Source organism: Rhinoraja longicauda, chromosome 5 (genome assembly GCF_053455715.1).
Source record: "Rhinoraja longicauda isolate Sanriku21f chromosome 5, sRhiLon1.1, whole genome shotgun sequence".
NCBI classification, from domain to species: Eukaryota; Metazoa; Chordata; class Chondrichthyes; order Rajiformes; family Arhynchobatidae; genus Rhinoraja; species Rhinoraja longicauda.
Genome location: NC_135957.1, coordinates 13,771,600 through 13,843,688, shown reverse-complemented (window position 1 = coordinate 13,843,688; position 72,089 = coordinate 13,771,600). Strand labels below are relative to the sequence as shown.

At 43.9% G+C, this 72,089-nt stretch overlaps 2 protein-coding genes across 2 annotated transcripts; one reads left to right on the top strand and one right to left on the bottom strand.

Annotated features, from left to right (window-relative positions):
- Positions 1-12,917: 12,917 nt before the first annotated feature.
- Positions 12,918-55,187, bottom strand: eloal (elongin A, like). The gene is made up of 11 exons (XM_078400001.1): positions 55,116-55,187; positions 42,646-42,702; positions 40,933-41,045; positions 36,584-37,499; positions 27,664-27,769; positions 26,288-26,440; positions 25,354-25,451; positions 21,475-21,655; positions 17,738-17,855; positions 13,641-13,774; positions 12,918-12,979 (listed from the first exon to the last, which is right to left on the bottom strand). The coding sequence occupies exons 1-11, from the start codon at positions 55,185-55,187 to the stop codon at positions 12,918-12,920; spliced, it is 2,010 nt and encodes a 669-aa protein (XP_078256127.1).
- Positions 55,188-60,331: 5,144 nt separating this feature from the next.
- On the top strand, positions 60,332-69,996 carry klhl31 (kelch-like family member 31). The gene is made up of 2 exons (XM_078399999.1): positions 60,332-61,503; positions 69,264-69,996. The coding sequence occupies exons 1-2, from the start codon at positions 60,332-60,334 to the stop codon at positions 69,994-69,996; spliced, it is 1,905 nt and encodes a 634-aa protein (XP_078256125.1).
- The last annotated feature ends 2,093 nt before the right edge of the window (positions 69,997-72,089 follow it).

Genomic DNA, 72,089 nt, shown 5'->3' with positions numbered 1-72,089 from the left:
GCGGTTGGCATTGATGGCACTGCCCTGAGCTGGTTCGTTTCCTACCTCAAAGATAGGAGTTTCGCCATCAACATAGGCAGTTATTCCTCTGCTCCAGCTAGCCTCTCCTGCGGAGTTCCACAAGGCTCCATCCTAGGCCCCATTCTCTTCTCTCTATACATGCTCCCCCTTGGCCAAATCATTCAAAGGCACGGCATTTCTTTCCACTGCTATGCCGATGACACTCAGCTTTACCTCCCCCTGAAACCCAACAACCAGTCAAATTTAAACAGCCTCTTACACTGCCTTGAGGACATAAAATGTTGGATGGCACAGAACTTCCTCCAATTAAACGAGAGCAAGTCTGAGGTCATCCTATTCCATACAAACAAAATGGACTTGACTTGACTTGACCACCAGACTCAGGAACAGCTTCCTCCCCTCATCCTCTGTTATCAGGTTTCTGAATGGACCTTCCATAAGCTAGGGTTCTGTCCGATTCACCTCTACCCCATTGTGGACATTGGATTTTGTTTCTGGGACTGATGTACAGCAATATTGAACTATATTCTGCACTCTGTATCTTCCTCTTTGCCCTACCTATTGTACTGAATTTGACTTGATTGTATTTATGCATAGCATATCTAATCTGCTTGGATAACATGCAGAACCAAGCTTTTCACTGTACCTCAGTACACGTGACCATCATAAACTTACACTAAAAGTAAAGTCTAAAAGAGTCACGAGAGACAGGTTAAACTTCCTTCGTTTTCTGAGGAAGGAGAGGAGTTGGTCTGCCGCCCAGGACAAAGAGGGACTATTGGGAACTATTTTGTGACCTTGTTGGCACCCTATCCGTGGTGACTGTCACCATACTTTGTGTACAGTACGCAACATAAAGAATTTCACTGTGGCATGTCACACATGATAATAAAGTATCAATCAACAATTGCATATGTCTGACACATAACAATAAAACTCTCGTGACATGCAATAAAACTCTCTTGACACCGGTTTAATAAACATCTGTGGGGACATCAATTAAAGAACATGTTAAACTTGTTTTGAGATAAGGTTAATAATCAGGTGACTGCTGGAAATTGTTGATCACAGACATTTTTGGGGTTTCGGTTGACTGACGATACAGATACAGTGCCCTCCATATTGTTTGGGACAAAGATCCATCATTTATTTATTTCCCTCTGTGCTCCATAATTTGAGATTTGTAATAGAAAAAAATCACATGTAGTTAAAGTGCACATTGTCAGATTTTAATAAAGGCCATTTTTATACATTTTGGTTTCACCATGTAGAAATTACAACAGTGTTTATACATAGTCCCCCCATTTCAGGGCATCATAATGTTTGGGACACAGCGATGTCTTGTAAATGAAAGTAGTCATGTTTAGTATTTTGTTGCATATCCTTTGCATGCAATGACTGTTTGAAGTCTGCGATTCATGGACATCACCAGTTGCTGGGTGTCTTCTCTGGTGATGCTCTGCCATCTGCCATTGCAGCCATCTTTAGCTTATGCATGTTTTGGGGAGTAGTCCCCTTCAATTTTCTCTTCAGCATATAAAAGGCATGCTCAATTGGGTTCAGATCGGGTGATTGACTTGGCCACTCAAGAATTTACCATTTTTTTAGCCTTGAAGACTTTTTTGCTTTAGCAGTATGTTTGGGATCATTGTCTTGCTGTAGAATGAACCGGCCAATGAGTTTTGAGGCATTTGTTTGAACTTGAGCAGATCGGATGTGTCTATACACTTTAGAATTCATTATGCTACTACCATCAGCAGTTGTATCATCAATGACGATAAGTGAGCCTGTACCTTCAGCGGACATACATGCCCAGGCCATAACACCCCCACCACCGTGTTTCACAGATGAGGTGGTATGCTTTGGATCTTGGGCAGTTCCTTCTCTCCTCCATATTTTGCTCTTGCCATCACTCTGATATAAGTTAATCTTCGTCTCATCTGTCCACAAGACCTTTTTCCAGAACTGTGGTTGCTCTTTTAAGTACTTCTTGGTAAACTATAACCTGGCCATCTATTTTTGCGGCTAACCAGTGGTTTGCATCTTGCAGTGTAGCCTCTGTATTTCTGTTCATGAAGTCTTCTGCGGACAGTGGTCATTGACAAATCCACATCTGACTCCTGAAGAGTTTTTTCTGATCTGATAGACTTGTGTTTGAGTGTTTTTCTTTATTATAGAGAGAATTCTTCTGACATCAGCTGTGGAGGTCTTCCTTGGCCTGCCAGTCCCTTTGCGATTGGTAAGCTCACCAGTGCTCCCTTTCTTCATAATGATGTTCCAATCAGTTGATTTTGGTAAGCCTAAGGTTTGACTGATGTCTCTAACAGTTTTAGTCTTGTTTTTCAGTCTCATAATGGCTTCTTCAACTTTCATTGACTCAACTTTTGTCCTCATGTTGATAAACAGCAATAAAAGTTTCCAAAGGTGATGGAAAGACTGGAGGAAAGACTAGGTGCTGAGAGCTCTCTTATACCTACATTAAGGATGCAATTAAACACGCACAATTACAAATGCCTATGAAGCCATGTGTCCCAAGCATTAGGGTGCCCTGAAATGCGGGGACCATGTATAAACACAGCTGTAATTTCTACACGGTGAAACCAAAATGTATAAAAATCCCCTTTAATAAAATCTGTGCACTTGAACCACATATGATTTTTTCTATTGCAAATCTCAAATTGTGGAGTACAGAGGCAAATAAATAAATGATGGGTCACCATCCCAAACATTATGGAGAGCGCTGTACTTTGCATCCTGATTCATTGTGAAATATGCTGATGCAAGTTTGGTGATTGATTTGCAGAGATTCGTAGCTGATCAGAAAGGCAAGGTCCCATGCTTGGATGTTCAGTAACTTTGATCATCTATTAAGGAACAGAGTGCAATAGGTGAAGTTGAGAGAAAATTCAATGCCTGGCAGGCGATATCTTTTCATTTGGGAATGGACACTACTAAAATCTTACAGAAGTGTATAAGGTCACGAGGGGAATAGACAGGGTAAATGTACTGAGTTTCTAACCTAGAGTAGGGGAATCAAGAACCAGATGACACAGGTTTAAGGTGAGGGGGGGTGGGGGAAAGATTTAATAAGAACCTGAGTGGCAACTTTATTCGCACAGAGGCTGGTGGATGTATGAAACAAACTGCTGGAAGTGGTACAGGAGTTGAGGCAGGAACTATCGCAATGTTTAAAAAATATTTGGGCAGGTACATGGATAGGACAGGTTTAGAGATATTCAGGGCCAAAGGCAGGCCAAACTAATGAGACTAGTGAAGGTGGGACATGTTGGTCGATGTGGGCAAGTTGGGCTGAATGACCAGTTCCCACTTTGAATGACTGAACATCAGGGGCAGCTCCCAGAGGGCCGTGCTGGGCAGAGGTTCCAGAAGGGGCGCGTTGCTGCCACACCCAGGCCGGCAACAGGCCTGGCTCACCCACCGCAATACCGGGAACCCGCCTGGAGGGGGAGCCGTGCCCGAGGCTTGTCCCTGAAAACTGGCCACCGGAGAGAAGGGTAGAGGGAGTTGGCAACGGTGGCAGATGCTGGACATAAGGGCTGGTATGAAGAACCTGGGGTCTTGTCTGTGTAGGAAGGAACTGCAGATGCTGGTTTAAACCAAAGATAGACACTAAATGCTGGAGTAACTCAGCGGGACAGGCAGCATCTCTGGAGAGAAGGAATGGGTGACGTTTCGGGTTGAGACCCTTCTTCAGACTCTGAGTTACTCCAGCTTTTTGAATCTATCTGAAGGTTTCCAGGCAGGGAGATTGAGAACGGATCGCGGGATGATCCGGACGGAGGCATCGGCTGCAATGAGCTGCAGATGGGACTTTGAAATACAGCCAAAACCCAGTGACTCTTGCATATAGGCTCACTGGGTTGCTTCTATGCATTATGTACAGAACCAGGGATTGTACTTATTTGGAGCAATAGTCTTACTGATCTGTACGCAAAAAAAAACAAATTTCACCGTACCTTGGTGCAAGTGATAATAAAGAACCATTGAATCATTGAACATTTTTTTCAAACAGAGAGTGGTGGGTGTATGGAACGAGCTGCCAGAGGAGGTGGTCGAGGCAGGGAATACAACCACATTTAAAAGATATTTGAACAGGTAAGGAAATGAAGAGGAAAAGTTGTAGGACATGGGCCAAATGCAGAGAGGTGGGACTAGCGTAGATGGGACATCTTGGACAAATTAGGGCAAAGGGCCTGTTTCATTGCTGTATGACTCTATCTGAAAACATGTACAGTGTGAATCCTGCACATGCACAACATTGGAACAAATGGGAACTGTGATTTTTCAATAAGTAATACAAAACAAAAAAATACATAATCGTGTAATTCATGAGACCATAATTGGTGTACAATTTTTGGTACATTGTAGAATGGATGTTAAAACCTAGAGACCATGTGGTTTAGAATCATAGAAACCTACAGCACAGAAATAGGTCGTAGTGGCTAAACACAACCATTCTACACTAACCATATTTGCCTGCATTAGGCCCAAATTCTTCTATGTCTTTTCTATCCAGGTACCTGTCCAAATGTCTTTTAAATTTAGAGTATTGAGTATAGAAGTTAGGAGGTCATGTTGCAGTTGTATAAGACATTGGTGAGGCCACATTTAGACTATTGTGTTCAGTTCTGGGCACCAAGTTATAGGAAAGATGTTGTCAAGCTGGAAAGGGTGCAGAGAGAGGATGTTGCCAGGATTCGAGGGTCCGAGCTATAGGCAGAGGTTGAGCAGGTGAGGACTCTATTCCTTGGAATGCAGGAGGAAGTGGCGTGATCTTATCGAGGTTTACAAAATCATGAGAGGAATAGATCAGGTAGGTGAAAGAGGTGGCGTTAGAGATTGTGGAGGCATTAGATGTGATCGTTCAAGAATCACTAGAGCAAGGAGTGGTTCCAAATGATTGGAAAATTGCAAATATCACCCCGCTGTTCAAGAAGGGAGAAAAGCAGAAGAGTGGGAACTATAGGTCGGTTACTCTGACTTCGGTGGTTGGTAAGATTTTAAGAGTCCATTATTATAAAGGATGAGGTTTCTGAGGATTTAGAAGTTCATGTTAAAATAGGCCAATCAGCATGGTTTTGTAAAGGAGAGATCTTACCTAACGAATCTGTTGGAATTCTTTGAAGAAGTAAATAGCAGGACAGACAAAAAAAAGCGTCAGTAGATGTTGTTTACCTAGATTTTCAAAAAGCCTTTGATAAGGTGCCACACGTGAGGCTGCGATAGATGAGAGCCTATGGTATCAGAGAGCAGTTACTAGCATGGGTAGCAGGTCGGATCGATGGCAGAAGGCAAAGAGTGGCATTAAAGGTTTTTTTTCCTAGTTGGCTGCCTGTGACTAGCAGAGTTCCGCGGGGCTCTGTGCTGGGGCCGCTACTCTTCACATTGTATATTAATGATTTGGACGAGGGGATTGAAGGATTTGTAGATGATACAAAGATAGGTAGAGGGGCAGGTAGTGTAAAGAAAGCAAGGACTCCGCAGAAGGACTTGGACAGGTTGGGAGAGTGGGCAGAGAAGTGGCAGATGGAATATAGTGTAGCAAAGTGTGGAGTCATGCAGTTTGGTAATAAGAATAAAGGCGTAGACACTTGTGGTGCAGGATTCCCCAAAAGTTAATTTGCAAATCGAACCGGTAGTAAGGAAGGCAAATGCAGTGCTGGCATTTATTTCAAGGACTAGAATGCAAAAACAGGGATGTAATGCTGAGGCTCTATAAGGCGCTGGTCAGGCCTGTGTACTGTGGAGTACTGTGAGCAATTTCAGGCCCCATATCTGAAGAAGAATGTACTGACGTGTGGGCAGATGCATGGCAGATGCAGTATAATGTGGATAAATGTGAGGTTATCCACTTTGGTGGCAAGAACAGGAAGGCAGATTATTATCTGAATGGTGTCAGATTAGGAAAAGGAGAGGTGCAACAAGACCTGGGTGTGCTTGTACATCAGTCACTGAAAGTAAGCATGCAGGTACAGCAGGCAGTGAAGAAAGCTAATGGCACTTCATTGCGAGAAGATTTAAGTTTAGGAGCAAAGAGGTCCTATTGCAGATGTACAGGGTCCTGATGAGATCGCCCCTGGAGTATTGTGTGCAATTTTGGTCTCCTAATTTGAGGAAGGACAATTTTTGCTATTGAGTACAGCATAGGTTCACCAGGTTAATTCCCGGGATGGTGGGACTAACAGATGGTGAAAGAATGGGTCCACTGGGCTAGTATTCACTGGAATTTAGAAGGATGAGAGGGGATCTTATAGAAACATATCAAATTCTTAAAGGATTGGACAGGCTTGATGCAGAAAAAATATTCCCGATGTTGGGGGAGTCCAGAACCAGGGGTCACAGTGTAAGAATAAGGGTTAGGCCATTTAGGACTGAGAAGAGGAAAAACATCTTTGCCCAGAGAGTTGTGAATCTGTGGAATTCTCAGCCACAGAAGGCAGTGGAGGCCAATTCACTGGAGGTTTTCAAGAGAGAGCTCGATTTAGCTAGAGTCTAGGACCAGAGGGCAAAGCCTCAGAATAAAAGGATGTTCCTTTAGGAAGGAGATGAGGAGGCATTTCTTTAGTCAGAGGGTGGTGAATCTGTGGAATTCGTTGCTACAGAAGGCTGTGAAGGCCGTCAATGGATATTTTTAAGGCAGAGATTGATAGATTATTCATTAATACGGGTGTCAGGGTTATGGGGAGAAGGCAGGAGAATGGGGTTTGGAGGGAGAGATAGATCAGCCATGGTTAAATGGCAGAGTGGACTTTGGGCCGAATGGCCTAATTCTTCTCCTATCACATGACCGGGGCAAGACTGGTCCTTGATTATGCTGCTGGCCTTGTGAGGCAACATGAGGTATAAATGGAGTCAATGGAAGGGAGGTTGGTTTGTGTGATGGTCTGGGCTGCATCCACAATTCTCTGCAATTTCATGTGGTCTTGGTCAATTTCAGCTGTTCCCAAACCAAGCTGTGATGCATCCCGATAAAACGCTAACGCTCCACACCTTGACCAGGCGACTCAGAACCAATCCGAATTGATCCCATTTCATGCAATGATGGGTTTCATCAGTGAAAATAAAAAACACCAAGATGCTTCATGCAGGAACACTCACAACATATCAAAGGGTATAAATGTGGATGGTATTCAATTAACTCACAGCAGGTCCTTCAGACCCTGTGGTCGTACACAACAGTACAGTAATGATTTACTTGAGTTAAACCTTGCACAGCCTTAATGTTGTGCTGACTGTATTCACATAATATTTGCTCTCACGATGGGAATGCTGAGAGTGAATTGATGGCCTATCCATGGAAACACTGTTTTCACAACAGTCTGGCAATGTTAATCAGAGGGTGTGAAGAGCAGCACAGTGGTGCAGCAGGAGAGTTGCTGCCTTATAACACCGGAGACCCGGGTTCAATCATGATTACGGGTGTTGTCTGTACATTCTCCTATGACGTGCGTGGGTTTTCCCTGGAAGAAGAAAAAAATCACTTCTATAATTGTGATATAATTTCCTTTCCGGTTTTGGTTGGTGTGAAATGGTCACCAACACAGGGGAATAAGTGTCATTAGCCGAACAGCAATGCATTTGGGGAATAAATTTCTATTGCCATAAAGATTGAGAGGTTCAAATGAGTATTTAAGCACTGCTGATAAATCTAAAAGGCATCCTCTGACTTTCAAATTGTACAGAGGCTGTTAACACATCAACTAAACCAGCTGCCCAGTAACAGCAAGAATGGAGCACTGGCCTCAAGTCTGAAGACAGGTCTCGACTTGAAACATCATCTATTCCTTTTCTCCAGAAATGCTGTCTAACCCACTGAGTTACTCCAGTTTTTTGTTTCTCACTTCGGTTTAAACCAGCACCTGCAGTTCCTTCCTACGTATTTTCTTCCTGTTCCATGTCACAAATTTGGAGGTATTTGTTTACAGCAAGGATTACTGGCAGTCTGCACGCCAGAGGGCTTGTTAAGTAATTGCAGTCTTTATAGATAAATCAATGCCAGCACAAGTAAACAAAATGTTGAGGTGGATGAATCGCGTGACTGTCTCCATTGGGCGGGGCACTGAGCACAAGAGTTGGCACATCACAGACCTTCAAGGTCGGTAGAGGAGCAGCAGGTGAAGGAGCAAGTACAGGGATTGGCTGAGAAGGTAATCTCTTGGGGAGTTTTATCAGCTGACATACAGTGCCCTCCATAATGTTTGGGACAAAGACCCATCATTTATTTATTTGCCTCTGTACTCCACAATTTGAGATTTGTAAAATAAAAAAAATCACATGTAGTGAAAGTGCACATTGTCAGATTTTAATAGAGGCCATTTTTATATATTTTGATTTCACCATGTAGAAATTACAGCAGTGTTTATACATAATCCCCCCATTTCAGGGCACCATAATGTTTGGGATACAGCAATGTCGTGTAAATGAAAGTAGTCATGTTTAGTATTTTGTTGCATATCCTTTGCATGCAATGACTGCTTGAAGTCGACAATTCATGGACATCACCAGTGTGTCTTCTCTGGTGATGCTCTGCCAGGCCTATATTGCAGCCATCTTTAGCTTATGCTTGTTTTGGGGGTTAGTCCCCTTCAGTTTTTTCTTCAGCATATAAAAGGCATGCTCAATTGGATTTAGACCGGGTGATTGACTTGGCTGCTCAAGCATTTACCATTTTTTAGCTTTGAAGAACTCCTTTGTTGCTTTAGCAGTATGTTTGGGATCATTGCCTTGCTGTAGAATGAACCACCAGCCAATGAGTTTTGAGGCATTTGTTTGAACTTGAGCAGATAGGATGTGTCCGTACACTTCAGAATTCATTCTGCTACTACCATCAGCAGTTATCAATGAAGATAAGTGAGCCAGTACCTTCAGCAGCCATACGTGCCCAGACCATAACACCCCCACCACCGTGTTTCACAGATGAGGCGGTATGCTTTGGATCTTGGGCAGTTCCTTCTCTCCTCCATACTTTGATCTTGCCACCACTCTGACATAAGTTAATCTTCATCTCATCTGGATGGAGTGAGAAAGAACTTTTTCACCCAGAGAGTTGTGAATTTGTGGAATTCTCTGCCACAGAGGGCAGTAGAGGCTAAGTCACTGGATAAATTTAAGATAGAGTTAGGTAGAGTTCTTTGCAGAAGGACTTGTACAAGTTAGGAGAGTGGGGCAGAGTCTTTGTTTCCTCTACACTGCCTGCCCCTCCACCTATACAAGCTTCATCTGCAAATGTGGCCACAAAGCCTTCAATCCCCTTATCCAAATCATTAATAAACAACGTGAAGAAAAGCAGCCCCAGCACCAACCCTTGCAGAACTCTACTAGTCACTGGCAGCCAACCTGAAAAAGTACCTTTTATTGCAACTCTTTGCCTTCTGCCATCCAGCCAACCCGCTATCTGTGCTAGTATATTCCCTTTAATACCATGGGCTCTCATCTTCCCTAGCAGCCTGACGTACGGCACCTTATCGAAGGCCTTCTGAAAATCTAGGTAAACAACATCTGCAGCCTCCCCTCTGTCTGTCCTAGTAACTTCCTCAAAGAACCAGCAGATTCGACAGGCAAGATCTTTCCTTCACAAAACCATGCTGACTTTGGACTATTTTATCGTGAACTTCTAAGTACTGCGTAACCTCATCCTTTATAATCTATAGAAAATTACTAAAACTCTCATCTTGATGAGCCAAAACATTATAACCACTGACAGGTGAAGTGAACAACATTGATTATCTTGTTACAACGGCACCTGTCAATGGGGTGGGATATATTAGGCAGCAAGTGAACAGTCAGTTCTTGAAGTTGATGTGTTGGATGCAGAAGAAATGGGCAGGAGTAAAGACCCGGGCGACTTTGACAAGGGCCAAATTGTTATGGCCAGACGACTGGGTCAGGGCATCTCTGAAACGGCAAGGCTTGTGGGGTGCTCCCGGTCAGCAGTGGTGAGTATTTACTGAGAGTGGTCTGAGGAGGGACAAACCACAAACCGGCGACAGGGTGTTGGGTGCCCTAGGCACACCAATGCGCGAGGCCAACGAAGGCTATCCTCTCTAGTCCGAACCGACAGAAGGTCTACTGTGGCATAAGTCACAGAAATTTTTAATGGTGGTCACGGGAGGAATGTGTCACAATACACAGTGCATCGCACCCTGCAGAGTATGGGGCTGCACACGGAGGACCAACAGCATAATAGGCAGGTGGTTATAATGTTTTGGCTCATCAGGTCATAATGTTTTGGCTGATCGGTATATATATATATATAAGATTTAGTATGTTCTCAAAATACAGCCAAAATGGTACACGATAGCGCAACAATTTTAGCACCACCGTAATCACCATTGTCCTGTGGTTCAAATGGTTATATTTTAAAAGTCTTTCACTTTCTAAACTTTAAAAATCACCTTTTTAAAGTTTATAAAATTACTTTTCCATTTCCCATGGCCGTCAGCAGCGTTCAAAGTCATAATGGGACCCGCTCGAGTGACGGGAGTAGCGGCCAATGGGGGGGGGGGAATGCATGCTCCCCCCCCCACCGCGAGGACTGGCGCCCATCCCAGCATGACCCGCACCTGACCTTCCTCCTGTGGTGCAACGCGGAGGCAGAGGGTCAAACAAGATGGCCATCGCCACCGACGGCTGCAGGAGAGGTTTCAGGTCCATGGCTCGATCTGGCTGCAGCACTGGCCAAACGGGGCCGAGGTGAGTGGCTCCCTCTCCCCTTCCCTGTCCCCACTCCCCGGCCGGCAATGGCTCCACGAATCATCAGTTGGGGAGGGTTTCCGGGCCCGCAGGGGAGGTTTGCACCCAACGCGGGTTTGCCGCGCCTGCAGGAGAGATTTGGACCCAATGGGTCCATGCCCGTCTAGTTGACTCTAAAATCTTACCAACCACCGAAGTCAGGCTAACCGGCCTATAGTTTCCACTCTTCTGCTTTGCTCCCTTCTTGTACAGCGGGATTTGCAATTTTCGAATCCTCAGGAATCACTCCTAACTCCAGTGATTCTTGAAATATGCCTCCACAATCTCTGAGGCCACCTCCTTCAAAACCCTGGGGTGCAGTCCATCCAGTCCAGGTGACCTATCCACCCTCAGACCTTTCAGTTTTGCCAGCACCTTCTCCGCAGTAATTGCCACTCCAATAACTCCCACCCCCTGACTCTCTTGGATTGCAGGCACACTGTTGATGTCTTCCACTTGGAAGACTGATGCAGAAAAGTTATTCAATTCCTCTTCCATTTCTTGATTTCCGGTTATCACTTTTCCTGCATCATTCTCCAGCGGCCCATCGCCCATTTTTGCCTCTTTTTTACTCGTTATTTATCCGTAGAAACTCTTGCAATCCTCTTTTATATTATTGGCTAGCTTACATTCGTACTTCATCTTTTCTCTCCGTGTTGTTCTTTTAGTTTCCTTTTGTTGTTCTTTAAAAGCTTCCCAATCCTTTGGCTTCCCACTAATCTTTGCAATGTTATATGCCTTCTCTTTTGCTTTTATGTTGTTCTTGACCTCCCTTGTCAGCCATAGTCGTCTTATCCTCCCCCTGGAATCTTTCTTCCTCTTTGGAATGAAATGATCCTTTACCTTCTGAATTATCCAAAGAAATTCCTGCTCTACTGTCATCTATATACTAAAACTCTCGTTTGTTATCTTGCTTGTGACTGAACTTCAGCCAAAACGGTACATGATAGCTCAACAATTTTAGGCCCACCTTACTCACCATTGTCACTTTAGTGATAATGCAAGTAGTTTTATTGAAATTGGTGTTATATTTTTAAAGTTATTCACATTTTAAAGTTTAACAGGAGGGGAGGGGGAGGGGAGAGGGGGAAGGGGGAGAAGGGAGAGGGGAGGGGGGTTGAGGAGAGAAGGGGGGGGGGAGGACAGGGTCTTGCACCAATGCAGGAGAGGTTTGGGCCCAACGGGTCCACTTTGTCTAGTTCCTACTAAAGCCCTTTTCCAGTCATCGTTTGCCAGCTCCTCCCTCATGCCTCGGTAGTCGCCTTTGCTCAGCTGTAACACCGACACATCCGATTTCACCTTCTCCCTTTCAAATTGTAGGTGAAAGTGTAGGTTTGTTGGCTGTGGGATAGGTGATAACGAGCTATACAGACAGTGGAACTCAACAGGACGGCAGTGAAATTAGTACGACAACGAGGGTGGGGGATGGACGGAGAGAAAGGGGATGCAAGGGTTACTTGGTTCGAAAAATCAAGTTTCATACCGCTGGGTTGAAGGCTGCCCAAGCGAAATATGAGGTGCTGTTCCTCCAATTTACATGTGGCCCCACTCTGACAGTGGAGGAGGCCCAGGACAGAAAGGACAGTGTGGGAATGGGCAGGGAGGTTAAAGTGTTTGAAAAACAGGAGGTTTGTTGAATGTCTGTACCACCTGCCATTAAAGCTGCATTTCTGTCAGGGGGGAAACCATTTTAATGTCAAATCCTATACCATGTCCACAGAAAGCAAAGCCCATGAAAAATGAATTTGAATTTATAAACCATAAACATCCTAAGGTGAACAAAAATCTAGAGCCCAACTCATTTTTAGCTTTTATTCACCATGTAATGTTAATCAGGTGTATATACATCAACTTGCAGCAAGTTAAGAGAAATGCTAAACCATTTCAAATCTCCCATTTTGTTTTGTGTGTGTTCATACCATACTTAATCCAGAACTTAACAGGTGCTGGTGGCCTCACTGTGTCTCAACCAAGTGTTATTCATTTCATCATAATGGTCAAATTATAAACAAAACTATGTGCATTATGCACATTTTGGTGCAAATGCAATTAGCAAAAAACCCAACAGCAAATAAATGCTCCATCTTCCAAGCAATATATTTAATGCCAACATAAATAAGTCATGAAGCCATCATCAAGGATATTTAACGTGGACCAAGTCTGTTCTTAAAGGCCCTTAATGATTTTGCCATCATTGGTGCAGGTTCTGGAATAAAAAGTATTTTTTTTAAGACCCTGCTCCTGAGAATGATTGACACTGCATAAAAGATTAGTTGATTAGAAGCAAGTTCTGATATTACACTTAAGGAGGTGCATTTCAAGAGTAATGCACAATCCAACCAAGTGTTGTAGGGAGGAACTGTAGATATACTGGTTTACACTGAAGATAGACACAAAGTGCTGGAGTAACTCAGCGAGTCGGACAGCATCAATAGATAAAAGGAATAGGTGATGTTTTGGGTTGGAATTTTTCTTCATACTGAAATTAGGGGTGGGGGGGCAAGATAAACTGGAGGGGAGAAAAGGCCAAAATGAATTAGGGCTGGCAACAGATGACCTCGAGAAGGGTGGAGTCCATAATGGCCCATTGTTGGCTGGGGAAGGTGTGATAACAAGAGGGATATAAGAATGTGACCACTGGTCGGACAACTAGGGTGGGGGAGGGGAGAAGGGGGGGGGGTGGAATGGAATGCAGGAGTTACTTGATATTAGAGAAATCAATATTTATACAACTGGGTTGAAGCTGCCCAAGTGAAATGTGAGGTGCTGTTCCTCCAATTTGCATGTGGCCTCACTCTGACCCAACCAAGTGTTATTCATTTCATCAAAATGGTCCCAAAATTACTTTTGTGATTTGCTTTACTTACTTTTAACCTGCCTTTTTGCATCAGGGCCCGAGTAAGCACTTGGAGCAACACTGCCACCATCACGCTTTGTCCGATCACAAGAGCCACTTCCTCTGGTGGAACCAGTACAGTCTGTGCTCCTCACAGAGTTCACCCTGCAAGAGCAAACCATCCATTACAGACAACAAAATGGCTAAAAGGTGTGCCATTCAGTTGCTAAGATGCATCCCTCTGTAAAGGTTGTCTGACTTTAGTGCAGATCACAGAAGGAAGCAGAAGGTTTGTTGTTCTTCACACTCTGGCTATTTTCTATTTTGCGCTACCTCATGTACTTATGCGAGGTCCGATTTGCCAGAATAGTATATTGTGCAAAACAAAGTTTGCCTCTGTACCTCGGTACACGTGATCATAACAAATCAATGCCAATAACGTTGAAGATAAAAGGCTCTCAAACATTCCTCCCGACGGGCCGCTGCCATGGTCGTGCCGGACAGCGGGCCTGGCACGCTGCCACGGTACCGAGAACCCGCCTAGAGAGGGCTGCGCAGAGCCCAGCCCCTGCTCGCTCCATGGACTGGCGAGGAGGGAGTCGGACAGAGGGCGTGCAGGAGGCAGCGCGGGGCCTGCAGGAGGCAGCGCGGGGCCTGCAGGAGGCAGCGCGGGGCCTGCAGGAGGCAGCAGAGAAGCTGGAGGAGGCAGTGCGGGGCCTTGACGGTGGAGAGGGCCACTGGAGGCCCTGCAGCAGTCTAGGGCTCGGCTCAGCGGTCCGGTGAGCCACGGCTGTATCCCAACCGCTGGCTCGGCTGGAGAGGGAAGGCTGCCGAACTCGGCCCCCACTCGCCCCGTGGATCGGGTATCAGAGAGAAGGTGGAGGGAGATGGCGGCGAACGCTGGACATTGGGCCCTGCAAGAAGAAGGGGGAGGCAGTGCCCCCACCCCAACCTCCCCCCCCACGGGGAACAAGGGCTGAAGAGGGCCGTGCAAGGAGGGACATCGGATCATGGGAGGACTGGAATGGAGGCAACGGGTGTAACGCGCCTTTTGTGGCCAACTGCAGCTGGGACTGTAAAATGGTGCCTCTCGCATATGGACTCAGTGGGCTGTTCTGTACCGACTGTGGTGATTGTGCTTATGTATGGGGATAGTTTTGCTGAGCTGCATACAAACAAATGTATTTTCACTGTACCTTGATAAACGTGACAATAAAGAAACATTGAACCAGTGAATCTGCCAATATTCTGCATTGTAAATTGCCTATGGGGGATAAACTGGGAGTGAGTTTAATAAAGCTTGTTCAAAATATAAACGGAAAGAAGTCCAGAAGGCTTGCACAATCTGGACCAGCATAATGTATCATGAGAAACAAATGGCTAAAATCCAGTGCATTCCGGTTTTGTTCCTTTTTCCATAACTGTTTTTGAGGAACTTTGTTAGCAGGTCAACAGGTCAACTTTGTTAGCAGGTCAAATTCATCCTCCCCCTTTCAACCTCAATTCCTCTTTAAAAAAACAGGAAACATCCACAAACAGCATAACAAAGGGTGACTTTGGTATTGATGTATAAAATGCTAAACGTTTTAAGTCATAACAATATTCGCAAAAGCCAATAAAATGACAAGCTGGAAATGGGGCTGAATCACCAGTTAAATGGGAACTATCGCTGATCACACGTTTACTTCCTCTCACTAGAAGCAGGGTGACTCATCTTTAGTTCATAAATAACACTTAAGACTTTTCCGCATTAGTTCTGTGTAATAAGCATTGAGATTTAACCACAGCATCAAGCAGAGTTCATTATTCATTGCAACCATAAACCACAACTGTTCCCCAAGGACATGACCCAAACACATGGAAAATATCCCAAGTCGACCTACAAGTGATGGAAGGTACTGTCACTAGTGTTATCACGTGGCACTTCTTTACCACTAACCACGTGAAATTTCAGCAGGATCACTTGGCTCCAGACTTTATCACAGTCATTGTCCAAATATGGATCAAAGAAGTAACTTCCAGAGACCAAACAAGAGCAACCGGTACATCCTGAAAAATTACATAAGAGACTTTTTTTCTTTTTATTATTCATTCAGACATATCTGGTTATTCCCAGTGCCCTTCCTTTCTCACCCAGAGTCTGAAGAAGGGTCTCAACGAGAAACGTCACCCATTCCTTCTCTCCAGATACACCGCCTGACCCGCTGAGTTACTCCAGCGTTTTGTGTCTATCTACGGTCTCCAACTTATCTTCCTTCCGAGTCTTTTACCATCCCCTTTAGAAAATTTGGATTTGCATCCTCCACTCTTTCAGGCAGTACATTGCAGCTAAGGTTAAATGCAGGGCAGTATTATCATTTCACCAACATAGCCCCAAAATGGTTCTTCTGCCAATGATTCAAAATCCGATTTCTCTCCTTATTGATCATGTCTTAAGAAATATTTTCATTAACTATGGAAAATCCTTCATAATTTGATTACTTTCATTCAGTTTCCTACCTTATGGATGCCAATCCGAGAATAGCCCTTTCTGCATAACTCAATGCCTTTGCAGTGAATTGCATCCTTTCAAAAGCTTTGCCATCCTCAGTAAAGTGTTGTGCTCAAAATTGGCCTTAGAGTTCCAGCTGGAGTCAACCTATGTCTTCTAAGCATTTAGCAGAATCCCAAGATTCTTGTGTAGGAAGGAACTGCAGATGCTAGTTTATACTAAAGTTAGATACAAAATGCTGGAGTAACTCAGCGGGTTGGGCAGCATCTCTGGAGAAAAGAATAGGTGACCATTCTGTCCTGGGCCTCCTCCACTGTCAGTTTGAGGCCACATGCAAATTGGAGGAACAGCACCTAATATTTTGCTTGGGCAGCTTACAACCCAGCGGCATGAATATTGATTTCTCCAATTTCAAGTAACCCTTACATTCCCTCTCTCTCCATCCCTTCCCCTCCCTAGTCCTCTTGCTAATTTCACCATTTGTATCCCTTCATTATCACCTCATCCCCAGCCAACAATGTACCATTGTGGGCTCCACTTTTCCCGAGTCATCAATATAGGCTTTGCTTTGTTCTGTACCTTCTCATACCTTTAGTTTCCCTCACCCTGACTCTCAGTCTGAAGAAGGGTCACGACCCGAAACGTCACCTATTCCCTTTCTCCAGAGATGCTGCCTGACCCACTGACTTACTCCAGCATTTTGTGCCTGTCCAAGATTCTTGCACGTCTGCATAAATAGTCCCCTCAGTTTTCCTAATATCTTTATAGAATGACGTGCCCACAGCCTTGTTTAAAACTGCACCATTTTGTGCTTTGAGATTGCCTGATGACATTCCTAATGATTCACTTATTTGCTGGAGAAATACTTCATCTGCCTTCTCAATTGAGTTTCCCAGAGAAGTGACACAAAATGCTGGAGTAACTCAATGGTGGAGTGACAGGCAGCATCTCTGGAGAGAATATATGGATGATGTTTCGGGTCAATACACTTCTTCAGATGGGGGAGGGGGGGGGGGGGGGTAGGGAAACGAGATATATAGTCGGTGATGTAGAGAGATATAGAACAAGTGAATGAAAGATATGCAAAAAAGTAATGATGATAAAGGAAACAGGCCATTGTTAGCTGTGTGCTAGGCGAGAACGAGAAGCTGGTGCGACTTGGGTGGGGGAGGGATGGAATACAGGGATTACTTGAAGTTAGAGAAATCAATATTCATACCACTGGGTTGTAAGCTGCCCAAACGAAATTTGAGATGCTGTTCCTCCAATTTGCATTTAGCCTCGCTCTGACAATGGAGGAGACCTAGTACAGCAAGGTCAGTGTGTGAATTGGAAGGGGAATGAAAGTGTTTGGCAACCAGGAGATCAGGTGGACTGAGCGAAGGTGTTCAGCGAAACGATCGCCCAGTCTACATTTGATATACAAGAGTCCACATCTTGAATGACGAATATAGTACATGAGGTTGGAGGAGGTGCAAGTGAACCTGATGCACCAGGAGTGGTCTGCTGCAGATAGTGTTAAGTTGTACCATGCCCCTCCTAGATAGGTGGCATCAGGGCAGCAAGTCGGAAACTGGTCAATCCTGGCAATTTTAACTTCATCTTTCTGTTCTACATTGAGTAGGTAGAATGCTTACCTCTGCTTGGAAGAGCTTTGAAGTGTGGTCCACGCAGTCCCGTGCTTCCCTTGCTGGCGGAGAATATCTCGAGGAGGTTTTGCAGAAGTATTTACATAGGCCAATTTCACTTGGCGACCTGAAGACAGAATTATTAGCCAAATGTATCGCATGATCTAAAGTCACAGTGGTTACATTGTTTGCTCAGCTAATGGCCTTTTGGAAAGTATATTTTGGAATAATGGATATTTTTAAGGTAGATTCCTGATTAGTACGGGTGTCAGAGATTATGGGGAGAAGGCAGGAGAATGGGGTTAGATCAGCCATGATTGAATGGCAGAGTAGACTTGATGGGCCGAATGGCCTAATTCTGCTCCTAGAACTTATGACTTTTGATCCGCTCACGTTTCCAATGGCACGTTTTAATTCAGTACATTTATCGGTTACCTATCAAGAACAATGGTCTTAAATAGCCACAATACTATTTTCAAAATTACTTTTCAATTTTGTCTCATGAATGCTGTGCCAAGATATTCAACTAAATATGTCCAAGTTAGCTAAAGGCCCAAGATTAAACCCCGGGAGACACCATAAGAGGATATCCACCTTTCATAAAATAAACCTTACAAAAACAAAGAATATTTCTCAAATAATGAACAGCATGGTAAAAGTGTAGTAGTTTTGACTTGTAACTTATATGATTTGTATTCCCCTGGTTGCAGTAATAATTTAAAAAATGAAATTAAAATACTTTGAGAAATGTTTTAAGGTGTTACAATTGAAACTGAAATTTGCACTGTTTTACGTTAAAAACACAAATTTCCATAGGGATGGACTTTATTTCATCAGCCCAAACAAACATATGCCATAGTCATAAGAGTAGCATTTTAAACTAAGAATATAAAGGTTAATTGACTAAGCCAGCGGTACAGTGGCACGGCAGCCTTACAGCGCCAGAGACCCGGGTTCGATCCGGGTGCTGTCTGTGCGGAGTTTGCACGTTCTTTCATATTTCACATATAAATCATTTATAATGAAATACACTTTACAATTTACTTGCATTGAATTACCACAATGCGCATGGAATGGAATTTTGTACACGCAACTTTCAAAATTCTGAACCCCAAGTTAGTGAAAGTTTAGTAAACAAACAAAAAGCCTTAAATTGCAGAACAGGACCCTATCCATTTTTCAATTCTAGAGGGTCCCAAATAGATTTTTGTTTTGAAGTATTGAGTGTTACCATTAATCATGAATACAATATTTCTGATAAAATTCAAAGTTCATAAAGTGGTACCTAAGACAAATTTAGAAGAAATAGATCCTGTGTGTACTCGGGTGAATAAAAATAAATTGTAATAAATAATCAAGAAAAATTGGCAGCAAATCATTGTAAGATTCTGAGGTATATAATAATTTAACAGCAATTTTTAGTTTAGTTTAGATACACAGCATGGAAACATGGCCTTTGGCAACTGAGTCCACGCCGACCAGCGATCCCCCTACACTAACACTATCCTACACACTAAGGACAATTTATAATTATACCAAGCCAATTAACCTACAAAGGTAAGAAAGAACTGTAGGAAAGAACTGCAGATGCTGGTTTAAATCAAAGGTAGACACAAAATGCTGGAGTAACTCAGCGGGACAGGCAGCATCTCTGGGTGACGTTTCAGATCAAGACCAGATTGACATTTATCATACAAACCTGCACGTCTTTGGAGTGTGTGAGGAAATCAGAGCTCCTGAAGAAAACCCACACAGGTCACAGGGAGAATGTACAAACCCTGTAGAGAGAACCTTTAGTCAGATTCAAACTTGGGTCTCTGGCGCTGTAAGGCAGTAACTCTACCGTTCTGCCGCCCAATGGGCATAGATGTATTGACTGCAATGAGTTTGTAACACATTGGCATCTAGAAAATATCAGTCTAAAGTGATAAATGGGCCAACAGCCTAGATCTTGAGTCAGTGCAGACTGTGTACAAGTCAGCTTTGAGCTTTAGTGCAGCACTGAGGCAGTGTTAGGTTTTTGAATGTTAAACACGTTAAGCTTGTTCACCTGGAAGTAAAGGCCTATCCTCGCCTTTCCCATAATTCTACTTCATTCAAAAGCAAATGTAACCAGCAATTAATTTGTTTTATTGCTGGGGCATGTCTACGAATATGTAGAGTCAACTTTATAACCAACAGGCTCGGCATTTAGTGCTTTGGAAAGTTCCGAAGTACATTATGTGCAACTGCTGAATTACAATTTCCTGATAACGGATAATACAATTTTTTTTTTTGTATTGTGGAATTATTTAGGCAAGTCAGCATCTGTAAAGAGGAAACACTGGTGGATGTCTGAGATGTACATTTACTTCGAAATTAGAAGTGCTTATACTACAAAATGGTCAGGAGGTCACAATTGATACGAGCTGAATTAAGCCATTTGGCTCATCAAGTCTACTCCACCATTCAATCATGGCTGATCTAACTCTCCTTCCTAACCCCATTCTCCTGCCTTCTCCCCATAATGCAGAGTTTAAGTCAATAGTTTTTCGGAACGTTTAAGGAAGGAGGGAGAAATGACTTTTACGCCAGATGATGTGAATTGGTGTGTATAATCAGCAAGTCTTACTCTCAGTCTGAATATCAGTCTCGACCCGAAACATCACCTATTCCTTTTGTCAGAGATGCTGCCTGACTCGCTGAGTTACTCTAGCATTTTGTGCCCATCTTAAGTTTTACTTAATTGTGAGCTATGTCATCCCTTAGCTTACTATATTGAGTTTGTTCTCACTAAGGCTCCCAGTATTGGGCAGCCGGTCAATTTTTTTTCAGTCAGAAAAAAAAAAAATCAAAACAAAAAAAAACAGTCCACTTTGGACTGCACACTACACCAAACATGTTTCTTTTTCCCTTTCCGATTTCACCATCAGTATGAACCTCCACTTCCACTCCCATTGCCCACGGCATGAATCTACTCCAACAACTGCTGTGGGCTCCAAACTTGGCTCGCTTTCCAAACATGGCAGATTTCCGCATGCTTCGCGTTGCTTGCAAAGTTAGCATCTCCCCATCAGCGGTATGAACATCGACTTCTCCAACTTCAAGTAACCCTTGCATTCCCTCTCTCCATCCCTCCCCCATCCTAGTTCTCCGATCAGTCTGACTGTCCTCCTGATTAAATTTTATCTTTGTATGCTTCATTGTCACCATCTCCTAGCTAACAATGAACTCTACATTTTCCTTGAGGCAAAGGTCCCCTTTGATGCCTCGTTTTCACACCATACCCTTCCACATCTGTGTCTCCCTCTCCCCTGACTCAGTCTGAAGAAGGATTTCAACCCGAAACGTCACCCATTCCTTCTCTCCAGAGATACTGAGTTACTCTAGTATTCTGTGTCTATCTTCAGTGTAAACCAGCATCTGCAGTTCCTTCCTACACATTTCTTCTGTGGCCTTTTTCAACCACCCCACATTATGTCTCAATATTAGTCCTACATGTTCAATTAAATCTTTATCATCTGCTATTCTTTAGTTTCGGCTAACAGGGAGACATTTTGTCACCACGCTGCATTTAATTTAAATTCCTCTTAAAAGCACCTTAAGCTCGATGCAGATGAAACATCCAGTTATAATGTTCATCCAGTGGATCTGTCATTCCAGACCCAGATCCCATGCATCAACGCACTAATGATTCAAAATGAAAGCTCTGGAAAGAGATGATGGCCTGTCAGTAAAAACGTGTCAATATTATGCTCACAACTGACCTTTGGGTTTATTAGCATGTGCAGAGCTAATACTTTGAGTCAATATTTTCAGTTTCTGCTCTCGTTCGACATACAGCCGTAGATACAGCTCGCGCCACGATTCATACTCCTGGGGCCGCTCGCCTTTGAAGTCTTTTCTACAATGTTTCATCCAGTGGTGACCAGTCTGTTCAATGAAGCTCTATTTAAGATAAACATGAGAGAATCACCAAGGATCTTATCAAAATTAAAAAGGGACTTTAAGTCTTCAAGAATACACAGATCTCACACTATTGCCATTCATCCTAAACAGATTACAGAGCTGAATATAAAATATAACACCTCTACAAACATAAGATATTCAAATGATGTGTAATCATTTGGAACGGAGACGAGGAAAATCTTTTTCACTCAGAGAATTGTAAATCTGTGGAACTCTCTGCCTCAGAAGGCAGTGGAGGCCAATTCCCTGGATGTCACCACAATTATAATTTAGAAAATAGACAATAGGTGCAGGAGTAGGCAATTCGGCCCTTCGAGCCAGCACCTATTGTCTATTGTCTATTTTCTAAATTATAATTGTGGTGACACAGGTAAAATACCGAGCACAAAACTAACATTAGGATGCACCAATGGAGACCCTCGGACTATCTCTGATTATTCCCTTTATCCTGTATCTGTACACTGTGAACGGCTTGATTGTAATCATGTATAGTCTTTCCACTGACTGGATAGGATGCAACAAAAAGTTTTCCGCTGTACCTCGGTACACGTGATAATAAACTGAACACAAAAACTATGGGCCAGGAATAGATAGACAACGGTATACGCACAGGTACATAGAATCACAGAGTCATAGAGTTATACAGCACGGAAACAGGCCCTTCAGCCCAACTTGCCCATGCTGACCAAGTTACTTATCCGAGCTTGTCCCATTTGCTTGTGCTAGGCTCAAATCCTAACCCTTTTCTATCCACATACCTGTCCAAAGGTCTTTCAAACAATGTACTCTTACCCGCCTCAACCACTTCTTTGGCAGCTCATTCCATTTCTTGGAATGAAAAACCTGCGCCTCAGGTCCCATGTAAATCTTTCCCCTCTCACTGTAAATCAATGTCCTGAATAGCTGCAGAATGTTGATGATGTTGCTTGGTCAACATATTCTTCAATAATTATTAAAGCAATGGGGCTACAGTGGACAGTGCAAAAAGACTATTGATTGTTTTTGCTATACAGACAATAAATTAGCAAATATCTAGTGTTAGAATTTTATACTAGATTTTATCCAATGGTTAGTTTAGTTTAGAGATACAGCTTGGAAATGGGCCCTTCAGTCCACGCCGACCATCAATCATCCGTTTGCACTAGTTCTATGTTATCCCACTTAATCATTCACTCCTTATACATTCGGGACAAATTAATTTTATTAATTGGGGCTAATTAAACTACAACCTGCATGTTTGTTTGGAGTGTGGGAGGAAACTGGAGCACTTAAAAGCTCACGAGGTCACAGGGAGAATGTACAAACTCCACACAGATACCGCTTGAGGTCATATAAGAAAATAACTGCAGATGCTGGTACAAATCGAAGGTAATTATTCACAAAATGCTGGAGTAACTCAGCAGGTCAGGCAGCATCTCAGGAGAGAAGGAATGGGCGACGCTTTTGAGTCGAGACCCTTCTTCAGACTGATGTCAGGGGGGCGGGACAAAGGAAGGATATAGATGGCGACAGGAAGATAGAGGGAGAACTGGGAAGGGGGAGGGGAAGAGAGGAACAGAGGAACTTTCTAACGTTGGAGAAGTCAATGTTCATACCGCTGGGCTGCAAGCTGCCCAGGCGAAATATGAGGTGCTGTTCCTCCAATTTCCGGTGGGCCTCACTATGGCACTGGAGGAGGCCCATGACAGAAAGGTCAGACTGGGAGTGGGAGGGGGAGTTGAAGTGCTCGGCCACCGGGAGATCAGTTTGGCCAACGCGGACCGAGCGCAGGTGTTGAGCGAAGCGATCGCCGAGCCTGCATTTGGTTTCGCCGATGTAAATAAGTTGACATCCACTTGAGGTCATGATTGAACCCAGGTCTCTGGCCCCGTGAGGCAGCAACTCTGCCAGTTGCGCCACCGTGCCGTCCGACAAGGCACATTCCAAAAGCTTGAGAGAAGTGTGGAAGCAACCTAACAGAAACGTATGGAGATAGCCCCCGGCCAATTATAATAATGAGTTACTGCCGCTGAGAACCTGTGGCTCCCAAGGGTGCTCAGGGGCAGCTTCAACAGGGACACTTATAACAGGGGCGGCACAGCGGTAGAGTTGCTGCCTCACAGCGTCAAAGACCCAGCTTCGATCCTGCCTACGGGTCAATATCAATAGTCAATAGTCGTTTATTTGTTACATACACATAAATGTGTAGTAAAATGAAACATTACCCGCAGTTGAACAATAAGACCAATAAGATTAATCAATAAAAATGCAATAACACATACAATCACAACTAACACCAAACAAAAAGAAACATCCATCACAGTGAGTCTCCTCCAGTCCCTCCTCACTGTGATGGAAGGCCAAAATGTATTTTTCTCTTCCCTGCCGTCTTGTCCCGCGGTCAGGCTGTTGGAGTTGCCACGTCGGGGCGGTCGGGGCTCCCGATATTGAAGCCCCCGCTGGGCGGTGAAAGGTCCACGGCCTATTTCAGGCCGCGCCGGACGGTGAAAGGTCCGCGACGGGCCGACCCAAGCCCCGCGATTCGGGGCGGGCGAACACGCTGCCTCTGCCGTTGCCGGAGCTCCCGATGTCGGCCCCCACCCAGGGGTCTGCGGGCTTCCGACGTCCACGCAGCCCGCGCCGGAGCCTCCGGAGACGAGTCGCAGCCGCGCCCGCAGCATCCGCAGGCAGCCAGCGCCGCAGGTGGTGAGTCCGCGCCGCGGGCTCTGCGAACCAGAGCCCCAGGTGTTCCCAGGTGAATGGCCGGTGGTAGGCCGCAACGGGAACGGAGACACGACACAGAACAAAGGTCACGTCTCCGTTCGGGAGAGAGAATGTTACAGTTCCCGTTCCCTCCCACCCCCCCCAAAACATAACATACAACACTACATCATATTAAACTACAATTCAGACAAAAACAACAAAAAACACAAAAGACAGACGGACTGCAGGCAAGCCGCAGCTGCGACGGTGCTGTCTGTGCAGAGTTTGTACGTTCTCCCCAAGTCCTTTCCAGTCCCTTACATGAACATCTAGGGAATAGCCATACACTAATATTTAGCAGGCTTTTAAGAACTAGTGATAAATAGCAAAAACATTTCCTCTAGAGTGAGAGAAGTAAAAGTACTTGGAATGCAAATGACAAAAGGGTGGGAAATCCCCATTCTGGAAGTTGTAAACTGATTTGTGAATATTTCCACAGTAAAATAGTAAGTGTATCTAAAATCATACACTGAGCTAGTTTAAGTGTTTTTCAACAAAGACTTGGGTCTCGTGTTCAAGTTCATAAGTCATAGGAGCAGAATTAGGCCATTCGGCCCATCAAGTCCACTCTGCCATTCAATCATGGCTGATCTATCTTTCCCTCTCAACCCCATTTCCTGTCTTCTCCCCATAACCCTTGACATCCTTACTAGTCAAGAATCTGTCAATGTCCGCCTTAAAAATACCCATTGACTTGGTCTCCACTACCGTCTGTGGCAATGAATTCCACAGATTCAACAACCACTGACTAAATTCCATCTCATCTCCTTTCTAAAGGATTGTCCTTTTATTCTGAGGCTGTGCCCTCTGGTCCTGGGCTCACCCACTATCCTCCAACATCCTCACCACATCCACTCTATCCAGGCCCGGTGAGTTTCAATGCGGTCCCCCCTCATCCTTCTAAACTCCAGAACGTGTGAAAGTATTTTTCTCACCGGGTTGCACTCCTCAATTCGCCACAGCTGCTCTGATGTACACTGATCAAACACGGGCTCAATGATCTCAAAAGGCACGCCGCCAACTTCATGAATGGCTGGGCAAGAGAAAGAATGGAAAGTTAGATCTTCGGTATTTTGTTCATGCTAACACACTACACAAAATGAAAAATCATCTCCCGACTATTATAAAAATAAAATGGGGGGGAGTGTCCAAGTTTATTTTTTAACAATTACAAAGAATGCTAAGTTGCACGCTTTCCCACTCAAGATTTGGCTCAACCCGACAACAGTAAAATAGTAGGCACAAAAAGCTGGAATAATTCAGCGGGACAGGCAGCATCTCTGGAGAGAAGGAATGGGTGACGTTTCGGGTCGAGACCCTTCTTCAGACTGCGTAAGCAGAAAAATAGGTCCTTGAAGATGATCCAGCAGGTAGAGCAGCCCTGTCCAAACCCACTAAAATAATCAGCCGTTTCCATTCACATTCCATGCTTGGTGGCGCAGCTGGTATAGTTGCTGCCTCACTGCGCCGGAGGCCCGGGTTCAATCCTGACCTCGGGTGCTGTTTGTGTGGAGCTTGCACACTACCCCAGTGACTGTGTGGGTTTTCTCCGGGAGTTCTGGCTTCCTCCCACATCCCACATGCAGAATTGAAGGTTAATTGGCCTCTGTAAATTGTTTCTAGCGTCTTGGGAGTAGATGAGACAGTGGGATAACATAGAACCAGTGTGTAGAGGTTAGAATGGACTCTGTCGGCCAAAGGACTCATTTCCATGCTGTATCTCTAAACTACACAAAAAAAATTGATACATGTTGGCAAGAAAAGGGTTTAAAAATGTTTAAGAAATCACATATTATCCTATTCTTGGTATGTTTCCATTTTCATTTCTCAACTCTCCAAGTGAACAATTGCATCTTCCCAGTTACTTACAGTCAATGTTGTTCTGAAGGACTCGAATGCACTGTTCATACAGAGACATCATCTTCAACATGTTTGTTGTTTTACACCCCGAATATATTTGCATCTTACAGTTTAATCTCTGACCAGTAAATTCCACATTCTTGTCAGAAACATTGGCTATTGCTGCCGATAAAAAGAAGAAAATCATTTTCAAGAAGAAACCGCTGTGAAATAAACATTGGGAATTGTACGCTGTAGTAGCAGGAGTGAAACATTTACAAGGATGTTGCCAGGACTAGAGGGTCTGAGCTATTGGGAGAGGTTGAGTAGGCTGGGACTCTATTCCCTGGAGCGCAGGAGGATTATGGGTGATCTTACAGAGGTTTACAAAATCATGAGAAGAAAAGATCACGTAGATGCACAGAGTCTCTTGCCCAGACGAGGGGAATCGAGGACCAGAGGACATCGTTTTAAGGTGAAGGGGAAAAGATTTAATAGGAATCCGATACAGGGAGAGGATGGACAGACTTGTATTGTTTTCTCTGGAACACCAGAAGTTTCAGGTACATTTGATAGAAGCATGAGAGGCATAGATTTGGTCAGAATCTTTTTCTTAGGATTGCAAAATGAAATATTAGAGGACATAGCTTTAAGGCGAGAGGGACAAACTGTATAGGAGATGTGGGGGGAGGGGAAGGCTTTTAAAAAATTAAAGACAGAGGTTGGTGAGTATCTGGAACGTGCTGCCAGGGGTGGTAGTTGAGGCATAAGATAGTGGGATTTCAGGATGGGCACACAGATATGCAGGGAATGGAGGGATATGGGTTATGTGCAAGTAGTTAAGTGCTGCCTCACAGCGCCAGAGACCCGGGTTCGATCCTGACTACGGGTGCTGTCTGTACAGAGTTTGTACGTTCTCGCTGTGACCAAGTGGGTTTTCTTCGGGTACTCCAGTTTCCTTCCACACTCCAAAGACGTACAGGTTTGTAGGCTAATTGGCTTGGTATAATTGGAAATTGTCCTTGGTGTGTGTAGGATGGTGTTAGTGTGAGTGGATCGCTGGTTGGTGCAGTCTCGGTGGGCACGGATTCAGTGCTGGTCAATAAAATTAGTATAGATGGGTATTTGATGGCCGGTATGGATGTAATGGGCTGAATGGCCTGTTTCTGTGGTGTGCAATTCTATGATTATGACCAATGTCTGGTATTCACAGTGCAGGGAGATGAAATCCAGTGGCACTGACTTGTTCTGACACATCGATGAACACTAAGCTTTGGATAGCTGTGGAAGACATTTTCCACCATCATCATTGAAATTTGGTGATAATGCTGAAGACGTTCAATTTGTGGGAAAAAGGCTAAAGAGAAGAGGAAATTGATCTACTTAAATGCATATGATTTACTTACATTTCTTGACTGGTGATGTAGATAGAAAATCAAAAGGCATTTCTGTGATATCTGGAAGAAATTTAGGCAAAGGGATATCCAGCAAAGCATTGATATCAACTTTTATCTGCAAAAGTGAATAGAAAACAATAAAATTAACTATCACTATCAAAATACGTTATTCAAATAGAAAAGTGTGCAGATTGCCCATCTGAATGCAGAAACAAAGAACTGCAGGGGCTGGTTTATACCAAAGATAGACAAACACAAAGTACTGAAGTAACTCAGCGGGTCAGGCAGCATCTCTAGAGAAAAAGGATGGGTGATGTTTCAGGTAGGGATCCTTTTACAGTCTGAAGAAGGGTCCCAACCTGAAACATCACCCATCCTTTTTCTCCAAAAATTCCGCCTGACCCACTGAGTTACTCCAGCACCTTGTATCTATCATTGTCCATCAGACCCTACCTAAATTATAGATTCTGTAGCATTAGGTACCTGCTGCAATTTGTTGACCCGGGCTGCCAATGCCAAAAACATTTTTTGCTTTTTTAAAGATGTAATTGAACACTTAACTCAGTTGTGCAACTTCAGTGAGACTGAATTGCATACAGAAAACAATACAAGAAATTCAGGTTCATAAGTTCTAGGAGCAGAATTAGGCCATTCAGCCCATCAAGTCTACTTAGCTATCCAATCATGGCTTATCTATCTTTCCATCTCAATCCCATTCTCCTGCCTTCTCCCAATAATCCCCGACACTCTTCCTAATCAAGAATCTGTCAATCTCCGCCTAAAAAATATCCATTGACTTGGCCTCTACATCCATCTGTGGCAATGAATTCCACAGATTCACCACTCACTGAACAAATAAATTCCTCCTCATCTCCTTGCAAAAGGTAGGTTCTTTTATTCTAAGGCTATGGCTTCTGGTCCTAGACTCTCCCGCTAGTGGGAACATCCTCTCCACATCCACTCTATCCAGGCCTTTCACTATTCGGTAAGTTTCAATGAGGTCCCCCCTCATCCTTCTGAACTCCAGCGAGTACAGGCCCAGTGCCGTCAAACGCTCATCAAATGTTAACCCAATCATTCCTGGGATCATTCTTGTAAACCTCTGGACCCTCTTCAATGCCAGCACATCCTTCCTCAGATATGGGGCCCACGAAGCTATCAAGCAAAGCACAAGCAGAAGAGCAGAAAGCAAGTGTGCACTTTGCAATCCAGAATCCAATTTACATGATGTTGCAGTGCATTACTAACCAATTAGACAATAGACAATAGACAATAGACAATAGACAATAGGTGCAGGAGTAGGCCATTCAGCCCTTCGAGCCAGCACCGCCATTCAATGCGATCATGGCTGATCACTCTCAATCAGTACCCCGTTCCTGCCTTCTCCCCATACCCCCTCACTCCGCTATCCTTAAGAGCTCTATCCAGCTCTCTCTTGAAAGCATCCAACGAACTGGCCTCCACTGCCTTCTGAGGCAGAGAATTCCACACCTTCACCACCCTCTGACTGAAAAAGTTCTTCCTCATCTCCGTTCTAAATGGCCTACCCCTTATTCTCAAACTGTGGCCCCTTGTTCTGGACTCCCCCAACATTGGGAACATGTTATCTGCCTCTAATGTGTCCAATCCCCTAATTATCTTATATGTTTCAATAAGATCCCCCCTCATCCTTCTAAATTCCAGTGTATACAAGCCCAATCGCTCCAGCCTTTCAACATACGACAGTCCCGCCATTCCGGGAATTAACCTAGTGAACCTACGCTGCACGCCCTCCATAGCAAGAATATCCTTCCTCAAATTTGGAGACCAAAACTGCACACAGTACTCCAGGTGCGGTCTCACCAGGGCCCGGTACAACTGTAGAAGGACCTCTTTGCTCCTATACTCAACTCCTCTTGTTACGAAGGCCAACATTCCATTGGCTTTCTTCACTGCCTGCTGAACCTGCATGCTTCCTTTCATTGACTGATGCACTAGGACACCCAGATCTCGTTGAACTCCCCCTCCTCCTAACTTGACACCATTCAGATAATAATCTGCCTTTCTATTCTTACTTCCAAAGTGAATAACCTCACACTTACCTACATTAAACTGCATCTGCCATGTATCCGCCCACTCACACAACCTGTCCAAGTCACCCTGCAGCGTTATTGCATCTTCCTCACAATTCACACTACCCCCCAACTTAGTATCATCTGCAAATTTGCTAATGGTACTTTTAATCCCTTCGACAATAGACAATAGGCGCAGGAGTAGGCCATTCGGCCCTTCGAGCCAGCACCACTATTCAATGTGATCATGGCTGATCATTCTCAATCAGTACCCCGTTCCTGCCATCTCCCCATACCCCCTGACTCCGCTATCCTTAAGAGTTCTATCTAGCTCTCTTGAATGCATTCAGAGAATTGGCCTCCACTGCCTTCTGAGGCAGAGAATTCCACAGATTTACAACTCTCTGACTGAAAAGGTTTTTCCTCATCTCCGTTCTAAATGGCCTACCCCTTATTCTTAAACTGTGGCCCCCGGTTCTGGACTCCCCCAACATTGGGAACATGTTTCCTGTCTCTAACGTGTCCATCCCCTTAAGAATCTTATATGTTTCGATAAGATCCCCTCTCATCCGTCTAAATTCCAGTGTATACAAGCCTAGTCGCTCCAGTCGTTCAACATATGACAGGCCCGCCATTCCGGGAATTAACCTAGTAAACCTACGCTGCCTCAATAGCAAGAATATCCTTCCTCAAATTTGGAGACCAAAACTGCACACAGTACTCCAGGTGCGGTCTCACTAGGGCCCTGTACAACTGCAGAAGGACCTCTTTGCTCCTATACTCAACTCCTCTTTATAAGAAGGCCAACATTCCATTGGCTTTCTTCACTGCCTGCTGTACCTGCATGCTTCCTTTCAGTGACTGATGCACTAGGACACCCAGATCTCGTTGTACGTCCCTTTTCCTAACTTGACATCATTCAGATAATAATCTGCCTGCCTATTCTTACCAAAGTGGATAATCACAATTATCCACATTAAACTGCATCTGCCATGCATCCGCCCACTCACACAACCTGTCCAAGTCACCCTGCAACCTCATAGCATCTTCCTCACAGGTACACGAGGTGCACCACATCCACCGGCTCTCCCCTGTCAATTTTCCTAGTTACATCCTCAAAAAATGCCAGAAGATTAGTCAAGCATGATTTCCCCTTCATAAATCCATGCTGACTCGGAACGATCCTGTTACTGCTATCCAAATGCTCCGCAATTTCGTCTTTTATAATTGACTCCAGCATCTTCCCCACCACTGATGTCAGACTAACTGGTCTATAATTTCCCGTTTTCTCTCTCCCTCCTTTCTTAAAAAGTGGGACAATATTAGCTACCCTCCAATCCACAAGAACAGATCCTGAATCTATAGAACATTGGAAAATGATCACCAATGCGTCCACAATTTCTAGAGCCACCTCCTTAAGTACCCTGGGATGCAGACCATCAGGCCCTGGGGATTTATCAGCCTTCAGTCCCATCAGTCGACCCAACACCATTTCCTGCCTAATGTGAATTTTCTTCAGTTCCTCCGTCACCCTAGGATCTCTGGCCACTAGAACATCTGGGAGATTGTTTGTATCTTCCTTAGTGAAGACAGATCCAAAGTACCGGTTCAACTCGTCTGCCATTTCCTTGTTCCCCATAATAAATTCCCCTGCTTCTGTCTTCAAGGGACCCACATTTGCCTTGACTATTTTTTTCCTCTTTACATACCTAAAAAAGCTTTTACTATCCTCCTTTATATTATTGGCTAGCTTACCCTCATACCTCATCTTTTCTCCCCGTATTGCCTTTTTAGTTATCTTCTGTTGCTCTTTAAAAGAGTCCCAATCCTCTGGCTTCCCACTCTTCTTTGCTATGTTATACTTCTTCTTTTATTTTTATGCTGTCCTTGACTTCCCTTGTCAGCCACGGGTGCCTCTTACTCCCCTTAGAATCTTTCCTCCTCTTTGGGATAAATTGATCCTGCAACTTCTGCATTATTCCCAGGAATACCTGCCATTGCTGTTCCACCGTCTTCCCTGCTAGGGCCTCCTTCCAGTCAAATCTGGCCAGCTCCTGCCTCATGCCTCTGTAATCCCCTTTGCTATACTGTAATACCGACACTTCCGATTTTCCCTTCTCCCTCTCAATTTGTAGAGTAAAACTTATCATATTGTGATCACTGCCTCCTAATGGCTCTTTTACCTTGAGTTCCCTTGATCAGATCAGGTTCATTACACAACACCAAATCCAGAATTGCCTTCTCCCTGGCAGGCTCCAGTACAAGCTGTTCTAAGAATCCATCTCGGAGGCACTCCACAAACTCCCTTTCCTGGCGTCCATTACCAACCTGATTTTCCCAGTCTACCTGCATGTTGAAATCTCCCATAACCACCGTAGTATTACATTTGCAACATGCCAATTTTAGCTCTTGATTCAACGTGCACCCAATGTCGAGGCTATTGTTTGGGGGCCTGTAGATAACTCCCATTAGGGTCTTTTTACTCTTACAATTCCTCAGTTCTGTCCATACTGATTCTACATCTCCAGATTCAATGCCATCCCTTGCAAGGGAGTGAATATCATTCCTTACCAACAGAGCGACCCCACCCCCTCTGCCCACCTGTCTGTCTTTTCTATACATTGTGTACCCCTGAATATTCAGTTCCCAGCCCTGGTCCTCTTGTAGCCATGTCTCTGTAATTCCCACAACATCATACTTGCCCATGACTAACTGAGCCTCAAGCTCATCCACTTTATTTTTTATACTTTGCGCATTTAAATACAACATTTTAACTTCGGTATTCACCTCCCCTCTCACACCGGTCACAATTGGCCCTGACCTTACTCTCTTATCCCATCTAGAACTTCCCTTCCCATTTATTCGAGAGTCCTTTGCAATTTCTCCTGTATTCGCTTCCCCTTTAACTCCATCTTCATATTGCCAATTTGTCAACCCCTCTCACCCACTACTTAGTTTAAACCCACACGTGTAGCACTAGCAAACCTGCCTGCCAGAATGTTGGTGCCCCTGCTGTTAAGGTGTAACCCGTTCCCTTCGTACAGGTCACCCCTACCCCAGAAGAGATCCCAGTGATCTAGAAATCTAAATCCTTGCTCCCTGCACCAGCCCCTCAGCCATACATTCATAGCCCCGATCTCTCTGTTCCTGCCCTCACCAGCACGAGGTACAGGTAGCAGTCCAGAGATAACCACCCTCGACATCCTACTTCTCAGTCTTCTTCCTAACTCTCTAAACTCACGTTACAGTATCTCCTTCCTCTTCCTCCCGACGTCGTTCGTGCCCACGTGCAAAACTACTTAATCATTGTTCTGTACACCTATTTATTTCCCTACTCCACTAACTGTTTTACTGCATACATTCTTCTGCACACCACCAACTTTCCTCTATAGTTCTGTATTCTTAAGTTCTAGTGTCAATCTCACTTTTTCTGTATCGTTCTTTACTCTTTCAGTGATTTATATAAAATCTTAGCATCGATCCCCAACCCACCATTGCACAACATCGGTGATTTACATAAAATCTTAGCATCCATCCCCAATCCACCATTGCACAATAGTGATTTTAAATATCTGTCCCTCCACCATCTTACTCTTTGCTCCAAAAACATTTATGTAATTCTCCCAGTAGAATTCCCTTCCTAACCGGGTTATGAATGTCAATATATTGCCTTATCAAATGGCTTCTGTGTTTTTCAAGTATGCAACTTAAGGATCTCGACTCGAAACGTCACCTATTCCTTTTCTCCAGAGATGCTGCCTGACCCGCCGAGTTATTCCAGCATTTCATGTCTAATTTTGGTTTAAACCAGCATCTGCAAATCCTTCCTAAACATCTGTTTTGGAGATTCAGCATGGAAACAGGACCTTCGGCCCACCGAGTCCGCACCGCCCAGCGATCCACGCACATTAACCCGATCCTACACACACACTAAGGACAATTTACACTTACTGTATATCAAGCCAATTAACCTATATACCTGTACGTCTTTGGAGTGTGGGAGGAAACTGAAGATCTCGGAGAAAACCCACGCAGGTCACGGGGAGAACGTACAAACTCCGTAGAGACAACACCCATAGTCGGGATCGAACCCGGGTCTTTGGCGCTGCAAGTGCTGTAAGGCAGCCACTGTGCAGCCACCAATGCTGAGAACTATATTCTGCAATCTATCTTCCCACTTCAACACCAGCAGATCCTTCCTCAGATATGCGGCTCAAATCTGCTCACAATACTCCAAATACAGTCTGACCAGTGTCTTACTGTACCAGGATTACATCCGTTTTTTTTTAATATGCTAGTCCTCTCAAAATAAATGCTAGCATTGCTAGCCTTTCTTAATACTGATGCAAATTAACTCTTTGGCAATCCTGTACCACCACTCCCTTTGCACCTCCCAGTTCTGAATTCTCTCCCCAGTCTGTTGTATTTTGCCTTATCAAATGGCTTCTGTGTTTTCTCCAGAGATGCTGCCTATTCCTTTTCTCCAGAGATGCTGCCTGACCCGCTGAGTTATTCCAGCATTTCATGTCTAATTCTCAGTGACCCCTAGAGCTATGCCAGTGGGAGATTCGTCTCCTGTTAGGGTTTCCCATGCTGGACAGGTCGAAGGGTAGAGACGAGACGAAGAGCGATCCACTGGTCCTCCAGGTTGGGGGTTGAGCACAGGGCTAACAACCCCGCCTCGTAAAATGAACGTGTTACGGAAACAACAACTGAAGGAATCAACACTACTGAATTGACCTGGGGTAGTGTCTAGAAACTAGCCCAGAACAGACAGTAGTGGAGAACCTTCGTTGTTGTCCTACATGCCAGGAGGCATAATGGGTAGTAAGTAAGTAAGTAATGTCTAATTTCAGTTTAAACCAGCATCTGCAGATCCTTCCTAAACATTTGTTGCATTTTGCCTCTATTGCAGTCTCTTAAACCGTATTTTGATTACTTCAAAGTTCCAGTAACGCAGTCAAACCACCTTTAAATCTATGTTGCCTATCTATTAACACAAATATCATTAGGTGTTCAGAGATTTCCATTAAAGATAAACCCAGCCAGCTTGCTTGTATTTCAAAGATTACTGTCTAACTACAGTGGTATCTGCCACTTCTGCATTTGGCAAATGTTGCAGCTATTTTTCTTTTCTTTAATAAATTGATGCCCTGCACTGAGCCTGAACATGGGTGATTGTTACATCAAACACTTGTGCTGTCACTTACTCCACCCATCAACCCCCAGGCACCTGTATCCACCCATCACTCCCCAGGCTTTGCCCCACCACCGCCACCTCTCTGCCAGCATTCTCCCTCCTACCACATCAGTCTGACAAAGGTCCCGACCCAAACCCTCATCTGTCCATTTCCCTCCACAGATGCTGCCCGATCTGCTGAGTTCTTCCAGCTTTTTTGTGCCTCTTTTAACAGCGAGTAGTAATCAAGTCTCATCTCTTAAAATACCATTTAGGATTTTTTTTTAACGTTTCATTTTGTAATTGATTTACTACTTAAGTGTCACATAGGAATTACTAATCATCCATCCTGAAAAAGGCCTTGGTTTCGTTTAGTTCAGAGATACAGCACGGAAACAGGGAGAGGGAGGGACTGAGAGAGAGAGAGAGGACATGAAAGGGTTAGAGTTCGAGTTCATACTTGAAGTTAAAGAAATCATTATTCATACCACTGGGCTGTAAGCTTCCCAAGTGAAATATGAGATGCTGTTCCTCCAATTTGTATTTGGCCTCACACTGACAATGGAGAAGGCCCAGGACAGAAATAACTTTTTTTTGTCTATCTTTGGTGTAGAGCTGCTGCCTCACAGGAACTGAGATCTAGTTCGATCCTGACCTCGGGTGCTGTCTATGTGGAGTTTGCATGTTCTTCCGGGAACCACATGGGTTTCCTCCAGGTGCTCTGGTTTCCAACGCACATCCAAAGACATGCAGGTTTGTAGGTTAATTGACCTCTTAAAAAAATTAATTTCCTTGAGAATGTAGTTTGTGGATATGAAAGTGGGATAACATAGCACTAGTGTAAATGGGTGAACGATGGGCAGTGTGGGCTCAGTGGGCCGAAGGGCCTGTTTCCATGCTGTATCTGTAACCTAAACGGTGAAGTTTGAAGGCATGCATTTCCACTGGAATGCCCATATTTTCAAAGGCTTCCCAGTTGAAATTCCCAATTTCACTCAATAGATTGTAACTAGGTCCCAATGTGTCCCCATATACCTAACATTCAAAGCGTCACACGGCTGATTCTTGTCATTTACCACTACCTCCCTACACTTAGCCATCATCACCTGGTTAAAATTATTCTTGTTTTCAATAGCTTCCTACCTCACCACTCCAATCAAGTCACGGTGTCAACCCCACACACAAAGTGCTGGAGTAACTCAGCAGGTCAGGCAGTGTCTCTGGAGAACATGGAGAGATGACCTTTCGGGTCGGGACCCTTCTTCAGAAGCTCAGGATCTGAGTAAGGGTCCTGAACCGAAACATCGCCAATCCACGTTCTCCAGAGATGTTGCCTGACCCGCTGAGTTACTCCAGCACTTTGCGCCCTTTTATATGCAAGATTGTTAAATACTTTAAAAATATGATGTTTAGCATTCCAAATATGAAAGGTTCACAAGTGCCCTTATTTTTTACTCTTCTATGGCCTTCCCCTTCTTTAATGTCATCTTTAAGTTCTACCATTATGTTCACTGTTACAGTCACCAACCTTGAGGTTGCTTCCTGTAGTAGCAAAATGGAGAGGCCAAGAGGCGTGTGTGTTTGAAGTAACAGGCGATTACACACCAACTCCGTATGGCCTTTCCATTTTGTTCCTAAACTTCCATTCTGCTTAATGCTAAAAGCTCTTACAATTTCTGTATCCTTTCGATTCATATACCTTTTTATTTGCTTGTTCAGTCCAAATGTCATCTTCACATTGATGTCTTTTAGTTGCATTTCCCTTGCTTTTGCTTTCCTTCCTATGAGGTGGTGGACATACATTATTCTCCTTCAAAGTTGGAGAGATCCATTTACCCTTTTCCAAAATGGCCATTTTTTTATTCTGGTGGGGTCTGCGTGCTTTGTTACTTGGTTCCTCGTAGTTCAGATATGACTCAAATGACATTACCGGTTTTTCAAACTCATCATTTCCATTGTCTGATAATTCTTCCATTTTACACCCTTTAATGCTCTCTTTAAGTCCATGTGAGTCGGCCTGTGGTTTGTTTGATCCAAGACTTCCTTCCTCCTTTTCAGAACATTTCTCTCGCTTGCCAGCCAAATTGCCACGTTTTGTGGTATCCGCAGATTTGTTTTTCTTCTTTTCACCATTCTTACGAGTACTCTTTCCCGAATGAGATCCTCCCTTAGAGTCATTGTGGGACGTCGGAGAGATTCCCAGCAAAGATCCCCTTTTATCCTGGTCTTTCATGATTCCATCATTACCAGCTGGCTTTTTATCTTTTGTTCGAGAGGTACTTTTGTCCTTGTGGGATTTTGCACATTTGACAAATCGCTGTTCTGGCGAAGAATTGCTCATTGCACAATGACTATATTCTTTCTTTTCTTTTAGTGATGATTTGGACTCATTGGTCTTTAACTGAATTGGATTGTCAACGGAAAGTTGCTGATCAGTCGTAACCCCACGTAGTTTTTTTGGGCTTTCTTCCTCATTTAAGAGCCTTGCACATTTATTCCCGTGCAGGGCCTCTGCACGACCGAACAGCCTGGTTGACTTGCTTGCCTTTTCCCTTCCAGCCGCCTTCTCACTGTGCTCACAATGTTTATCCCCTTTCTTTTTACTCTGTTCCTCGCTGTTCCACAAATTGTGGTTTTCACCATTCCAATGAAAGGCACAATTGAAAAAAAAAAAAAAAAAAAATTAAAAAAGAAAAGCTCAATAAATAATCGATGAGTGATGACTATGCAAAATATTTTGAACACATACACAAAAACATTTAAAGACAATTTTGAAATTGAAAAGTCTTTAGTTGCATCGTTCATCGCATTACTAATATCAATGGTTACTCCTCCTCATGTCGAGAATTATTTCACTGACAGTTTGTTCACAGTGCACTTACGCCATTTCTCACAGCCTCGGCAAGGCCACCAGCATAATCAAGGACCAGTCTAACTCCGGTCACTACATCTTCTCCCCTCTCCCACAAGACAGGTTTGAAATGCACACCTCCAGATTCAGGGACAGTTTCTTCCCAGCTGTTATCAGGCAACTGAATCTTCCTCCCATCAGCTGGAGTACAGTCCTGACCTCCCATCTACCTCACTGGAGAACCTTGTAACTATCTTCAGTCGGACTTTATTCATTGTTATATCTTGCACTAGGTGTGGTACCTTTATCTGTGCACTGTAGAGATTGTATTCATGTATAATTGTTCCTTTCACTGGATAGCATGCAAACAAAAGCTTTTTCCTGTACCTCAGTACAGGTGATAATGATAAACAAAACTTTTGCCTAATGTCAGACTAAGGCAACAGCTCCCCAGTTAAGTTGATGCACGCCCTTGGCAGTGTAATGAGATAACTAAAAATGATTTAACCTCTAAATTTAAATCTCATCTCTTTTCTGACAGCAGTTCGAATAACGAATTTCTTTTTAAATGGAATCACACCAATGTCTGATTAAATCAAATGTAAAATAAAATGTCAAAAATTTATGTCTTTTTGATGGATTTAGAAAAAAACAAACCCAATCTGGCACTTAGTTTAATTTAGAGATACAGCACGGAAACAGGCCCTTCCGCCCACCGAGGCCATGCCAACCAGCGATCACCCCATACACTAACACTATCCTACACACTAGGGCCAATTTACAATTTTTACCAAGCCTATTAACCTACAAACATGCACAACTTTGGAGTGTGGGAGGAAACCGGAGCAGCCGGAGAAAATGCACGCAGGTCATATGGAGAACATACAAACTCTGTACAGACAACACCCATAGTCAGGATCGAACCTGGGTCTCTGATGCTGTGCCACCGTACCACACCAGAATGGCACGGAGATAATTCGTGCTAAAATCAACACCTGATCGCAGCCTGGCAGAGCTTCATTTTGATGTGAGAGCACACAGACAATGAGACGTGACTAGATTACACTTAACACAGCCTTGATTCATCCTCAGGCACGGGGACACCAGATTGTTTCCAAATTTCCTTTGTATTTTCTAACCTGAAAATCATGTTCATTAGACATAAGGGTAAAATTAGGCCATTCAGCCCATTGAGTCTATGCCGCTATTCAATTATGGCCAATCAACCTTTCCCTCTCAACCCCATTATCCTGCCTTCTCCCCATAACCACTGACACCCTTACTAATCAAGAATCTGTCAATCTCTGCTTTTAAAATATCCATTGACGTCCTCCACAGCCTTCTGTAGCAACGGATTCCACAGATTAACCACCTTCTGACTAAATATAAATTGTACGCTTAGATCTCTTTGGGCTGAAGAACTGAGATGCAACACCTGTCCCTATACCTCCCCCTTCGACTCCATCCAAGGACCCAAACAGTCTTTCCAGGTGAGGCAGAGGTTCACCTGCACCTCCTCCAACCTCATCTATTGTATTCGTTGTTCCAGATGTCAACTTCTCCACATCAGCTAGACCAGGCGCAGTCTCGGCGATCATTTCGCTCAACACCTCCGCTCAGTCAGCCTTAACCAACCTGATCTCCCGGTGGCACAGCACTTCAACTCCCCCTCCCATTCCCAATCTGACCTTTCTGTCCTGGGCCTCCTCCATTGTCATAGTGCAAATTGGAGGAACAGCATCTCATATTTCGCTTGGGCAGTTTACACCCCAGCGGTATGAACATTGACTTCTCTACCTTCAGATAGTTCCTCTGTCCCTCTCTTTCCCCACCCCCTTACCAGTTCTCCTACTAGTCTTCCTGTCTCCTACTACATCCTATCTTTGTCCCACCCCCTCCCCTGACATCAGTCTGAAGAAGGGTCTCGACCCATAACTTCACCCATTCCTTCTCTCCAGAGATGCTGTCTGACCCGTTGAGTTACTCCAGCATTTTGTGTCTCCTTCGATTTAAACCAGCATCTGCAGTTTTCTTTCCTACACATCTACAGCCAAATAAAATCCATCATGATAACTGGAAAGGCAAGGACCTGCAGATGCTGGGATCGAGCAAAACACAAAGTGCCAGCGAGGTCAGACAGCAAGCGTGGGGGGAATGGATCGGCAATGTTTTGGGTGGGGAGTCTGAAAAAGTGTCCCGACCCAAAATATTATCCGTCCGTTACTGCCGCAGATGCTGTCTGACCCGCTGAGTTCCTCCAGCACTTTGTGCATAGATATCTGGACCCTCGTCAAGGTTCAGGGCTTTTGTAAAAGTCTCAGGAAGAACAAGCTGTTCTCCAAGTGACATCCGTTCCACTGGTGCCCATTTGAGGGTGTGAATGCTGGTGAACCCTACCACAATTTGAAACAGTCAGGCACAGTTTCATTATGCCCAGTAATTCAGCCCTGCTCATCAACCATGGCATTCAGACTGGAGTCGAGTTTCGCTGAACACCTCCGCTCATCCACCTAAACCTACGTGATCTCCCGGTTGCTAAACACTTTAACTCCCCCTCCCATTCCCACACTGACCTTTCTGCCCTGGGCCTCCTCCACTGTCAGAGCAAGGCCCAATGCAAACTGGAGGAACAGCACCTCATATTTCGTTTTGCAGCTTACAACCTAATCGCATGAATTTTGATTTATCCAAGTAATCCTTGCTTTCCCCCTCTCCATCCCTCAACTATCCTAGTTTTCTGAACAGTCTGACTGTCCTCCTGATTACATTTTATCTCTGTATGCTTCGTTGTCAGCTTCGCCTTGCCAACAATGATCTATTCCACATTTCCCTTGAGCTTTGTCCCCTTTCATGTTTGGTTTTCATATGTAACCCTTCCATATCTCCGAGTCTCCCTCTCTCCTGACTCTCAGTCTGAATAAGGGTCTCGACCCGAAACCTCACCCATTCCTTCTCTCCAGAGAGGCTGCCTGGCCCGTTGAGTTACTCCAGCATTTTGTGTCTATCTACAGCAGACTCGCAATCTCACCTAACGCAGGAATTCAGGCCCTGCTTTTTGGAAAAAAGATCAATTATTTTTCATAATAAATAACGAACTTCATTGGGTGATTCTGCCACAATCTGATCACGTGGAGCACCAAGAAATGATAATTTGTGCTTAATAGCAAAGTTTGCAGCCCCATCTAAAAGTTACCTACCTGGAAGTTTGCTGAGGAATTAGTTTTTTCCACTGGTTCACCAACTCTTTGGCTATGTCACCAACACCTTGATTTTTCCTGAATCCATTTACTGTTTTTCCTATTCCGGTTTCCTAAAATTTTTTTTTTTTAATTCAAACACGTTTGAAATACTTCAATGAGAATGGGTAAAACATTCACATATGTGTCAAAATTAAGTTATGGCCACATATGAACACAATTGGCTCAACTGTGTACTGTGGATTGCTTGATTGTAATTATGTCTAGTCTTTTCATTGACGAGATAGCACGAAACAAAAAGCTTTTCATTGTACGTCGGTGCACATGACAAGAATAAACTAAACATCTTCAAAAATACACTGAATTCAGACGGGTAGTATAAATATTCTATTACACAACATGGAACGGCACGGTGGCACAGCGGTAGAGTTGCTGCCTCACAGCGCCAGAGACCCGGGTTCGATCCTGACTATAGTGTTGTCTGTACGGAGTTTGTACGTTCTCCCTGTGACTGCGTGGATTTTCTCCGGGTGCTCTGCCGGTGGAATTCTCTGCCTCAGAAGGCAGTGGAGGCCAATTGTCTGAATGCTTTTAAGAGAGAGCTAGATAGAGCTCTTAAGGATAGCGGAGTCAGGGGTTATGGGGAAAAGGCAAACTGTTGCCTCCAATCTACCTGTCAAATATCCTGACGGTAAATAAATTGGTTAAACACAAGCATTTTATGGTATTTTGAAATGACTTTACTTATTTTAATATTATGTACTTCTAAATACATCTAAGAGAACCTATCAAACCTGGGGACAGCATGCGACAGTGCCCGCAATAAGCTACGATACCTGGCGACAAGCCAGCTGTCGCCGAGAAATTTCAAACCGGATGATTTCTCAGCAACGCGCTGAGATCCACTACGATCTTTGGAAGACTCCTCGCGATCATGCCCGCGACACCCCGGCGAACTGTCGGCGACAGCCTAGTCGCCGGCAGTCGCCTTAAAATCACCTAAGTGGGACAGGCCCTTAAACCTACCTGATCTCTTGGCTGCTAAACACTTAAACTCCCCCTCCCATTCCTCCACTGACCTCTCTGTCCTGGGCCTCCTCAGAGTGAGGCCCAACGCAAACTGGAGGAACAGCATCTCATATTTTGCTTGGGCAGCTTACAACCCAGCGGTATTAATATTGACTTCTCTAACCAAGTAATGCTTGCTTTCCTTCCCTCTCCATCCCTCCCCCATCCTAGTTCTCCGACCAGTCTGACTGTCCTCCTGATTAAATTTTCTCTCTATGCTTTGTTGTCAACTTCCCATAACTATCAATGACCTAATGCAAATTTCCCCATTGTGGGACGAATAAAGTACCTATTATTATTCTTATTCTTTATTTTCCTTGAGCTCCCCTTTGATGTCTCGCTTTCATACCTTACCCTTCCATATCTCTGTTTCTCCCTCTCCAATGCTTCTCAATCTGAAGGAGGGTCTCAACCCAAAACGTCACCCATTCCTTCTATCCAGAGATGCTGCCCATCCCGCTGAGTTACTCCAGTATTTTGTGTATATCTTCAGTGTAACCAACATTTGCAGTTCTTTCCTAAACATCTCTGGAGAACGTGGATAGGAGACGTTTCGGGCAGGACCCTTCCTCAGGCTGAAGGAGGCTCCTGACCATAAACGTCACTTATCCAAGGTTTTTCTTTAATACAAATATCGTGTCTTACCACCAGGACGTCAACCGTGATATTTAAATCCTGCAACCGTTTCAACAACTTCAGAACCTGAAATAAATCCACAATACATACGTGTGTTAGTAGCGTGCAATTACAGATTTAAATGCACATCGTCACACAAAAAATTGAGACTAATTTGCTGCCAATTGAAGTACTCAATTTATTGTTAAAATATCTACAAAACATGTGATATTTTCAAGCTTCCCTCCCCCCCCCCTCCTCCCTCCCCACCCCAAGCTCAACATAGAAGCATGAACTTCACGATATTTGACATATGGCATCTAAACTTTCCTAACCCTAACACAAACGGTTATCAAATATTAACTTTTAAAATGTTCTGACAGTGTAAGTGGCCACCTACCACATACAAGGCAAATGATTCCATATTCTCTTTGGGCCGTGGAATGGCTGAGTCAGCAGTGAGCTCAGTGTCTATCTATGGGAGTGCTGGATTTGACCTACTACATTTACCACGTACTATAAAGGAGCAACTTAAAATCTCCTGCAGCTACACGGGCAGCAGAAAATAGGTTGACCTCGCTGGTGATGCCCTCAAACTCCCCACACCAGGAAAAGTTAGGCACGCGTAATGTTCACTACGTGCTTTAGCAAGGAAACCATGACAACGGATCGCTTACAGCTCAGCTGAGTGATGCACGATATTAGAATGCAGCACAGAACGGCAGCAAACTGGTTCGAACATAACATCCTCAGTCATTTTATTCCCTCGAGTAGGTATTCCCCGTTGCTCTGGAGGGGGTGAGGAGATGAAGTGTAGCACTGAAAATATTCAATTTTCACACATCGACGCCAGTGACACAAACTACAGCAGGATCAATCAAGAACTTGCAAAGAAAGTGAGAAAGCTTGGAAATAATTTATTCATTCCTTACAACCCAGCGGTATGAATATCGATTTCTCTAACCCCTCTCTCGCTCCCTCCCCCACCCCAGTCGTCGTACTAGTTTCACTGTCGTCTTGTTGAGTTCACTGTCTGTATAACTTATTTTCACCTGACCCACACCCAACAATGGACCGTTGTGGGCTCCAGCTTTCCTTGATCATCGTTGCCTTTTGCATATCTTTCATTCATTTGTTCTATATCTCTCTACTTCACCATCTACAGTAAATCTCTCATTTCCCTTTCCCTTTCCCCTGACCCTTTGGGTCTCAACCCAAAACGTCAACTGTTCCTTTTCTCCAGAGACGTTGCATGACCCACTAAGTTACTCCAGCTTTTTGTGTCTATCTTCAGTTTAAAACAGCATCTGCTGTTCCTTCCAACTTCTTAGGCCCCCTCGGTCATGGCTGACCATGGGTGATGCATCCTCGTTGGCTGCTTGCTCCACACCTCAGCTAGAGCAGCGTCGCTTGTGGCTAAAGAGACCAATGCGGGAGTGACAGTCTCTGTCACAAAGGTCGCATTTGTGTGTGGTCTCCGGTCTGTTGAAGTTGCTGCGCTCCTTTCTGCGTGCCCGCTTTTCTGCCGCTGCGTTCATCAGTTTCTCTTACCCCGTTTCGAGATGTTGGTTCAGGTTACCTCTCCACCTCGTACGGTCAGCTGCAAAGCTCTCCCAGGACTCCACATCGATGTCGAGCTCCTTCAAATCTCTCTTGCAGACATCCTTGTAACGTAGCTGGGGGCGGCCGATGGTTCTCCTCCCAGATGTTAGCTCTCCATAGAGGATGTCTTTTGGAATATCTCCAGTCTGGCATATGTAGTCCATGTCTCACTGCCGTACAGCAGTGTGCTGTTAACACAGGCGTTGTAGACTGCTATCTTTGTCTTCACTGTCAGCTTTGGATTGGTCCACACTTGGGTTGTGAGGCGAGCGAGAGTTGTAGCTGCCTTCCTGATCCTCTTGTTAATCTCTGTGTCCAAGGAGAGGTTGTTGGTAATGGTGGAGCTGAGGTACGTGAACTGATGGACAGCATCGAGTTCGTAGTCGTCGATGGTGATGACAGGTGGTGCCTCTGTATCCTGTCCCAGGACGTTCGTCTTCTTCAGGCTGATGGTCAGCCCGAAGTCTTTGCAAGCCCAATAGAAGCAGTCCATCAGTGACTGTAGCTCCTGCTGGATGTGGACACAACTGCTGCGTCATCGGCGAACAACACGTCTCTAATGAGAGCTTCACGTACTTTTGTCTTGGCTCTGAGGCGGGTGAGGTGGAAGAGCCTGCCATCTGATCTAGTACGCAGGTAGATCCCCTCTGTTGTTGTGCCGAAGGCATGTTTCAAGAGCAGAGCAAAGAAAATCCTCAAAGAGTGTGGGAGCGAGGACGCAGCCTTGTTTGATGCCACTGCGGATGCCGAAGAGCTCCGAGAAACTGCCATTGAACTGCACTGTCCCCTTCGTGTTGATGTGGAAGGATTCTATCATGCTCTGCAGTTTTGGTGGGCAGCCGATCTTTAGGAGAGCCTCGAATAGGCCATCTCTGCTGATGAAGTCGAACACCTTGGTGAGGTCAATGAAAGCAATATACAGGGGTATCCGCTGTTCTCTGCACTTCTCCTGGAGCTGGCGAAGGGAGAAGACCATGTCTACTGTTGACCTTCCAGCTCGGAAACCGCACCGTGACTCTGGGTAGACGCATTCTGCCAGCTTCTGCAGGCGGATCAAGATCACCTGAGCAAAGACCTTGCCGACGATGTTGAGGAGGGAGATGCCTCTGTAGTTGTTGCAATCGCTTCTCTCGCCCTTGTTCTTGTAGAGGGTAATAATCGTGGCATCCCTCATGTCCTGCGGTACAGCTCCTTCTTGCCAACACTGGCAGAGGACTTCATGCAAAGGAAGCAGTAAGGTAGTCTTGCAGTGCTTGATCAGGTCAGGGGCAATCCCGTCGCTGCCTGGGGCCTTGCCCGAGGCCAGGTTGTCAATGGCCTTGCTGAGCTCTTCTACCGTCAGCTCTCCATCTAATTCATCCTTGGTCGGCTGGCACTCGATGGCGTCAAGGGCTGAGGAAGGGCGTCAGGGAAGTTCCTTCCCACACACTTCTTATTAATTAAAAGCATTAATGTGCGGAATCCTTTACTATGGGCAGTGACTAAAGCACAGACTACAAATACAGAGCGTAGCTATGGCAAAACAGAAAGATATAGGAGCCAGTGTCCACAATGGCGTTGGTCATGACACCAGATCAATAATGAAAACACTGGCGCACACACTACGGCAAACTCAACCAATTGGCTTTATTTTAAAGACAAACAAGAAGGTCTAGAATTATCCCCTCAGCTTCCTCTCTCCCTCCCCCTCTTGTCTCCAAGGGGTAGATCAGTAGGGTCGTGTTAATTGGTCAAACACCCTTAATTGGACTTGGCTGTGGCTCAATTGCTTGTGGCCAGGAGAGGAGTGGACATTAATGGGCGGTACGGTGGCACAGCGGTCGAGTTGCTGCCTCCCAGCGCCAGAGACCCAGGTTCGATCCTGACTACGGGTGCTGTCTGTATGGAGTTTGTACGTTCTTCCTGTGACGTCGTGGGTTTTCTCTGGGTGCTCCGGTTTCCTCCCACATCCCAAAGATGTACAGGTTTGTAGATTAATTGGCTTTGGAGTAATTGCGGGTCGGCACAGACTCGGTGGGCTGAAGGGCCTGTCTCCACGCTGTACCTCGAAACTAAACGAAAGGGGACGTGTTGTCACACTACCTAAAACAAAGGAATAAATAGCCTCTTCTGCAGCGGTTACATTTCACATGCAAAAAGGCTCAAGAAGGTAGAATGAGGATTAGTTCATTCAGTTTAACCCGCAAGCTTGTTCTGCCATTCAGTTATTTTAACTGCATTTAGAATCTGAAGAAGAATCGCAACTTAAAACATGATCTCTCCTTTCCCTTCTACAGATACAGCCTGGCCTAACGAGTCCTTCCAACACTTTACTTTTTATACTGTAGATTTGCATTGTCGTTCAGCAATCCTGGCCCATCCTGACAACCAACCACCCATTCGCATCCATCCTACATCATCCCATTTTTATTCTCCCCACATCCCCCATCAGACCCCCTCCCCACCCAGGTTCTACCGCTCTTCTACACACTTGGGGGCAATTTACAATGGCATAGCTTGATTCTGCAGCTCTTAAAACCCATGCCTACAAAACTCTAAACCTCAAGGACAGGCACAAGGTGCTGGAGTAACTCACCGGGTCCGGCGGTATCTCTGGAGTAAATGGATTGGTGATGTTTTGGGTCGGATCTCTTCCTCAGACTTCCTCAAACTCTAAACCTCGCCATTTTAAAAGCCCAGTTGATTCTCAACTTCTAGTCATTTTCTCCAGATTTTGAGGGGCATCATTTCATATTTCCCCCTATTCTTTGAGCAAAGGCATGCCATTTGACATGAGCCGTGTTTTATGGTTATGGCCCCTAGAACTAGATTTGTTATATTTTTAGAAATTGTTCCTCCCTATAAACTCAATTAAATTATTGAACCCAGCTTAAGCACACCAACAACCAAGGGGATAATCTAAAAAAAACAACTTTATCTCACAATTTAAACCTTTTTACCCCAGTTTCTTTCTGGTGAATCGAGGTCGCTAACTTTGCAACACTAACAACCACCCTTTGAGTAAAGAAATTCCTTCTCATCCCCTTTCTAAAGGTACGTTCTTTTATTCTGTGGCTATGGCGTCTGGTCCTAGACTCTCCCACTAGTGGAAACATTCTCTCCACATCCACTCTATCCAGGCCTTTCACTATTCGGTAAGTTTCAATGATCCTTCATCCTTCTAAACTCCAGCGAGTACAGGCCCAATGCCGTCAAATGCTCATCATATGTTAACCCAATAATTCATGGGATCATTCTCGTAAACCTCCTGGACCGTCTCCAATGCCAGCACATTCTTCCTCAGATATGGGGCCCAAAACTGCTCACAATACTCCAAACATATTGATAAGAAAGGCACCTACGTCAGACTCCTATTCATAGAATACTTAAAGAAGGGTCTCGACCCGAAACGTCACCTATTCCTTTTCACCAGAGATGCTGCCAGTTCCGCTGAGTTACTCCAGAATTTTGTGTCTATCCTATTCTAGACTCAGCTCTGCTTTCAATACAAATTTCCCATACGGGTTCAGCTCCAAACTCAGGGAACTTGGAGGGAGCACTCCAAGTTGCAACTGGACTTCCTGACCAACCAATCACAATCAGTGAGGATAGGTGACAAATCATCCTCTCTGATAATCCTCAATAATGGTGCCCCACAAGGATGCGATCTTAGCCCCCTTCTGTACTCCTCACATACTCATGACCGTGCAACCAGATACCAATCCAACACAATTTACAAATTCGCAGAAGACACCACCAGAATGGGCCCAATATCGAGTACAGGAAGGAACCTCGTGTCCTGGTGCCAAGACAACAACCTCTCCCTCAATGTCAGCAGGACCCAAGGAGATTGTGATCAACTTCAGGAAATTAAGCAGTACACATTGATGGTGCTAAAGTAGAGATGGTGGAAAGCTTCAAGTTCTTAGGAATAAATATCACCAGCAATGTGTCTTGGACCAGCCACATCAAAGTAATGTCCAAGAAAGTATACCGATGCCTCTACTTCCTTTGAAGGCTTAGGAAGTTTGGCATGTCCCCAACAACTCTCACCAACTTCTACAGATTCGCCATAGAAAACAGTTCGGCTGAACGCACCATGGAAACTACACTCGCCCCCCTGCAGGACCTATACATCAGGAGGTGCAGATCGAGAGCAAGCAAGATTATGGGGGACCCCTACCACCCCAGCAACGGACTGTTCCAGCTGCTACGGTCAGGCAAACGCCTCCGCTGCCACGCTGTGAAAACAGAGAGGATGAGACGGAGTTTCTTCCCACAGGCCATCAGGACTGTTAACTATTATATCTCCAGGGACCAAATTTTTTTCTGTATTAATTTTAATTTTTATGTTGTAATTGTAATATTTTGCACAATCTGCAGGCATTGTCACTTTCATTTCACTGCACATCTTGTATGTGTATGTGACAAATAAACTTGACTTGACTTAACTTTTTTTCCACCTTTAAAATCTTAATTGAACAAGGAGTGTGACAGGTAGACACAAAATGCTAGAGTAACTCAGCGGGGCAGGCAGCATCTCTGGAGAGGAATGGGTGACGTTTCGGGTCGAGACCCTTCTTCAGTCTGAAGAAGGGTCTTGACCAGAAATGTCACTCATTCCTTCTCTCCAGAGATGCTGCCTGGCCCGTTGACTTACTCCAGCATTTTGTGTCTACCTCCGATTTAAACCAGCATCTGCAGTTCTTTCCTACACAGGGAGTGTGACAGAATAGTTTCACTGGGTTGGGTTGGGAAAAAATACAAAGTCACTCACTTAAACGCTGCAGGCTAGATGCAGGTTATACTGTATAACGAACGATGATTGAGATGTATGTTGTCTGCAAGGAAACAGGCAGTTAGGGTCAATTTAAAGTGGATGACTCAGCAGGAGAGCTAAAGGTCCTGACCTCCCATCTACCTCTTTGGAGATCGAATCTTTAACCAGACTTTACCTTGCACTAAACATTATACCCTTTAACCTGTATCTGTATACTCTGGAAGTCTTGATTGTAATCATGTGTAGTTATTTACATATATACATGGAGTAAAGAATGGAAATTGGGTGACAGATACAAATGCTCGCACCAGGTGATGAGTGAGATTTAGTTATGTGACCTGGACGTCATATAACAATGTGGTGTGTGAACCAGGCTAACTTCAGCATTTGCATTGTCAATTATCCAAATTATGTGTCTTTGGTGGAGAGAAGTCATGGGTTTATGCAGTGGGACCCTGGATTTGTGTTGGAGCAGAAAGTTAAATTCCCATTAAATGAACAGAAACATACAAGGACACATTGGGACAAGGCATGAATTATGAAGTGAGAGTTGAAGATCGAAGGAGTATGATTTTATAAAAAAGGTACACACATTCGCAGGGCAGCATGGTGGCACAGCAGTAGAGTTGTTGCCTCACTGCGCCAGTGACCCGGGTCTGACCCCGACCATGGGCGCTGTCTGTAGGGAGTTTGTACGTTCTCCCCAAGACCTGCATGGGTTTTCTCCAGGTGTTGCGGTTTCCTCCCACACTCCAAAGACATACAGGTTTGTAGGTTAATTGGCTTCAGTAAAATTGTAAATGTCCCTCGTGTGTGGGGATCATTGGTCTGTGCGGACGCGATGAGCCAAAGGGCCTGTTTCCGCGCTGTATCTCTACACTAAACATTCATTTCCCATGCCTTTACCCATGTGGTTAACCATATATCCATGCAAGGAAGGGGGAAAATGTGAAAATACAGGTTCAACCAGAAAATGATTAGGCAGGCTACATTGTGCATACAGATTTATTGGCACATGTACCAAAGTACAGTGAAATTATTTTTTGGTTGTCTACAGTTCAGTATAGTATTACTATAGAGTCATAGAGTTATACAGCATGGAAACTGGCCCTTCAGCCCAACTTGCCCACACTGACCAACATGTCCCATCTACACCTGTCCCGCCTGCCTGCATTTGGCCCATATTCCTCTAATTCTGTCCTATCCATTTATCTGTCTAAATGTTTCTTAAACGTTGTACATCATGTACATAAACAAAATCTTAGATTATGTACAAAGTGCAAAGAAATAGCCAGCTGAGACCATATACAAGAGTCGCCAGGTTTTGGCACCATTTTCAAAGTCAACGTTGCTTTAAGTGCAATTGGCCAGAAAGGCCCATTGTCCTGGTGGCATTGCAGGGTTGGCCTGGCCAAGCAAAGCAGTAGGCATCTTCATACCTGATCAAATACTTGAATTTGAATAAACTACACCCAATCCATGTTGTTCAACACACAAATCAAACCATATTTCTACAGGCACATTTGGCTACAATTCGGGTTCTGACACCATTTGGCTTTGACAAAAGTTGACATTTGTTCTCTGGCTAGGAAAAAAACAATTTAATCCACTAAATGCAAGGTATTTTCTAACAGAATCTAGGACATGCAATTATCTGTTAAACTGATAAACATCTCACAGCCATTCTTAAAGAACCTGCATGAGGGTTTTTTTGAATAGAATATGCACAAAAATTGAGATATTGGAAGGGTTTTGAAACGAGTTGTAAAGGCAGGCAAGGCAACATTGGTAGATCGGATGATAAAGTAGGCATATGGCATACTCACATTCATCGTTCAGGGCTTAAAGAATAAAAGTCTTGTTACAGCCGCGTGTGACCTTGGTTCGGCCACGTTTGGAGTCTCTCATCACCATGTTGCACAGGATTTGCACAGGGTACAGAATAGATTCACCAGGATGTTGCCTGGATTAGAGAGCATGAGCTTCAAGGACAGATCCAACGACAAACTTGGATTGTTTTATCCGGAGTGTCGGAAGCTAAGGGGCAACATGATAAAAGTGTGTAAAATTAAGAGAGGCAGCGATAGGGTAGGTCGTCAACCATGGATGTATGGTTAACGATCACATGGGTAAAGGCATAGGAAATGAATGTTTAGTGTAGAGATACAGCGCGGAAACAGGCCCTTCGGCTCAACGAGTTCGCACAGACCAGTGGAAATGTCAATTTAAGATGGCATTGTTTTAAGGAGAAAGTGGGAACGTTTAAAAGGACATTTATAAGCAAATATTGTTTTTAAACAGAGAAGGGTAGATACCTTGAACACGAGTTTAAGTTGAGCTGAGTTTAGTTTATTGTCACGTGTACAAAGGTACGGTGAATAGATTTTGTTGCATGCTAACCGGTCAATTGAAAGACAATACATGATTACAATCGAACCATCCACAGTGTACAGATACATAATAAAAGGAATAACGTGAATAACATTTAGTGCAACATAAAGTATAATAAAGTCTGATCAAAGATAGTCCGAGGGTCTCTAATGATGTAGTTAGTAGTTCAGGACTGCTCTCTAATTGTGGAAGGATGGTTCGATTGCCTGATAACAACTGGGAAGAATCTGTTCCTGAATCTGGAGGTGTGCATTTTCACACTTCTGTACCTGTTGGCCATTGGGAGAGGGGAGAAGAGGGGGAGAGACTGGTCCTTGATTATGCTGATGGCCTTGCCAAGGCAGCACGAGGTGTAAATGCAGTCAATGGAAGGGACTCCAATGGATTGTGCAATGAACATGCTGCCAGAAGTAGTGGTAGAAGCAGATATAAAAGTAATGTTTTTGCGATATTTAGGCAGCCACATGAACAGGAAGGGAATGGAGCAATATAGACTTAGTGCAGGTAGAATAGGATTAGTTCAAATTGGCACCATGGTGGGCTGAAGGGCTCGTTTCTGTGCGATACATTTTAATGCTCTATGTTCTAATCTTTCATGAAAGATGGATGTTACCAAGGTGTGGAGGTAAATAATACCAGAGGATGGATAGACACTGTGGTTAAGTCAAGATAATTGATCTGCTATATCACATACCTATTTTACGTCATTGCACAAAGATTGTTCATGGACTGAATGGAGAGCCAGTTTTGAACTGGGTGCTTTATGTAAAGAATACAGTGGTTGAATGACACATGCAGAACCATGCCTCAATATATAGTTAATAGATTCAACTTTAGACAATAAGAAAGAGGACAAGCAAGACATAAAATCCAGTTTATGTCACAATGAAAAGGCCAGAAGGACCTTCAAGCCTGCTCGCCCATCCAGTTACGCAATACCTAATAAGTACCTTTGCTCAGTGACCCACCTTGTTTCAGCAAGAATTACTTTTCACTCTTTTCAAAGCCAACAAAAATAGGCTAATTGGGACACACCCTTTCAGTGCAGGAATTACCCGAGCAAACCTACCCCACACTGACTCCAGGCAGATTGTTTTAAGCTCATACTAGACCAAGTGGACTCCTGCATTGGTGTAGCACCCTCTCCTCCCCTTCCTCCTCATCCCCTCCCTCCACCCCCTCCACCCACCCCTCCCCTCCCTCCACCCCCCCTCCACCCCCCCTCCACCCCCCCCCTCCCCTCCCCTCCCCCCCCTGACTGATGAAGGCCAATGTACCGTAAGCTTTCTTGACCACCCTATCTCACCATGATACCACTTTCAGGGAGCAATGCACCTGTACTTCTAAACAACCACCATCCTCGATCCCTCTGCTCTACAACACTAATCAGGGTTCCACCACTCACTGTGGAGATCCTGCCCTGGTTTGACTTCCCAAAATTCAACACTTTGCACTTATTTGCATTAAACTCCATTGACCATTCCTCAGACAACTTGCTCAACTTATCAAGATCCTGCTGAATACCATATTCACTATCAATGATACCACCCACTTTAGTGTCATCTGCAAACCTGTTTATCATGCCTTCTACATTCTCATGCAAATAGTTGATAAAACCCATAAACACAATTGGCACAGATCCCTGATGCAAAGCACTAGTCATAGGGCCTGCCGTCTGAAAAACAACCTTCCACCATCATCCTCTGCTTCCTTCCATGAAGCCAATTCTCTATCCAGTTGCTAGCTCTCCCTGGATCCCATGCGATCCAACCTTCCTGAGCAGCCTACCATGCGGAACTTTATCAAATGCTTTGCTGGTCCATATAGACAATGACAGTGGCTTTGTCCTTATCAATTTTCTTGGTTACTTTTTCAAAAAGCTCAATCAGATTCACGAAACACGGTCTGCCATGTACAAAACCAGGTTGACTATCCCTAATTATCCCCTGTCTATCCAAATGCACATGTATAAATATATATTCATCTTATCCCTCAGAATTCTCTCCAGTAACTTACATACTACATATGTTAGGCTCACTGGTCTATAGTTCACAGGCTTTTCCTTATAACCTTTCTTCAGACTGAAAGAAGTTTGTGGGGGGGGGGGTGGGGGGACGGACTAGAGATAGTACAAGGCCAGGACAAATAAGGGCCGGCAACAGATGACCAAGAAAGGGTGGAGGGTAGAGAATCTAAAAGCTTCTCATGAAACAAGAACACACCATGTTTTCTATTCCTCTCCAACCAGAATAACCAATCTACATGCCTTTGTTGGCGTCATGCCATGTCCAGCTTCAATGGCTATTCATTACTGGTAAACTTAAAGTACAAACCAGTCATTAAAAAAAAGTGGTAATATCTTAAATTACAATATCAAACAAGTGCATCCAGACTAATGGCAGAAAAACACAGTAGATCTTTACCAAACCAGAGGGTGTGGGTTAAAAGGAACGAGCTGCCAGAGGAAGCAGTTGAGGCAAGAAAAATAACATTTAAAAAAAAAATTAATGGATGGGAAAGATTTAGAGGGATATGGGCCAAATGCAGGTAAAAGAGAGTAGCAAAGAATGGCATCTTGGTCAGCATGGACGAGTTGGGTCAAAGGGCCTGTTTCCACACTGTTTGACTCCATGACTAGCTGAAAGCTCACCTCCAGAACTGAAATGTGAAATGTCGGGTACACCTGCAACTGAAAATCATCTCCACACCACATTTTCAGCACAATTACAGAAGATTAAGTTACACGCTTTTGGGGGAAATCAGTATATTTTAAAGCAGCTACTGGATCATTTTTAGCTTGACATGTCCATGTCCCAAAGTAATTTTAAGATAAAAACTGAAAAGATTATCCTGCTTCCATTTATGTAAAGTACAGAAATACCAGCTTTTAGATGCTGTGCAAAATATAAGATGTTGGTGAGGCCACATGTAGAGTATTGTGTTCAGTTCTGGGCACCATGTTACAGGAAAGATGTTGTCAAGCTGGAAAGGGTACAGAGAAGATTTACGAGGATGTTGCCAGGACTCGAGGGTCTGAGCTACAGGGAGAGGTTGAGTAGGCTAGGACTTCTATTCCCTGGAACACAGGAGGATGAGGGGTGACCTTATAGAGGTGTATAAAATCATGAAATGAATAGATTGGGTAAATGCAGAGGGTCTCTTGCCCAGAATCGAGGACATGGGTTTAAGGTGAAGGGGAAAAGATTGAATAGGAATCTGAGGGGTAACTTTTTCCACACAAAGTATGGTGGGTGTATGGAACAAGCTGCCAGAGGAGGTAGTTGAGGCTGGGACTATACCAACATTTAAGAAACAGTTAGGCAGGTACAAGGTTGCTAGGACAACAGCTAGGACAAGGTTGGAGGGATATGGACCAAATGCAGGCAGGTGGGACGAGTGTAGCTGGGACATGTTGGCCGGTATGGGCAAGTTGGACCGAAGGGCCTGTTTCCACACTATTATTCTATGACTATTTTATCACACCTAGTTTTTAAAATGTTTCCAATTTTTTTTTTGTGTGCAAAGAATATTCATGCCCTAGCATATAAAACGCTGGTAGAAACGAAGAACTGCAGATGCTGGTAGAAGTAGCTGTGAGGAGAAAACTCGGGTTGAAGGTTGTAAATCGATGATGTTTCAGCTGTACCAACTTGTCCAGGTATGAATGTTGCTAGGAATTGCAAAGGTGAGTGCAGGAAGAAATGCACCTTTGGAATCGCTATCCAACAGCCCACAAACACACACACACCTTCGTTGGGTGGCTGACTTTCAGGAGTCGTTCTTTCAGATGCAGCACATCTTGCATGACTTCTTCTGCCATTTCCCTCGTCCTTCCCGTGCATGCACACAAACTCAATTCAAGCTGCCGCTGCTCCAACGAGCGTGTGTTGTCAATGGCTACACCGCCGAAAACGTGCACCGGCCCGGCCCGGCCCAGCCCAGCCCCTTGCTTTAGGAGGGATAACGCGCAGAATCACAATCGTTCCCAGACAGACCCTCACTCAGCCAGTCCCTCGCTCCTCAGCTCCAGAGGGCACTCAGCACGCTGGCAACTTCTCTCGTAATCTTGGGAAGACTTCGTCACACGGGTAGGCTTTCAAACATTTATGACATTGACAGCCTGTATATTAATGCAACTTCCCCCCCCCCCCCTCCCCTCCAGACTTTGGGGAATATTGTACATTTATATCAGTAGGTTAATATCACTTTAACGTGTCAAGGTTAAACGGCTCAGCGTCGACTTCTTTGGCGTTAATTGTATTACTTCCAACTTGTAGATCTTTGAATTGTCAATATCGGAGATAGCCGTGGACATGTCACGTTAGGCTAAAACTATCAGTCAATTGCAAGTTTTGTGGTTGCCTTTCTATAACAATGTTTTAAATTAAGATCGGAATGCTAATTAAAATCTTAACTTAACGCACACGAGTCTGTGTATTCTATTCTGTTATTTAAGTAGGTATTAGTTTTGGGGTTTAAAACAGCTATTTTATACATATAAACGAATGAGCATGAATGAAATGTGGAACTTTACCCCCCCCCCCCCTCCCCCTCCCCCCTCCCCCTCCCCCAATAAGTTTTTGCCAGGACTGCAGTATCTTTATTTGAACCAATCTTAATATGGAAAACCCTGGGAGAGCTGCTGGAGTCTGAGCTGCCCGGTTGCTATTCCTGGAGCTGATTGATGTACATCAGCAGATGCAAAGAGGGAAGGAATGTGAGGCTTGAACTTTCAGCTCACTGGGCCTTATTCCTTTACCTGTCAGTCACCTCCATGTGTTCAATGTACTGCTAATCAGAGCCACTTTTTTTGTTGAAAAAATATCCTAAAGAGTTTTTTAAATGGTAAAAATTGTTGAATGCAATGATTTACATTATTAGATTAAGATGGTTTGGTAGCTTTTAAGTTGAGTTTAATGTCATATGCACAAGTTTGGTGAGGTGGAGGTTCAATCAAAATCTTGCTTGCAGCAGCATGACAGGGTAGGTAGATGCAGACAAACACATAAATGACACCAACAAATTACATAAAAGAGTGAATTTAAAAAACCCAGTACAAATACCTTATCTCGAACCATGTAGGGTTCTAGTTTGAAATCCAGCCTTCTGAATGTGATCTGTGACCACATCTTGCCCAAGTCATTGGGTTTCAAATTAAGTCCTGCTCCACAGACGTCAATACAAGGATCTATGATGAAGTCCCAATGTCGTTCTGAGTGACTGCCACAGTGCTTCAGCTGTTGCCTTCCAGAAGAGACCGACATTACACCAAGGCTCATCTGCTCGTTCCAGGTGGAAGAAAAAGATGCAATGAAACTATTTCAAAAATCACTCGGAGAGTTATCTCCTGGTGTATTGGCAAGTATTATTTCTCAATAACCCCCAAAGGTTCATGTTCAAAAGTCATAGGAGCAGAAGTAGGCCATTAGGTCCATCGCGTCTACTCCGCCATTCAATTGTGGTTCAGCTATCTTTCCCTCTTGACCCCATTCTCCTGCCTTCTCCCTATAACCCTTGACCCCACAATTAATCAAAGATCTGTCAATCTCCGTTGATTGTTAACATATGAGCATTTGACGGCACTGGGCCTGTACTCGCTGAAGTTTATAAGGATGGAAATTTACCGAATAGTGAAAGGCCTGGATAGAGTGGATGGGCTGAATTGCTTCATTTTGCTCCTATGATTTATGAACTTGCGGATGCAGTGTGCAAATTGGCTCCAGCATTCCTTACTTAATCAAGTGACCATGTCCCAAAGGAAATCATGTCGTCGACCTCCTCGTGGTGAGCCCTGTCAACTGACCTCGGTCAGGCGAACGACAACAAACAGAGACAGCAGAAATAACAACGAACAAACAACAACAGCTTGCAGCCCAAATGCAACCTCAGTCGCTGCAGCTTGGCGCCAACACGGAGCATGCGGCTATCTTAGGGCGGACACCTGCGGATGTTGAACCGGATGGCATCACCCTGCTGCAGCTGAATGCGGAAGGCCTCACCAAGGCGAAGACCACCATCGTTGAACACCTGCTACAGACCCACAAAGACACTGCAATCCTGCTCCAAGAGACTCACAAAAGTGACAGCTCCCATGTGAAGATCCCTGGTTATACCCTGGCCACCTGCACCCAGAGCGACACCCATGGGATTGCCACTTTTGTCTACAGCACCTGGAGGGCGTTACATAACTTCTGCTGCCTCAAATGCAAGAAGAAGAAAGGAAAGCATTTGGAAGTTGTTAAAGTTGTTAACCCTAATTTCGAAAGTTAACAATAATAGTTCTCATCATTTCAAACTGCCATAATCTTTAGGTATGAAATTGATTTAATAATTATATTCAGAACAAATTATTCAGGGACAGTTTCTAAGTTTCAAAATGCATACCTCTAGATTTGGGGACGATTTCTTCCCAGCTGTTATCAGGCAACTGAACCGTCCTCTCACCAACTAGAGAGCAGTCCTGACCTCCCATCTACCTCATTGGAAACCTTCAAACTATCTTAAATCTAACTTTACAGGACTTTATATTGCAACAAAAAGCTTTTCACTGTACCTCAGTACACATGATGATAACGATAATAATAAACTATATGTTTGAAAAAAAGTGGGTAAGGACAAATGTGAAAAATAGATGTGTGACTGTTAAAGGGGTCAATTTATGGAATAGTTGCAACAATGAATTAAAAGAGTGTGGTAATATGTGTAAATTCAAGAAAATGTTCATAAATATTATATTTGAAAGATACAAAATATGTGATCAGCACTGAGAAACGACTGACATGACAGAAATTATGGTTCTTGACTATATTTGTGTTTCTATGTTTTGTTTATCTGCTTCTGACTTATGTTGTGTTTTTTTAATTATATTTTGTTAAGTATTAAGGGTAGGCACAATAAGCTTGGCTTCTGCCTACACCTTTTTTTTGGTCAGAAAATATCATGTGTGATTATATTGTTTTATTTTTGATACAATGATTTCGTACTATTTAACTTTCACAACTTATGGTCAATCTGTTGCATTGTATTATTGACTGGAAAATAAATAAATAAGATGTATAAAAGACTATTGTGCTGACAGAAAAGTTGTATACGAAACTCTTATTTCTCAGAGCTGTTCTTAACTCATAGTTATGTTGCAGTGATTTGATAAAGAGTGAAAACAAGCCCAGCTTGCCCACACCAACAAAATGTACCATCTACACTGGTCCCACTTGCCTGTGTTTGGCCCATTTTCCGTTAAACCTGTCCTATCCATGTACCTGTCTAAATGTTTCTTAAATGTTGCAATGGTACCTGCCTCAACTACCTCCTCTGGCAGCTCGTTCCATACACCCATCACCCTTTGTGTAAAAAAAAAAAAGACCCCTCGGGTTCCACTTAAATCATTCCCCCCTCAACTTAAACTGACGTCCTCTGGTTCTCAATTCCCTTACATTGGGCAAGATACTGTGCATTTACTCAATCTATTCCTCTCATGATTTTATACACCTCTATAAGATCACCCCTTAGCCTCCTGTGCTCCAAGGAATAGAGTCCTAGCCTGCTCAACCTCTCTCTGTAGCTCAAGCCCTCATGTCCTGGCAACATCCTCATAAATCTTCTCTGCACCCTTTCCAGCTTGACAATATCTTTCCAATAACATGGTGCCAAAACTGGACACATTATTTTAAATATGGCCTCACCAACGTGTTATCCAACTGCAACATGACCTCCCAATAGTCTATACTCGCTGTGTGTAGGAAGGGACTGCAGGTGCTGGTTTTAACCAAAGATAGACACAAAAAGCTGGAGTAACTCAGCGGATCAGACAACATCTCTGAAGAAAAGGAATAGATGACGTTTCGGGTCAAGAGCTTATGATCTTGCTTGTGTCAGATAATCTGCAGATAAACTTATGAATTACCAATGAGCTTGTTTCATTTTCACCAACCTATGTTCTGGAAATACTCCCCAATGAAAATTGTGTAACAATGTTTTGTGTGTAAAGTCGGAAGGTTACTGGTTCAACATCAGCCAGGGAGAATCAATTACCAGCTGACACGCTGAAGACCAGCGAGTGGGTGAGCACTGTTGGAAATGCCACGTGTCGCCTTTTGGATCAGATGTGTCATTGATTCTGCCGCTTCCAGACGGATGCAAGCATTTCTTACCCCTAAGGACACCAGAAGTGTTCTTCCCAGTGACCCAGCCAGTGTTTTTCTCCCAATTAAACTCTTTAAAGTTGATTGTGTAGGAAGGAACTGCAAATGCTGGTTTAAACCGAAAATAGGCACAAAAAGCTGGAGTAACTCAGCGGGACAGGCATCATCTCTGAAGAAGTGTCTCGACCGAAAACGTCACCCATTCCTTCTCTCCAGAGATGCTATGGTGCCTGTTACTCCAGCTTTTTGTGTCTATCTTCATTAAAGTTGTTGACTGGACATTATCTCAAGGTGTTGGAGCATGGATCACATATTACCCATGTGGCCTCGGCACCCACGCTCTAAAAGTTCCCCAATTGTTGTATGACCCTTGGAGTAGACTTGAAGTGGTGATAGTTACTCTATAAGTTTTGGAACAAAGAACAAGATTTTACTTTATTATTGTCAAGTGTACCGAGGTACAGTGAAAAGCTTTTGTTTACGTGCTATCCAGTCAAAGAGAGGACTATGCATGAATACAATCAAGCTGTCCACAGTGAGCAGATAAGGGGTAAAACAACATTTCAATATGTGGTATGTCTACAGTTAGCAAACGTTTCCGTGCTATCCACTCAAAGAAAAGACTATGTATGAATACAATCAAGCTGTCCACAGTGCACAGATAAAGGACAAAGGGTGCAACAATATTTCAATATGTGCCATGTGTACAGTCTTAAGAGTTTTAAATATGTATGCTTTTAAATAGTGGATTATAGAATGACTTACTAAGTTCATAAATAAATATATGTGTTACAGATTGTGACTGTGACAGAGCCTTACAGTCATGGCACCAAAGAAGAAAAATATTAAAAAGAATAAAGCAGAAATTAAGGACACGACTGTTATTGTGGAAGAAAGTACGATCATCCATTTAAATGGCGTGAATGGCCTTGTAGACGGAGGCAATGGCTTTAGTTGTATTTCAACTGAGATTTCCAACTCATTCCACAGTTCCAGTCTCTTGGAAGCCATCAACAGAATGAGGCAAGAAAATTTTCTGTGTGATTTAACCATTTCCACAAAAACCAAGTCATTTGGGGTTCACAAAGTAGTGATGGCTTCTTGCAGCGAGTACTTCAGGAATATCCTGAAGAAAGACCCATCCACAAAAAAAATAGACCTCAATGAAATTTCTCCAGTTGGCCTCGTCACTGTCATCACTTACGCGTACAGTGGAAAGATCACGTTATCATTGTATACCATTGCGAGCACAATAGCAACAGCCAACCTACTCCAGATCAATTCTCTCCTGAAGATGTGCTGTGACTTTTTAATGCAGGAAATCAATGTTGAGAATTGCATGTATATCGCTAATATTGCAGAAACATACGGACTTAAAAGCACCAAGGAAGCGGCCCATAGATTCATAACTGAACATTTCCTAGAGTTTTCAGAAAGGGACCAGTTCTTGAAGCTAACGTTTGAACAAATAATGGAATTCATGCTGGATGATGCCTTGCAGTTACCTTCAGAACTTGCAGCATTCCAGATCGTAATGAAATGGCTGGATTTTGATAATAAAAGGGTGAAATTTGCAGCAGATTTACTAATCAGCATCCGGTTCGGTACCATTTCAGCGCAGGATCTGGTGAATTACGTTCAAACTGTGCCGAGAATGATGCAAGATTTAGAATGTCACAAGTTTCTTGTAGAAGCCATGAACTACCATCTCCTTCCCTATCAACAAAACACCTTGCAGTCGAGAAGGACAAAAGTTCGAAGTGGCCTTAAAGTTCTAGTTATCGTGGGCGGCCGTCAAGAGCTAACAGAAAAGTCACTCAGCAGGGATGTTATCTACAGGGATCCCGAACGGAATTGGAACAAACTGTCTGAAATGCCTTACAAGAGCTTCAATCAGTGTGTATCTGTGATGGATGGGTTTCTCTACGTAGCCGGAGGAGAAGATCAAAATGATGCCAGGAATCAGGCCAAACATGCCGTGGGCAACTTCTGCAGGTAATGATAGTCACTAGAAAGTAACTAAATATTTTAAATTTCGTAGGAATTTGTCCATGTTTCAACACACACGAGGAAGTTAAAAATGAATTGAAATTTTCTACCAAGCATTTTGGAATTGCATTTTATTTTGAAATATAATACTGGGATTTTGGGTCATGGAAATTTGCCCTCATGGGATTCACAAATCACTAGCAGGAAGTTTGGACATACTGAATAAAAAATTGTCGAGGAATTAATGTGAGGAAAACAAAACTAAATGAACACAAAACCCACAAGAAACAATAAATTCAGTCAATTTCTGTCAGGAGTCTGTGTTACGGACAATTGTGAAGGATATGTTTTCGGAACACCACTTATTCAGCATTACGGATCAAGGTTGTATTTCAGCATCGATTTTCAGCAACTCTCAACTTTGTTCAATGAGATTCCATATTTAACCCATCTTTAAAATAATTCAACATGGCCTGCCTCAGAGAGTGACGTTGTCCATGTCTATCGCTGTTTAGTTTTAGTTTAGTTTAGAGCTACTGTACAGAAACAGGCCTTCAGCCCACCGAGTCTAGCCGACCAGCGATCCCCGCACACCAGCACAATCCTACTCACACTAGGGACAATTTACAATTTACAGAGGTCAATTAGTCTACTAACCAGTACATCTTTGGAGTGTGGGAGGAAACCGGAGCACCCGATAAACCCACGCGGTCATGGGGAGAACGTACAAACACCATACAAACAGCATTCGTAGTCAGGATTGAACCTGTGTTTCTGGCGCAGTAAGACAGCAACTCTACCGATGTGTCACCATGCCGTGTGCAACTGCTACACCACCGTGTTTTACCCTTCATTGCCTACAGCAAATTCATGAAACTGGCCTATGATCGGTGAGGCCCAGCACTCTACTAGATTTTACATAAGGTACTTTCCGCTCCCTGAAGTACGACACAGTGGCGCAGCGGTAGAGTTGCTGCCTCATGGCACCAGAGATCTGGGTTCGATCCTGACTGCGGATGCTGTCCGTATGGAGTTTGTACCTTCTCCTGTGACCTGCTTGGCTTTTCTTCGGGTGCTCCAGTTTCCTCCCACACTCCAAAGACAGCGGGTTGTAGGTTAATAGGCCTCTGTAAATGAAATTGCCTCTAATGTGTCAGGAGTAGATGAAAAATTTGGTATTACATAACACAAAGGAAAGTACTAGTGCACGGGGTGATCGCTGGTTAGCGTGGACTTGGTGGGCCAAAGGGCCTGTTTCGTCACTATATATCTAAAGTAAAGTATAGACTAATGTAACTGGGCCAAAGGGTCTGTTTCCGCATTATCTCTAAACTAAACAAAGTGATTTGACATCTAACTAAGTCATAACTACCAGAAACACCAACTATCCAAATAATGACAGAACTGTAATGTTTGTGAATGTCTCCAACATTTTCCAGCACTGAAAGAAATTATTAACATACTAATTTTTATTAACAAACTAATCAAACATACTATCATGGTTTTTTTAACTATATGTTAATCCAGACGTACTAGAGGACAGAGGATCTAGGGAGACAGGAACTGAAAGAAATTTGCATTAGGCGAGAAATAGTATTGGGTAGACTGATGGGACTGAAGGCTGATAAATCCCCAGGGCCTGATGGTCTGCATCCCAGGGTACTCGAGGAGGTGGCTCCAGAAATCGTGAACGCATTTTGTGAATACCTTCGATTTGTACCAGCATCTGCAGTTATTTTCCTACGCATTGGTGATCATTTTCCAATGTTCAATAGATTTAGGATCAGTTCCTGTGGATTGGAGGGTAACTAATGTTATCCCACTTTTCAAGAAAGGAGCAAGAGAGAAAACAGGGCATTATAGACCAGTTAGCCTGACATCGGTGGTGGGGAAGATGCTGGATTCAATTATTAAAGATGTAATAACTGCGCATTTGGATAGCAGTAAAAGGATTGGTCCAAGTCAGCATGGATTTATGAAGGGGATATCCTGCTTGACTAATCTTCTGGAATTTTTTGAGGATGTGACAAGTAAAATAGATGAAGGAGAGCCAGTGGATGTAGTGTATCTAGACTTTCAGAAAGCCTTTGATAAGGTCCCACACGGGAGGTTGGTGAGCAAAATTAGAGCACATGGTATTGGGGGTAGGGTATTGACATGGATAGAGAATTGGTTGGCAGACAGGAAGCAAAGAGTAGGAATAAACGGGTATTCAGAATGGCAGGCAGTGGTGAGTGGAGTGCTGCAAGGCTCGGTGCTGGGGCCGCAACTATTTACAATATATATTAATGATTTGGATGATGGAATTAGAAGTAACACTAGCAAGTTTGCAGATGAAACAAAGCTGGGTGGCAGTGTGAACTGCGAAGATGATGTTCGGAGGTTGCAGAGTGACTTGGACAGGTTGAGCAGATGCATGGCAGATGCAGTATAATGTAGATAAATGTGAGGTTATCCACTTTGCCGGCAAAAACAAGGAGGCAGATTATTATCTCAATGGTGTCAGATTAGGTAAAGGAGAAGTGCAATGAGATCTTGGAGTCCTTGTACACCAGTCACTGAAAGTAAGCGTGCAGGTACAGAAGGCAGTGAAGAAAGCAAATGGCATGTTGGCCTTCATAATGAGAGGATTTGAGTATAGGAGCAAAGAGGTCCTTCTGCAGTTGTATAGGGCCCTGGACTATTGTCTAATTTTGGTTTTGGTCTAATTTGAGGAAGGGCGTCCTTGCTATTGAGGCAGTGCAGGTTAGGTTCATGAGGTTATTCCCTGAGATGGAGGGACTGTCATATAAGGAAAGATTGGAAAGACTGGACTTGTATTCACTGAGGTTTAGAAGGATGAGAGGGGATTTGAAAGAGATGTATAAAATTATAAAAGGACTGGACAAGCTAGATGCAGGAAAAATGTTCCCAATGTTTTGGGAGTCCAGAACCAGGGGCCACAGTCTAAGAATAAAAGGGAGGCCATTTAAAACTGAGGTGAGAAGAAACTTTTTCACCCAGAGAGTTGTGAATTTGTGGAATTCTCTGCCACAGAAGGCAGTGGAAGCCAATTCACTGGATGAATTTAAAAGAGAGTTAGATAGAGCTCCAGGGGCTAGTGGAATCAAGGGATATGGGGAGAAGGCAGGCACGGGTTACTGATTTTGGATGACCAGCCATGATCACGATGAATGGCGGTGCTGCCTCGAAGAGCCAAATGGCCTCCTCCTGCACCTATTTTCTCTGTTTCTATACTAAATATAGTAATTTAACCTACTATTGACAAATTAGAAAATGTTAAATATTTCTAGATAAAACACAAGTATTATTTTATCTAAATGCACTAAAAACAACGCTCTTAAGGCACTTTCTCTCTGCTGAAATGCCGATTCTATGCCGAGTTCAGATTCGCCAAGTCGTACCAGCTTCTCATTTTCACTCTACAAACAGCTAACAATGGCCTGTTTCCTTTATCATCGTTACTTTTTTGCATATATCTTTCATTCATTGTTCTTTATCTCTCCATATCACCGTCTATATCTCTCGTTTCACTTATCCCTAACCAGTCTGAAGAAGGGTCTCGACCTGAAACGTCACCCATTCCTTCGCTCCAGAGATGCTACCCATCCTGCTGAGTTACTCCAGCTTTTTGTGTCTTATATTCAGATTCATTGTTTGTCTTGCCAGCCATCTATCTGGAAGGGTGTTGTGACTCCACACGGAGTCAAAGTGCAATGGTGTTAACAATGATGCATGGATTGTCAGGAGGATCAGTACTTCCACAATCATTTGAACAGCCCCCAAAATGGATCTGGATTCTCCATCTGCACATCTCTGCTAAAACAAGTAGTGCACTGCTTTACTCTGGAAACCCTTATATAATTATTTTCATTAAATAGTTATTCTCTTTACAAATTTAACATTTGTACCATTAACATGTAACATTGAGACAATATAAGAAATGTATTCACTGTTTAATCATCTGTTTTTAAAATTTATTGCATTGGACCATTGAACATATCTATGTGAACATTGGCTTTAGACTATCAATTAGTCTCTCATTTAGAAATGGTGTTCTCTAACTAATGCACTTTAAAATGAAAATCCCATTTAATGAACCAATAAATGCTACGTTAAAGTTGAGTAAAATGCAGTACTGAACTATAAATGGACCATAATTTGCTGTCAAAGGAGAGGAACGGCTGTAAAGAACAGAGTTTAAAAACTTATGTACAATCATTTTATATTTACCTCACCGACTGCAGCGGCGTTCCCGATGTGCCCTCCTGTACATCGGTGAGACCAAGCGTGCACTCGGCAACCGTTTCACTGAACACTTGTGCTCGGTCCACCAAGTCCTGCTGGATCTCCCGGTTGCTGACCATTATAACTCCCCTTCCCATTCCCACACTAACCTTTCTGTCCTGGGCCTCCATTGTTAGAGTGAGGCCACACACAAACTGGAGGAACAGCACCTCATATTCCACTTGAGTAGCTTACAACCCAATGTTGTATGAACGTTGAGTGATTCAATTTTAGGTAACCTCTCACCAGCACCTACAGTTCTTTGTTTCTGTATTTACTTTGTCATCGATAGTTAAATGTTTTAAATAATTTTTAATTACTGGAGTTGAAGTTGCATTGTGTTCTTTTTTTAATTGACTCATAATTATTGTTTGAGACATTTCTGAATTAGTGGGACATTCGTGGGGTAGCACGGCGGTGCAGCGGTAGAGTTGCAGCCTTACAGCGCCAGAGACCTGGCTTCGATCCTGCTTTCTATATGGTTTGTAGGTTCTCCCCGTGACCCCATGGGTTTTTTCCCATCCTTCCTGTATTTCAAAGAAGTATGGGTTTGTAAGTTAATTGGCTTTGCTTAAATTGTCCCTAGTGTGTAGGATAGTGTTAGTGTACGGGGTGATCGCTGGTTGGCATGGACTCGGTGGGCCAAAGGGCCTGTTTCCACACTGTATCTCTAAAGTCTAACGCTTTAAGGCTTTTATAATGCACTGCGATGCTGAAACACACAATATTAGACAAAAGCTTGTGAATCACTGAAAAACTGCCACATAAAACAAAATTGATGTGTACTTAGAATAAATAAGATATCCTGACACCTGACACCCATACTAATCAAGAATGTGTCCTTCTCTGCCTTAAAAATATCCATTGATGTGGCCTCCACAGCCTCTGTGGCAATGATTCACCACCCTCTGACTAAACAAATTCCTCCTTATCTCCTTTCAAAAGGTACGTCCTTTTATTCTGAGGCTGTGCCCTCTGGTCCTACACCCTCCCACTCATGGAAACATCCTCTCTACATCCACAATGCCGATTTACATCTTTAAACTAAACTAAACTAAAAAGATTCAAAATGCTGGAGTAACTCGGCGGGTCAGGCAGTATCTCTGGAGAGCATGAATAGAGACTGTGGTGAGGGGAGGTGCAGAAAGCTGGAAGGGAAGTGGGGACAAGATGCATCTTGGCAAGTGATAGGTGGATACAGGTGAGGGTGGGGGTTGATTGGCAGATGGTTGGACAAAGACCAGAGATGAAAAGACAAAGTGTGAGATAAGGATAGGAGAGGAACAAATTTTGAAGCCAGGGGAATGAATATTGGTGGAAGAGAACAGGGGGGATGGAGGAGGCGAGAAATGGGTATGAAATCAAGTGGGGCACAAGGGGGAGAAAAGGAGGAAAGGGTGGAGAAGGGAGGGGAGTTGTTTGTAGGTGAGTTACTTAAAATTGGAGAATTCAATGATCATACCATGGGATCCAAGGAGAGATAGCTGAATAGACAGCAAATTGACTTCATGGAAGGAAGCAGATGGTGAAAGGTTGCTTCTCGGACTGGAAGCCTGTTTCTCGTTGTGTGCCTCAGGGTTCGGTGCTGGGCCCATTACTGTTTGTCATCTACATCAATGATTTTGATGAGAACATAACCAAGTTTGCTGATGAGACAAAAGTGGGTGGTTTTGCAGATAGTGAAGATGATTGTGAAAGATCGCAGCAGGATCTGGATCGATTGGCCAAGTGGACTGAGGAATGGTTGACAAGGGCAGGACCTTCATAGTAAATGGTAGGCCTCTGGGGAGTGTTGTAGAGCAGAGGGATCTAGGAGTGCAGGTGCGTGGTTCCTTGAAGGTTGAGTCGCAGGTAGATAAGGTGGTCAAAAAGGCTTTTGGCGTTTTGGCCTTCATCAGTCAGAGTATTGAGTACAGAAGTTGGGAGGTCATGTTGCAGTTGTATAAGACGTTGGTGAGACCGCATTTAGAGTATTGTGTTCAGTTCTGGGCACTGTGTTATAGGAAAGATATTGTCAAGCTTGAAAGCGTTCAGAGAAGATTTACCAGGATGTTGCCAGGACTGGAGGGTCTGAGCTATAGGGAAAGGTTGAGTAGGCCAGGTCTCTATTCCTTGGAGCACAGGAGGATGAGGGATGATCTTTTAGAGGTGTATAAAATCATGAGAGGAATAGATCTGGTAGATGCAAATAATCTCTTGCCCAGAGTTGGGGAATTGAGGACATAGGTTCAAGGTGAAGTGGAAAAGATTTAATAGGAATCTGAGGGGTAACTTTTTCACACGAATAGTGGTGGGTGTATGGAACAAGCTCCGAGAGGAGGTCGTTGAGGCTGGGACTATGCCAACATTTAAGAAACCGTTAGACAGGTACATGGATAGGACAAGTTTGGAAGGATATGGACCAAGCTCAGGCAGGTGGGACTAGTGTAGCTGGGACATGTTGGCCAATGTATGAGCAAGTTGAGCCAAAGGCCCTGTTTCCACACTGTATCACTCAATGACTCTATTAGGTTGTACATTACCCAAGTGGGGACTATGAGGACTTTAAGTACCTTGTTCTCTCATATTTTCCACTTGTATCTGTTTCCTTTAGTATTTTGAAGTATATCTACAGTATCTTCTCTTAAATGAACTTCATGGCTTATCGTCCACTATCTTCTGTGGTGGAAACATTCACAGGCTCTGAGTGAAGAAATCTCTCCTGATTTTGGTTCCAATTGGTTAACTTCATAACTCTTCAGCAAAAGAATTAGGGTATGTTCGTGGCCCATTAAAATTTCATATCAAGAGTTCATTATTTTCTTCAAATGTGGAAAGCAAGTATTTACGGAAGATCAAAATCAATTCATGCAGACGATAGCTTTAATTTAAGAAGTGTAGGAAGGAAAGCAGATGCTGGTTTACACCAAAGATTGGCAGAAAGTACTAGAATAACTCAGCAGATCGGGCAGCGTTTCTAGAGAAAAGGAAAAGGTGACGTTTCAGGTCGAGACACTTTTTCGTACTCTGAGGAGGTTAATTTGAAAATTAGCTCAGCTATTAACTAATCTTCTGACCTTAAATGAACTGTATTCAATGTTTCTTCACTATTTTCTATCAATGTTATTAAAAGCGATGACAGGCCCTTCGACCCACCGTAACCGCGCCACCCAGTGATGTCCTTGTGCACGAACACTATTGCAAACCCTATAGACAATTTACAATTTTTAATTGAAGCCAAATTAACCTACAAACCTGCACGTCTTTGGAGTATGGGAAGAAACTAGAGCACCTGGGGAAAACCCACGTGGTCACAAGGGAGAACGTACAAACTCCGTACAGAAAGCACCTGTAGTCAGGATCGAACCGAGGTCTCTGGCGTTGTAAGGCAGCAACTCTACCTCTGCACCACTGTGCCACGGTGGTTTGAGAATACTTGAGAAAATATCATGAAATTTGGTTATATGTGTATTTGCATTTGCTTTTATTTTTTTTTCCAGGTACGACCCACGATTCAATACTTGGATTCACCTGGCAAGCACGATCCATAGACGTACCCACTTCAGCCTAAATGTTTTCAATGGTTTAATCTTTGCAGTTGGGGGCAGGAATTCAGATGGTCTCCTTGCTTCTGTCGAATGCTATGTGCCAGTAACCAACAAATGGCATCTTAAAGAGCCTTTGGAGGTGCCCAGGTGCTGCCATGCCTCTGCTGTGATAGATGGGAAAATCCTGGTTACTGGGGGCTACATCAATAACTTGTACTCCCGCTTGGTGTCGGCCTACGATGCCTCAGCAGACAGTTGGCAAGATGCGGCTAACCTGAGCACACCCAGAGGATGGCACTGCGCCATCTCGCTCTTAGACCGTGTGTACGTGTTGGGTGGGAGTCAGCTCGGGGGTCGCGGTGAGAGGATTGACGTGCTTCCGGTTGAATGTTACAGCCCTCGCACCGGGCAGTGGTGCTACGCTGTTCCTCTCCGTCTTGGCGTCAGCACTGCCGGTGTTACGAATCTTGACAATAAGATCTATGTAGTGGGCGGGTGGAATGAGGCGGAGAAGAAATATAAGAAATGTATCCAGTGTTTCAACCCAGATCTCAATGAGTGGGCAGACGAAGGAGACCTCCCGGAGGGGGTAGTGGGCCTATCCTGCTGTGTTTTCACCATGCCTAGACAAAGGTCACAAGAATCCAGGACCAGTTCCGTTTCATCAGTTCCAGTCAGTATCTGATTAGGAGGAGAACGTTTTGCACCAATGCCAAAATTGCACAGAAATGCTTGGCCTTAAATTAACAATTAAATCAGGGTTCATTATTGGATGCAAAAGATTTTCTGAATTGGATTATTAAGGAACCATTGAGAGGCAGATCATTGCTTTTGAAAGGTGTACATATCGTAATGCTGTGTTCGAAGTAGTTGTTTGCGAGGGGGGGTGAAGTCTCAGTGGTGCGACTCAGCATGGTATGCAGCGATAGGTACCAGTAGTCAGAAGGTCATTCAACTCTAGCCAAGAATACAGCATTCATTTAACAACCCAACCTTTTATAAAACTTGGAAATTTTTATTAGAAACATAGAAACATAGAAAATAGGTGCAGGAGTAGGCCATTCGGCCCTTCGAGCCTGCACCGCCATTCAATATGATCATGGCTGATCATTCAGCTCAGTAGCCTGTACCTGCCTTCTCTCCATACCCCCTGATCCCTTTAGCATAAAGGGCCACATCTAACTCCCTCTTAAATATAGCCAATGGACTGGCCTCAACTACCTTCTGTGGCAGAGAATTCCACACACTCACCACTTACAGTCGAGTCATACCTTACAATTGTAGTTTTGTAAAATTTCCTTGAAAAAGGTTAAGTTTATTTTCAGTATCTACTGAAATGAGCTGATGTGTAACTTTAACAGGACAATCCAAATTACTGACAGATTTTTGGTGGAAAACCTTTAGGAAGTCACTTAATCTTTAAAATCTTGGTCCTTGTTCTTATCAAACATTTTTTTTGCATCTTCCATTTATTTGCCAGAGACAAACTGGTCTTTGTTTCTTTGGCGTGAGGCATGTTAGCCGCCTTTTGGTGCCAAGGTAAGGAAGGAGTTGGTCAGGCACAAATAATGGAACCCCGTAGAGAATTTGGTGAAGTTACTGAGTGATTCTTGGTGGCAGACGTTTAGGAAATGTGGCAGCCAAACTTGACAATTCTGCCTGCTTTTATTACAAATGATAGAGTTTTAAAAATGGATTTCTTATTTATCCAAAGTACACTTGAATGTTGTTTAATGTGGCAGTTTTTCAGTTATTCACCAGCTTTTGTCTAATATTGTGTGTTTCAGCATCACAGTGCATTATATATTCATCTACCAAGCCTTCAAGGGATTATGACTCAGCTTTAGACTTTAGAGATACAGCGTGGAAACAGGCCCTTTGGCCCACCGAGTCCGGGCCGACCTGTGATCCCCATACACTAGCACTATCCTACATATTAAGGACAACTTACAACTTACAGAAGCCAATTAACTTACAAACCTTTCGAATGGCGGAGGAAACCGGAGCACCTGGAGAAAACCCACACAGTCACAGGGAGAACGTACAAACTCCGTACAGACAGGACCTGTAGTCAGGATCGAACCCGGATCTCTGACTCTGCATGGCAGCAACTCTACCGTTGCGCCACCTTGCCGCCCTTTAAAAAATGCTGTTTTAAATTTTCCAAGATAATATGAAGAACTTAAAATTATATGGTAGAACATTCATTTAGAACAAGTCAAAATTTTGTTGATTTGGTAGATAAAGGTTTTCACAGTACTTCTGTATACATGACAATAAACTAAACAGAAAATTACCCAAACCCCTGCCCTGTAACTTTCCAACATCTTCTGTTCCATCTCCTATTCACCTGAATTATCCCGGCCGGAGACCCGGGTTCGATCCTGACTACGGGTGCTGTCTGCGGAGTTTGTACATTCTCCCTGTGACCTGCTTGGGTTTTCTACGGGTGCTCCGGTTTTCTCCCACATCCCAAAGACATCCGGGTTTGTAGGTTAATTGGCTTCTGTAAATTGGCTCTGGTGTGTAGGATAGAACAAGTGTACGGATGATCGCTGGTTAGCATGGACTTGGTGGACTGAAGGGCCTGTTTCCACGCTGTATCTCTAAACTAAATATTGGTCATATTTACAAACCCTTCAAAATCTCCTGTTGTGCTGTGGAACACAAGAGTCTCCCATCATTCACCATCCACTCTGATTTCTACTCAGCCAAAAGCATCCATACAAGCCCTTTGCAACTGCAGCTTGTGTCACCTCTCATTTTCCTTCCGCCTTG

Coding starts and splice junctions, on each gene's coding strand:
- eloal (XM_078400001.1), bottom strand. CDS start 55,187: ATGGCAGAAGAAGTCATGCAAGATGTGCTGCATCTGAAAGAACGACTC. Junction 41,046..42,645: donor TCACGGTTGACGTCCTGGTG/GTAAGACACGAT, acceptor AAAAAATTTTAG/GAAACCGGAATAGGAAAAAC. Junction 25,452..26,287: donor CCTTCAGAACAACATTGACT/GTAAGTAACTGG, acceptor TCTCTTGCCCAG/CCATTCATGAAGTTGGCGGC.
- klhl31 (XM_078399999.1), top strand. CDS start 60,332: ATGGCACCAAAGAAGAAAAATATTAAAAAGAATAAAGCAGAAATTAAG. Junction 61,504..69,263: donor GCCGTGGGCAACTTCTGCAG/GTAATGATAGTC, acceptor TTTTTTTTCCAG/GTACGACCCACGATTCAATA.